The sequence below is a fragment of the Triticum urartu genome, chromosome 2A (genome assembly GCF_056163025.1).
Source record: "Triticum urartu cultivar PI428250 chromosome 2A, HENAU_Tu73, whole genome shotgun sequence".
NCBI lineage: Eukaryota > Viridiplantae > Streptophyta > Magnoliopsida > Poales > Poaceae > Triticum > Triticum urartu.
Window position 1 is genome coordinate 161,650,214 of NC_141874.1, and position 71,613 is coordinate 161,721,826.

The window sequence follows — 71,613 nt, forward strand, 5'->3', positions numbered from 1 at the left end:
ACATCCGGACTGGCTAGCAAACCTTGTGATGGTACCAAAGAAGGACAAATCCTGGCGCTTGTGCGTCGATTTTAAGGACCTTAACAAGGCCTGCCCAAAGGATCCCTTCGCCCTCCCCGCATCGATCAAATCATCGATGCTACCGCAGGACACGATTCACTATGTTTCCTCGACGCATACTCCGGCTACCATCAAATCAAAATGGCAAAGCCAGACCAAGCCGCAACGGCATTCATCACACCATACGGCCCATTCTGCTTCAACACAATGCCCTTCAGGCTAAAAAATGCTGGCGCAACATATCAGCGCATGATTCAGACATGTCTGGCAAACCAGATCGGCAAAACAGTGGAGGCATACGTGGATGACGTGGTCGTTAAAACCAAGCATTTCGAAACTCTAGTAGACGACTTGAGGGTCACATTCGACAACCTCCAAACATATGACATCAAGCTCAATCCGGAAAAATGTGTTTTCGGCGTACCAGCCAGAAAGCTCCTGGGATTCATTGTCTCCAGTAGAGGCATCGAAGCTAATCCAGCCAAAATCCAAGCGTTGTCATAGTTGGCTACCCCAACAGACCTCAAACAAATACAAAAATTGACTGGATGCGTGGCGGCTCTAAGCCGCTTTATCTCCCGCTTGGGAGAAAAGGCATTACCCCTTTATCGCCTCCTCTGGCGCACCGAACACTTCGAGTGGACGGACGCCGCCATGGCCGGACTCAACGAAATAAAAGCCATATTGGCAACAAACCCAGTCCTGGCTGCGCCAAACATTGGCGAACCAATGCTATTATACATTGCGGCAACTCATCAAGTAGTAAGCGCAGTGCTCATCGTCGAGCGAGAAGTGGACGGACACAAATTCCCCCTTTAAAAGCCGGTTTACTATGTGTCCACTGTCCTTACTCCATGCAAATCACGATACCCGCATTATCAAAAGATAGCGTACGCGGTATTTATGGCATCCCGGAAGCTGCGACACTACTTTCAAGAGTGTTCGATAATGGTAGCCTCGGAAGTACCACTTAACGATATTATAAACAACCGCAACGCGACGGGCCGGATTGCCAAATGGGCCATTGAGCTCCTCCCATTCGACATAACTTACAAGCCACGGCGAGCTATTAAGTCGCAAGTTTTGGCTGACTTCGTCGCTGAGTGGACGGAAGCCGAACTCCCTAAAGAGTACGGCACATATTCAAAGTGGATCATGCACTTCGACGGCTCCAAAATGTTGGTTGGTCTGGGGGCTGGCGTCGTTTTGACGTCCCCAACAGGAGATACCATTCAATGCGTACTACAGATAATGTATATGGACTCCAACAACGCAGCCGAATATGAGGCCCTTCTACATGGTCTCCGGATGGCGGTATCTATGTGTCGGCATTCTGGGAACGGGGGTCCCCAGACTTGCCTGCCTGCGGCCTGCGGCGTGGCTCAAAAGGGGGCCCAGCGTGGCCCATATTCACCAACACAAACCCAAGACCCTCGCGAGGGGCCAAGCCTCGCGGGACGGATGACGCGGAGCTTCCTCAGGCATGGCCTCGTCAGGCTGGCTCACGAGGAGGCGGAGAGATCAAGGCGGGGTACCTCACGAGGTGCCCGTGACGCAAGCCATGACGACCAAGGGCGCCAGGCGGGTGCCAGCCCGCGCAGTGTCCTCCCTTCCTCTTTGGTGTAAAGGGGGCAAGCGCAGCCGCGGAGTACCGAGGCGTCAGGCAAAGGTTGCCATTTCAGTGCAACGAGACCAAGACCAGGAGGACTACGAGACGGAGGTCACCGTGGAGCCCAAGACGGCGTCATCACCAGAGCTTTGCGCAGGCGAAGACTAATTTTGTCAGGATAGCTGATACTAGCTGTCCCCCTTCAAATTAGCCCGCCATTGTTGGCTCCCTTCCCGCTCGATATTTGGGAAGAGGACCAGGGCCTCTATAAATAGGACCAGCCACCCACAGAGCAAGGGGGTTCGGGGCAGAGAAAAAGAAAGGATCAGAGAGAGAGAGAAGTGTGACTGAACTCCTCCCTGCAGTTCATCGCCCCAGCCAAGAACAGATCCTCGCGAGGCTGTTCTTCCTTGTATTGTTCGTCATCATCAGCCCAAGAGGCAATCCACCACACCACACACTGGAGTAGGGTATTACACCACAACGGTGGCCCGAACCAGTATAAACCCTGTGTCTCTTGTGTTGTTCTTTCCACAGTTTAGATCTTAGCGAGGCGGAGGGGTGCGGGTAGGTAGGAGGTGAAATCTTCGCGCGCACCCCAGTGTTCGAACCTCAAGGGTCTGCCGGAACCCGAAATCTGACACCATGGGCATTCAACGCCTAGAGGTGCGCGGGGATTCGAACCTCGCGATATCCCAAATAAATGGAGACTTCGACGCCAAGGATCCGAAAATGGTAGCTTATCGCAATGCCGTCCTAAAAATGTCAGCTCGGTTCGAGGGGCTCGAATTTCACCATGTGGCTCGGGAAAACAATCAGGCGGCGGATATGCTCGCCCGCATCGGCACAAAACGCGACGCGGTACCTCCCAACATATTTCTGGAACGGCTCTTCAAGCCATCCGTAGCATGGGAAGGGGACACCGGTAACAACAGTCTGGACCCGGCCAAAATACCCGAAACCGAACTCTCTGACACAATCGGAGGCTCCGCCACCGAAATAACACAATCAGCCCACAAAATAATGGCACGTGTTGCCCCGTGGACAGAACCATTCCTGGCCTACTTAACTAGACAGGAACTTCCGGAGGACCAAAATGAGGCACGCTGCATAGTGCGGCGATCCAAGGCCTACAGGGTCCACGAGGGAGAATTGTACAAAAAAAGCGCTACCGGAGTCCTTCAACGGTGCATCTCCGAAGAGGAAGGGCGGAACCTTTTGGCAGAAATTCATGCCGGACTCGGCGGTCATCACGCCGCAGCCCGGGCTCTTGTAAGCAAGGCCTTCTGTACAGGATTCTATTGGCCAACGGCCCGGGCAGACGCACAGGACTTGGTACAACGTTGCGCCGGTTGCCAGCTCTTTGCAAATCAAAGCCACGTGCCACCCACCACCCTCCAAACAATCCCCATTACATGGCTCTTCACGGTCTGGGGGCTTGACATGGTTGGACCCCTTAAAGGGGGAACCCACAAGAAAAAATACTTATTGGTTATGGTGGATAAATTCACCAAATGGATAGAGGCCAAACCGGTTAAAACAGCCGAATCCGGATCGGTGATAGATTTCATATCCGGGGTTGTACACCGTTACGGCATCCCCCACAGCATCATCACTGATAACGGCACAAACTTCACGGCCGACGAGGTAAAACTCTGGTGTAGCAAAATGGGCATCAAGCTCGATTATGCTTCAGTCTATCACCCACAAACCAACGGTCAAGTCGAACGAGCAAATGATCTTATAATGAGCGGCATTAAACCCAGATTAGTGCGCTCCTTAACGGAGTCTGACACGCACTGGGTAGAGGAGCTCGACTTCGTACTCTGGGGGCTGCGGACCACGCCGAATCGTAGTACCGGATACACACCGTTTTTTATGGTGTATGGCGCAGAGGCAGTCCTGCCCTATGACATAATTCATGACTCACCTCGCGTGCACATGTACGAAGAAAGAGAAGCCGATCTCGACCGACAGGACATTCTGGACACCTTGGAGGAAGAGCGCGATGTGGCCAAAGCCCGTTCCGCATTTTACCAGCAACAAGCTCACAGATACCAAAGCAGAGAAGTACGGGCCAAAACATATAACGTTGGCGAACTAGTTCTACGGCTGCCGGATAAGAAAAAGAACAAGCTAGAGCCCAAATGGGAAGGTCTCTTCATCATCGATCAAGTTCTGACCGGTGGAGCGTACCGACTGCGGGATGCATCGACTAGTCGACTCGAGCCGAACCCATGGAACGCAGCCAGGCTCCGAAGATTCTACGCCTAGCACCGGACTTTATGTTAGTCCCCTCCCCTTGTCCATTTTCTGCATACGCATCATCTGTCTTGTTTCCCTTTCTTTTTTTTCTCTAGGCCTTCAAGGGTCACCTTGTGCCTCGCTTGTACATTACAGATGTGCTAGCCGCACTCTCTACACCTGGGGGCTTCTTTCATAGAAGCTTAAATTATTTACCTGGGCCTCACGCCCAACACATGCGTTATACTTCCGCATGTACCTTTTTTCACCATTATATGCATCGATATGACTTAAGTTTTGGCCAAGCTGGGTTGCCTGGCTCTTGTATTTATGCCCTACATTCCCATTAATTCGGCTAGGGCATAAGGGGAGCACCTCTGCGATTGTTACCGCCGGGTCAGTCGGACGTGTACCTCAGACTGGGTGAAGCCGAAAGCTAGCGTTCTTAAGAGAATATTCGATCGGTGAACAAAAGATGACTTTTATTTATTATCCATATCTGCCCCCAGATGTTTTTTCTGTGCTTCTTGTCGCAGTCCGGACATGCACTTTAGGGCATGCCTACCCAGGGAAAGGAACCCTTAACGGAACTATTCTCTCTGGAAGATGTTTCTTACTACCCATGTAATATAACATAACTAGTTGGGCACTTGTCTGATAAAGCACTAATGAGCCCTACGCCTGGTCTCCACGCATGCCCCGGTTCTTACATAACCGCGAGGGTATTCGGATACACTCCGGACTGTCGGGTCCCGAGGTTGAAGCGAAAAGGTCCGCCACGACAAACGATCTACAATCTGGCTAGAAGGCATCATACATGTCACTTTAAAATTACATAGTCAATTTGACTGGTTGAATTCCTCTTCAATGCCATCCAATAGGCTGTCTAGTCTATAGTCCTGTTGGGAATACTTTGCGGCCAATTCTCCTTGGCCGTACACTAAACTCACAGGGATCTCCTTGCCATCAGGCCCCACAGGTCCGACTTCGGCCATGTGGTTCGGGTCAGCCTTCGTGTACCGTGTCTTCACCATTGCCCAGGCTTCCCTAGCACCCTGACAGTAGGCCGATATCTTCCATAATCGGAAGCGCCGCCGTGCTCCCTTCAGCTTTTCTGCAAGCTCTCCAAGGCCTTCGGGTATGGAGACGGAGGGCCACAAGGCCTGGGCGACGCCTTGCATCACCTGCCGAACTCGTTCGTGCAACTGCGAGAACTCGGGAAGAAGATCACCCGTTGAACCAGGCATCTCCTCGGCAGGACGACCTGTTAGCATACCTGCAAACATAACTCTGTCAGCCAGCTTCCTCGTTGAACTCTTTTTTCAAAGTTCGTTCAAGCACTTACTAAATATGCCGTGTCGAAGCCACGGATTCTCCTTAACAGAGTCCGACAGTTGGGCACGAACATCTTTTAGTTCCACGCCCAGCTTGGTGTTGGCATCTTGGAGATCATTCTTCTCTTGCCTCACCCTCGTCAGCACGCTCTCACCAGCCTTCAGCTGGCGTATGAGCTGTTGCTTATCCGGAGTTACTCCGGCGTCATCTGCAACTTTATCGTCAGATCGGCATATACACCACATTCTAAATATGATACTTATCATTCAAAGAATATGCTACCAGAGGGGGTCTCTTTGGGCTCCCCTGCCGCGGCCAGTGCGGCCTGAAGTTGGGCCTTGCACTCTTCCAGCTCCTAGGATAGTTGAGTATTCTTTTTTGTAAGAACCTGCATATCAAATGATCCTTAAATCAGTTATCCTAACTATTTCAAGTCTCAGGGGCTACTGATATATATAATCATCAAATTTTCTCACCCGTATGTCTTTTACATACTGCTCCGTGGCTCTGGCTAGACCATTTTGAGCGGCACGGAGGTGCGCGTCTCCCGAGTTGAAGGCATCTAATGCCTCTGGGGAAAAACAAGCGTCACGAAGAACAGTCCGGCGACGCATGTGGTTCATGGCACTTTCCACCTCGGAATTGGTGGCAGACAGTTTGTCCGCATCCTCTGTCGGAGGAGCGCCCGGTGCACGCCTCATATTCGTTCCCGCCCCTGAATCCGGCCTTGAAGCCTGGCTGGTGGACGCGCGATGGGTAGCCTCTCCGGGTATAGTCTGGCGAGCGCTCTTTTTCCTGAAAAGAAGGCATGGGCATCAGTATGCCTCTGAGAATAATGGCTTGCAATAAAGACGGTGCGCCGTACCGCTGCGCCGGCGTCTCAATCCGGACTGCGGGTCTTTTCAGCCCGCCTGGCCTCACGGCCCCTTGTTGGCTAGTTGCCACAGGGTCGGCCTTCTGCCTCGAGGACCTCCCCTGCAAAACACGGCTGTTATACGGCAATCAAAAGCGCAAGGACGGATCCCTTTTTAAGTGTTGGGACTTCGGTCTCAGTCACCTGTGAGGCTGGAACTAGCCTAGGGTAATCGGCTGTAATGGCCACCAAGGCGTTGTCATTACTCCATTGGTAAAATACCCCGTCGATCAGCTCCACAGATATGTCCGGATCCTCCTGGGAAGCTGGGTCAAGGGACCGTCCGGGGTCCTCGGGCTGTGGAGGAGGGCTGTCTATCTCCTTTACTGCCTGGCGCAGCTCCTGCGATAAAATCGCTAGACTAAATACTTAACTACGGGAATATGAAATGGATGGGCGATAAAAAGTCTCCGCTTACCCAGCCCGGAGGATTGTACATAGAAAATCCGCCTTGCGGGTTGACACGAAGGAATTCCTCCTCTTCTCCCTTGTACAAAGTGGACAAGATCTTTATTAGATCGGCAGCTGACCCCGGCCCTTTGCGGCCGTGGCGGGTGGCGTCATCCTCCCCGTTGAAATCCCACATGGGGTGGCCTCTATACTGAAGCGGCTGCACCCCCACATGATGCATGTGGCCATGACCTCGATCATGGTCAATCCAGATCGAGCTAGAAAACTTATCCGGCTCATCAGGTAAAGAATGTCCCTGTCATCTTCCTCCAGGGAGCTCCGTGGACGCCAGCTCCGGCGCTTCTTCAAAGGGGCGTTGTCGAACTTAGGAAGGTCGATCCGAATAGGATCCGGGAGGGGGGCGTCTTCTATATAAAACCATTCTGAAGGCCAGTCTTCGGACGTCTTCTTTGGGGTCCCGGACAGGTATCCGGTCCCGGCAATACGCCACACTTCGGCTCCGCCCACTTGATATATTGATCCCTTCTGAGAACAGGGCACAAGGCAGAACAGCTTCTTCCATAGAGCGAAATGAGCTTCATAGCCCAAAAACAATTCGCAAAGGGCTATGAATCCTGCGATATGCAGTACGGAGGCAGGCGTAAGGTTGTGCAACTAGAGGCCGTAGAACTCCAGGAGCCCCCGGAGAAATGGATGAATTGGGAATCCGAGCCCTCTTACCAAGTAAGGGACAAGGCATACCCGTTCCCCCTTGGAGGGATTGGGAAGGCTCTCCGCTTGTTCTCTGCCATTATAGGTGGCAAGCCCGGCTCGAACCGGGACCAGGTATGCTGGGGGAAGAAATCCCTTGGACTGAAGCATCACTAATTTGCTGTGCGGGACGGAACATCTCTCCCAATCTCCAGGCTTGGAGCTAGGGGTGCGAGAGGAGGAGCTACGTCGACCGGCCATGGTGGAATGGATCTCTGTCAGGTGCACTCCGATGAACACTCGCCAGGGGAGGCTGGTGTGATTTGGATCTGAATCCTCGTTTTTTAAATAGGTGGCTCATTCGCACAGCTAGGGGGGTAAATGTGAAAACACCCTGGCTCTTCACATTCGCTCGACACGTGGAAAGTGGCCATTATTGGGCGTAGAAGCCAAGGAGTACAAATATTCACAAGAAATCGGACATTATTTCGACAGGTACACAGAATTTGGAGAGGAACCCGCATTGCAATGCCGAAGACAATACTGCGCGCCGGACTCGTCGTCATTGAAGCCTGGTTCGGGGGATATTGAGGGAGTCCTAGATTAGGGGGTCTCCGGACAGCCGAACTATCTCCATTGGCTGGACTGTTAGACTATGAAGATACAAGATTGAAGACTTTGTCTCATGTCCGGATGGGACTCTACTTGGCGTGGAAGGCAAGCTAGGCAATACGAATATGGATATCTCCTCCTTTGTAACCGACCTTGTGTAACCCTAACCCTCTCCGGTGTCTATATAAACCGAAGGGTTTTAGTCCGTAGGACAATAATCACAACATACAATCATACCATAGGCTAGCTTCTAGGGTTTAGCCTCTCTGATCTCGTGGTAGATCTACTCTTGTAACACCCATATCATCAATATTAATCAAGCAGGACATAGGGTTTTACCTCCATCAAGAGGGCCCGAACCTGGGTAAAACATCATGTCCCCTGCCTCCTGTTACCATCCGGCCTAGACGCACAGTTCGGGACCCCCTACCTAAGATCCGCCGGTTTTAACACCGACAGCCGCCTCCAGCGCCACCTCCAGCTGGCGGCACGATGCGCAACGACGCCTACTCGGATTAGAACGCGGCCTACGTTGTCTTCACCAGCCTCGGCGGCGACAAGCGCAGCGAGCGCCTCCTTCGGCAGGAGGTGAACACCGTCGTCCCGGCCAAGCCAGAGTTCATGCATTGGTCGGATCGCCCGATCACCTGGATCCGGGAGGATCACCCAGCAGTCATGCCGAGTCCGGGTGGTTACGCCCTCGTCCTCAACCCCACCATCGTCGCGCGGCGCACGTGCAAGTTCTCCTGAGTTCTCATCAATGGCGGCAGCAGCATCAACATTCTCTACCGCGACACGATGACCAAGCTCGGCCTCAAGGCCGAGGACCTGGAGCCGACCCAAACGATCTTCCACGGCATCGTGCCCGGCCTCTCCTGCGCCCCCATTGGCCGGGTCCGGCTAGATGTCATGTTCGGCGACAGCAGCCACTTCCGGTGCGAACCGATCTGGTTCGAGGTGTTGGACCTGTCCAGCGCGTATCACGCGTTGCTGGGTCGGCCCGCGCTCGCCAAGTTCATGGCGGTCCCCCACTACGCATACCTGAAGATGAAGACGCCGGGTCCCAAGGGCCTCATCACCATCACCGGCGACTACCACAAGTCCCTGGAGTGCACCCGAGATGGCGCCAAGTTGGCCGAGTCGCTGGTCATTGCCGAGGTGCGGCGCCAGCTCGATCGGATCGTCGCCCTGGCGGGCGAGGCCTCCGCCGCGTCGATCCCGACCTCGGACCCGGCCGACGAGGCCGCCTTCAAGCCCTCTAAGGAGATCAAGAAAGTGAGGCTCAACCCAGAAGACCCCAGTTGCAGCAAGTACGTCGTCGTAGGTACCCGTCTCAGCAGCAAATAGGAAGGCGAGCTCGTCGACTTCCTGCGTGAGAATCGGGATATCTTCGCATGGACCCCCAAGGACATGCCGGGTATCCCGAGGAAGTACGCCGAGCACAAACTTCACGTTCGCAAGGACGCCAAGCCTGTCCGTCAACCCCTACGACGATTTTCTGAAGAAAAGAGAAGAACCATTGGTGAAGAGGTCGCCAAGATTTTGGCAGCCGGCTTCATAATGGAAGTGTTTCACCCCGAGTGGCTGGCCAACCCAGTCCTCGTCCTGAAGAAGAACAAGACCTGGCGCATGTGTATCGACTACACCAGCCTCAACAAGGCCTGTCCCAAGGACCCGTTCACCCTCCCGCGGATCGACCAAGTCATCAACTCGACCGCCGGGTGTGAGCTCATGTCCTTCCTGGACGCTTACTCCGGCTACCACCAGATCAAGCTAGACCCGGCTGACGCCCTGAAGACGTCATTCATCACGCCCTTTGGGGCGTATTGCTACATCACCATGTCGTTCGGCTTAAAGAACGCCGGCGCCACCTTCCAGCGCTGCATGCAGAAATGCCTGTTGCCGCAACTCGGTCGCAATATCCACGTGTACGTGGACGACATCGTGGTGAAGACCAAGCAGCACCTCACGCTCCTCGACGATTTAAAGGAAACATTCGCCAACCTCCGTGAATACAAGGTCAAGCTCAACCTGGAAAAATACGTCTTCGGCGTCCCGGCCGGAAAGCTACTCGGCTTCCTCGTCTCAGAACGCGGCATTGAGGCGAACCCGGAGAAAATCAAGGGCATCGAGCGCATGCGCAAGCTGGCTCGGCTGCGTGATGTCCAGAAGTTCACCGGATGTTTGGCCTCCGTCAGCCGATTTCTAAGCCGGCTGGGCGAGAGGGCGCTACCCCTGTACCAGCTGATGAAGAAGACGAGCCCGTTCGAATGGAACGGCAAGGCAGACGAGGCCTTCCAAGACCTCAAGCGCATGCTCTCGACCGCACCAGTCCTAGCCGCGCCGACCGACAAGGAGCCGCTGCTGCTCTATATAGCCACGACCTCGCGGCAGTCAGCACAGTGCTGGTGGTTGAGCGACCAGAGAAGGGCAAGATCCAAGCCGTCCAGCGCCCGGTCTACTACCTGAGCGAGGTGCTCTCCAACTCCAAGCAGAACTACCCGCACTACCAAAAGATGTGTTATGGTGTGTACCTCACCGCCAAGAAGCTGAAGCAGTATTTCCAAGAGCACGTTGTCACCGTGGTCAGCACGGCACCTATCAGAGAAATTATCGGGTGCCGGGACGCCTCTGGCCGGGTCGCCAAGTGGGTGATCTAGCTAGCCGGCCACACCATTCTCTACGAGCCCCGCACCACGATCAAGTCTCAGGCCCTGTCCGACTTCCTCGTCGATTGGACCGAGACCCAGTACTTGTCGCCGCCTCCTGACTCGATGCATTGGCGCATGCACTTCGACGGGTCCAAGATGCGACTCGGTTTGGGGGCCGGCATCGTACTGTCATCCCCAAAGGGCGACCGGCTCCGCTATGTGCTCCAGATCCACTTCGCCGCCTCCAACAACATCGCCGAGTACGAAGCCCTTGTGCACGGCCTCCGGCTTGCCAAGGAACTCGGCATCCGGTGCATCCTGTGCTACGGCGACTCGGACCTGGTGGTGCAGCAGTGCTCCGGCGAATGGGACGCCCGCGACTCCAACATGGCAAGCTACCGCTTCCTCGTCCAGAAGCTGTCCGGATCCTTTGAGGGCTGCAAATTCCTCCATGTTCCGAGCGTGGAGAACGAGGCAGTCGACGCGCTCGCCAAGATCGCCTCGTCGCAACAAGCCATCCCGTCCGGCATCTCCCTCGAGCACCTGCGCAAGCCGCCAGTCAAGCCATCGCCAGATCCGAGTCCATCCACGTTCCAGACGACCCGGGGACTGCTGAACCCGACCCGGCCGTGCCTCAACCCGGCCCGGGGACTGCTGAGCCCAGCCCGGGGACTGCTGAACCCGGCCCGGGGGCTGCTCAGCCCGACCCGGCCACCATCATCCCGGACCCAGCCGTCGCCATCCCCAACCCGGGGGCTGCTAAACCCGGCTCGGGGGCGGCCGACTCGAAACCCACCCTAGTGGCCGTCGTCGCCGTGGTTACGGCTCCATCTTGGGCCCTCCCAATATCAGAATTTTTGGAGAACGGGGTTCTCCCCATGGACGAGACCGAAGCTCGGCAAGTGCAACGTCGAGCGTCCGCCTACAGCATCATCAACAACGAGCTCGTCAAGCACAGCTCCACCGGCATGTTCCAGTGCTGCGTCGAGCAGGAATGGGGCATCGACATCCTCCGTGATATACACCAGGGCGAGTGTGGGCACCACGCCACATCACGATCCCTGGTGGCCAAGGCGTTCTGCCACGGTTTCTACTGGCCCACGGCCCTCCAAGATGCCGAGTTGCTCGTCCTCAAGTGTGAGGGATGCCAGCGCTTCAGCAAACGCAGCCACCAGCCGGCATCAGCACTCCGCACCATGCCAATCGTCTGGCCCTTCGCAGTCTGGGGACTCATGACGCACTTGCTGGTGGCAGTGGACAAATTCACCAAGTGGATCGAGGCAAGACCAATCAAGAAACTGGATGGGCCAACAGCCGTCCGGTTCATCAAGGACATAGCGGTGCGCTACGGCATGCCAAACAACATCATCACCGACAACGGCACCAACTTCGACAAGGGCGCGCTCGAACAATACCGCTCCGTCTCCGGCATTCGCCTCGACCTGGCCTCCGTTGCGCATCCGCAGTCCAACAGGCAGGTCAAGCGGGCCAATGGACTCATCTTGTCCGGCATCAAGCCGCGACTCGTCGAGCCACTCATCCGCTCACCCGGCAGCTGGCTTGACGAGTTGCCAGCCATTCTCTGGAGTCTACGCACCATGCCGAATTGGTTGACCTGGTTCACCCTATTCTTCCTCGTCTACGAAGCCGAAGATGTCATCCCGACCAACGTCGAGTTTGACTCGCCGCGCGTCGTGATGTACACCGAAGCCGAAGCCAGAGAAGCTCGCGAAGATGGCGTCGACCTGCTTGAAGAAGCACGCCTCCTGGCACTCAGTCGCCCGGCCATCTACCAGCAAGGCCTAAGGCATTACCACAGCAAGAAGATCAAACCCCTTGTGTTCCGCGAGGGCGACCTCATCATCCGACTCGTCCAAGAGCAGGCAGGCCATCACAAGCTGTCCCCTTCATGGGAGGGCCCATTCATCATGAGCAAGGCCTTGCGCGACCGCAACGCCTACTACCTCATCGACGCACGCAAGTCAAGGAAGTGCAAGGAGGACACCGCCGGTAAATAAATGACCCATTCGTGGAACGCGGAACTCCTCTGCCCGTTTTACAGTTAGCCGCACGAGCGTATGTAACGTCGCCTTTTGTAAACGCAAGATACTACGGGGTCCCCGAACAAGACTCGGGGCCGCCTTTTGTCGACCAATTTATTGTGTCCGATTTCCTTGCATCACTAAACCACTGAACCCGGCCACCGGTCCGACTCGCTCGACCCGGGGGCTGGCCGGCTCGGTCGCCACCCTGCCGCCTTGGTGGTTCCTGATAAAGTTAGGATGCCGCGGTCCCCCACTTCGCCATAAAGCCACAGATCCAGCTTTGGCAGTTGGCTGGCAAGCACAACGGGCCAAAGCTCCTTTACGCTTCATACACTAAGTCAAAGGCTGCCGGGTCGATCAACCCGGCCCGCCATTCATCGAATGAACAGCCGCACGACCGGCTGCTCGCCAACCGGCTTTGCCGAATTGCCGTCAGCCGACCCAGTGGGTGTTTCGCTCGCGCTCAATGTTTCAAGGAACCCAAGTCCTGTGCACTCCTCTCAAATAACCGAACTCCTTGTCACGGACTAGAGCCTCGGCCGTCTGACTCGCGGGGGGGAGGGGGTTGAGAAAGGAAAAAACGCATGAAATCGATCCAAAAATGGAAGGCAAAAAGCGAAAGCACCCATGACATTTACACAAATATTTAAGGAAAGGCCCACGGCCCGAATTCATTACACCCTAAAAACCCCCGGTGGGTGGGTGGACCTGCTATTTAACAAGTTTTACAAAGTGTCTCGGGCATCTCCAGCGCCGCGTCGTGATGTCGACGGCTCTCCCCTGGCGGACTCCAGGTCCAGCGAGGCGCCGGTGTCTTCCTCAGCACCCGCGTCGTGGTAGATGCCCATCTCCTCCGAGCTCCCCTCCGGATCATGGAGGAGCAAGCCGTAGTCTTCGCCATCCACGGCCCTGCCGTCTTCCGTCCTCTCTGGATGCAACTCGTCGTGGAAGGTGAACTCGGCGATGTAACTGGCCCGGGAGGCGATCCGGCCGGCTTGCTCCTGCAAGTTCTGCTCTGAACCGGCCCGCTGGCCCATCAACACGTCCAGCTGCAGGTCCGGATGCCAGGACAGCGCGAACCGGAGCACCATCTCAGCACCGGCACGAGCGGCGGAGACGCGCCACTCGCCAAGCCGGTCCAGCCCCATCTCCAACCAACGCGCCAGGCGCGAGAAGCTGCTCGGTTCGACGAAGCCCGGCCATTGGGCCGCCGTCATCGCGGTGCCGGGCTGGGACAACCGCCCCAACTGCACTCCCAGGGCATGTAGGCGGGCCTCAGCGGTGGCGACGATCTCCGAGAAGGTCCAGGTCACCCGTGGATCCGTCCCGGACCCAACAACGCCGGTCGGGTCGCGCTGATGGCGGACGGCTTCCTCCGCCAGCCGCTGCGTCTACGGGAAGGCCCTTGCCGCAAAGAAATAAGCAAGTTAGAAGAAGAACAACAAGGAAGAAAGGGCGGATCCCGACCCGGCGAACGACAAGAAAAAGCACTTACTGGAGAAGGACTCTTCCAGGTGCTGCGGTTCAAGCAACGTACCACTCCGCTCCCGTTTGATGGCGCGATCGCGCTCCTTGAGCGCCTTCTCCAGATCGGCCGCCTTGGCAAGGGCCGCCTTCAGCTCCGCGTCCTTGTCTTCGGCCGCCTCACAGCGACGGGCCTTGTCCTGACGGGCCCCCTCAGTCGTGGTGACCTGCTCCCGCAAGCGATACACCTCGGCCTGGAGCTGGCCCTTGTTGTCGGCCAGCTGGTCACGCTGCTGGTCCGCCTCCACCAGGGCCTACTGCGCCTCTACCATATAACACCCACGATGTGGCTATATCTTCCATGTGTCGGAGCATGACTTAGAGGCATAACGGTGTTGTAGGCATGTCGCAAGAGGGGTAATCTTTACACATCCCATGTACTGAATAAGAAAGGGGTACAGAGTTGGCTTACAATCGCCACTTCACACAATACATGAATATAGCATTACAACAACCAGAATACAATCAAGGTCCGGCTACGGAACCAAAATAAACACAACCCCAAATGCGATAGATCCCCGATCGCCCCGACTGGGCTCCACTATTGATCAACTGAAACGAAACAACACAACGAACACGATCTTCATCGAGCTCCCAACTGAGTTGGGTTGCGACACCTGCACTGGTATCATCGGCACCTACAACTGTTTGGAAGTATATGTGAACCATGAGGACTCAGCAATCTCACACCCGCGAGATCAAGACTATTTAAGCTTATGGGTAGGGAAAAGGTATGAGGTGGAGTTGCAGCAAGCACTAGCATATATGGTGGCTAACATACGCAAATGAGAGCAAGGAGAGAAGGCAAAGCACGGCCGTGAACTAGAAGTGACCAAGAAGTGATCCTGAAACTACTTACGTTCAAGCAAAACTCCAACACCATGTTCACTTCTCGGACTCCGCCGGAAAGAGACCATCACGGCTACACACGCGGTTGATGCATATTAATTAAGTTAAGTGTCAAGTTCTCTACAACCGGACAATAACAAATTCCCATCTGCCCATAACCGCGGGAACGACTTTTGAAAGTTCAAAACTCTGCAGGGGTGTCCCAACTTAGCCCATCACAAGCTCTCATGGTCAACGAAGGATATTCCTTCTCCCAGGAAGACCCGATCAGACTCGGAATCCCGGTTACAAGACATTTCGACAATGGTAAAACAAGACCAGCAAAGCCACCCAGATGTGCTGACAAATCCCGATAGGAGCTGCACATATCTCGTTCTCAGGGCACACTAGATGAGCAAGACGTCGGGTTGGCATAAACCCTGGTTGCCCAGGGGGTGTCGTACATCGCTCAGGCTGGACCAACACTTAGAGAAGCACAGGCCCGGGGGGGTTAAAATAAAGATGACCCTTAATTCTGCAGAACCCAAGGGAAAAAGGCTAGGTGGCAAATGGTAAAACCAAGGTTGGGCCTTGCTGGAGGAGTTTTATTCAAGGCGAACTGTCAAGGGGTTCCCATTATAACCCAACCGCATAAGGAACGCAAAGTCAAGGAACATAACATCGGTATGACGGAAACTATGGCGGCAAGAGTGGAACAAAACACCAGGCATAAGGCCGAGCCTTCCACCCTTTACCAATTATATAGATGCATTAATTAAAATAAGAGATATTGTGATATCCCAACAATAATCATGTTCCAACAAGGAACAAACTCCATCTTCACCTACAACTAGCAACGCTATAAGAGGGGGCTGAGCAAAGCAGTAACACAGCCAAACAACGGTTTGCTAGGACAAGGTGGGTTAGAGGCTTGACATGGCAATATGGGAGGCATGATATAGCAAGTGGTAGGTATCGCAGCATACGCATAGCAATAGAGCGAGCAACTAGCAAGCAAAGATAGAAGTGATTTCGAGGGTATGGTCATCTTGCCTGAGATCCCGCAAGGAAGAAGAACGAGTCCGTGAAGAAGACAAATGGATGAAGTCGAACGAATCCTCACAAACGCAACGTTATCGGAACCAACCCGAAGAAGCAACACCGGAAATAAGCAAACAACATAGTAAACAACCATCACATAACCAAAGCATGATGCACAACCAAGTATGATGCATGCCCAGTTTAATGAAGCATGGCATGGCAAAGTGCAACAAATAACACTACAAATTAAGTGGAGCTCAATATGCAATGGAGCTGCATATTGAAGAAAACACCACATGACTTATTTAGTTCTCTCTCGTTTATGTACCCAACAATATTAAATGTTGATTAATATGGCAAGAGGTGAAGCAAATGAAAACTACCTATCTAGGCAAGTTTAAATGTGGCCGGAACAACAAACAACAAGTCTGGAAACTCCTCATGTGCAAATTAAGAATTTGGTACTGTTCTGCCCTAAACCATATTTTAGAGTTGTTAAACATGCAAAATAAAGCCACCATGTTAAACTAGGCATTTTTCTACCCCATTTACATATAAAGTTTATTAAATTTGGAGCTACGGTTATTTAGTTATGAATTAAAGCATTTTAGCATGGCATTTGAGAAAATTTAATCAAACAACATTTTAAACATAGATGAAAGTGGCATATAATGAAACTAGATGAAAAACTAAGCATTTTTCATATATAATATTTTTACAAAAGATGCACTGTTGGTGAGCTATGATATGCATGGAGCTTAGGGTTTTTCTGCAAAACTGTAATCTCTGGAATAATAGACAAATCACAGACGGTAGAAAAAAACATATGCGGGCTGAATTGGCTGGCCCAACAGGTGGAAAAAAAGAGGAGGGGGCGCTTGGGGGCTGCTCACCCTGGGCCTGGCCCAGTCGGTGGGAGGCAAGGCTAGCAGGCCTCCTGGACTAGCTGGATCGACGAGGAGGTAGAAGGGGGCCCAGTCAACGGCGAAGCGGGACTTGTCCCTGGGTCGTCCTCCTCGCTCAAGGGCAAAGCAGAGGAGCGGCACGGCGAGGGATGCGGGCACAGGGAGGTGCGGCTCCGGCGAGCGGGGCCGGAGACGGGGCCGCGGAGCGGCGCGGATCCGGGCGCTAGACGGCGTCCCAGGTAGGATCCGAGGCGAGGCAGGGGAAGACGGCGGCGACTGCTGCTTGCGAACATGGTGCCCAAGGCTGACGAGAAAAGCTCCTATGAGAGAGAGAGAGAGAGAGCTGGAGAAGGAAGGACGGGGAGGAGGCGTTGTTCTGGTGCTCGGACTGGTCGAAGACGAGTCCTGAGGGCGGTGTCCATGCATCGGGGCGGCGTGCTCCTCGTTCCCTGCAGCGACGGAGCTTGTGGACTTGCGTTCATGGGCGGTCCAGGGGTACCTGAGAGAGAGGAGGAGGAACAGCATGAGAGAAAGGGAGACCGAGGAGGAAAGGGAATAGAAGGAGCAGGGGAGGCAGGCGCGCTCAGGTGCAGCAGATCGAGCAGCTCGATCGGGAGGCGCGCTGGCTTCAGGTGAAGCTCTGGTTGGTGGGATAGGATCGATAGGAGGAGGGGCTCGCTGGTTGGGTGGATCGGGGTGGATCCCGATGGGGATTTGGGAGATGAGTGCGGCGGCGGCGGCAGGGACAAGTCCCTAGATTTTAGGGTTTGCCTAAAATAGGCTATTGGTTGATCTATAAATAGCAAAAGGGCTAAGTTTAGGGGCATTTGGACCCTCCGATCTTAATCGGACGGTCTCGGATAAATAGGCTAGGGAGATCAAATAAGAAAACGGAGATGTTTTGTAGATGTTCGGGGATGATCCGGACACAACGGTAGCGACAGTCCGAGTCAGGTTCGGGTGAGCCTCGGACACGCGCGAGGGGTCGATGCACTGTGCAAAGAGGGGTAGGCTGGCCTGGCGGTCGGTAGTGAAATGTGTAGAGAGGCTTGGGCTGAGAGGAGAGGAAAGAAGGCAGCCCAGCAACCGTTTCCGGAGACCGAAAACGTCCGACGTTTGACCGGCTATACTGCCGCTATAGTTAAACGTTGGGGCGTCATACGGACTCCGAATGCGATGAAACTTGGCAGGTGGCCTACCTACACTATAATAAGACCGCACGCCAACTCTCATCCCATTCTGAGAACATTTTCCGGCCACTTATAAAATAATATTTCGGACGTGTCGCGGGCGCGTGCAAGTGTGTCTGGGCTCAGAACGGACAACGGAAAGAACTGGGGGAACCCGAACGGATGCAAGTTTTGAAAACATGATGATGCAATGCATATGATGCAATGACAAGATGCAACACGCAAGCGAATGACATGGCAACGACGGTGAACAACCGGGAGACACCTCGCGCATCGATCTCGGGCCGTCACAACACTCCACCACTACGAGAGGATCTCGTCCCGAGATCTAGGATGGCAACGGAGGGGAAACAGAAGAGGAAGAGAAGAGGTAAAACTAAGTTGCTTCTTTGACAAACAGTGAAACCAAAGAACCTTGAGAGGTTGAGCAACTTCGAGAAAAGAATACAACGAAGGTGAACAAAGTCAAAAATACTCTGTTAGAAAAGAGGAACAAGGAACATTACTAGAACCTTGTATGTTGAAAGACATAATAGAAGGGGTACAATAGACAAGAAGTACAAGCAAGCACTCTGGTAGAAACGAGATGTACAAGGAATGATAAGGATCAACAACGACAACACTCCGGTTGGAAATGGAAGGCAATAATATGAACTTGGCAAAATGAAAGCACTTGGATGAGACTCCGGTCAGAAGAGGAATGATAGCCACAACACTCCGGTTAAAAAAGATAGAGAATGAATAAGAATGATAAAATTTGGACAGGACTCCGACTGAAAATGGAAGGGATAGAACATGATTTTGACAAGATGAGAGGATACTTGATGAAAATGAACAACACACTGCCTCCGGAACTATTGAAAGAATGGCACAAGGGGTAAGAACGAATTCAGACAGCACTCCGGTTGAGAAGGGAGGTAAAACTTGATAAGATGAGAGAGCTCGAATGAAAACACGACACTCCGGTTAAATAGATAAGCATGAAAAGAACACGATCCTCACAACTTGAGGTGATGAGAGAAGAGAGCAACATCACAATGCCTCCGGAAGAAAAGAAAGAATGGAATGGAATGAATGGAGGGAAGCAAGATCTTGAGAGAGCACGCTTACAACAAAAGCTAGAACGGAGTTGTTGGAATATCAAAAATGAAAGGAAAAGCTTGTTGTGGGCTCATGGAAAACATCTCGAAATTATGAGGTGAAATTCTGCCACTATTGGAAACAATAGATTGGGTTGATATTAAAAAGGAGACGAGAAGCTATTTCACCGAGAGGATAAATGAAGAACTTGGGTCATTTATAAGCACCATAAATAGCAACAATCCTTAGGGAAAGCTTTAGGTGAAATATAACCCAAGATAAACCCAAAGAAGAGATTGATGGATTGAAAAGATGTCTTGAACAAAGAGAAAATGATGGATTTTAGATATGCCACTCTTGAAAAACTTGTGAATCATGATACACGAAGGAAAATTACCCAGAATGACATCACACCACCTCAAAAGATAAGGTAAAAAGAATTGCACTCCGGATTGCAAGATGAAGAATACTTAAGCTCCTCTAAAAAGAATCTTGATGAACGCTTCGAGAAGGAATTAAATCCTTTATGAACCATCATGTAGAGCCTCCATGAAGAACTCCGGTAACAAAAGAATGATCAAACGAAAGGAAACAGAAGTTGAGAACACAAGGTGAAGCCTTGTAATGATATAGATGGATCTCCGTGGTGAAATAATTGCGAGAGCTTGGAACTCTTGGAAAAGAAAAGATAAAGCATCTCAAACCGAGAATGTGATATGACGAACCACTCCAGAAAATAGGAAATTAGATCAATTGGATGAAACAATAATAAGAATTACATTATGCATATCCTTCATCAATTAAATTTATGACAAGCAATGGATTTCATACAACTTATTCTCATAGATAGGATTAATAGAGATATAGCATAAACTTGAGAAGGTCTTCCACGAACCACCGATAGGATTGAAACAACGAATGAATTGATATGAAAACGAAGGAAGAAGAATCTTGAATAGCCACCGTAAGAATTGAAAAGACAAGTAGTAGAGACACAATTCACCGGGAAGAATTGGAAAATGAAAGAATATACTTGAGACAATTTAGATACATGAGTATGAATAGATCATGAGCTGACTAGAGAGTACTTGAGCGATGCACCGGTAAGATTTGGAGGATGAGAGTTGAAAGCTAGAATGAATAATCCTGAAATGATGGCCTCTGAAGAATCACACTGAAAAGACTCCTAAATTGCTCCGGAAGGATGAAAAGAATATCTCATAATCGAAAATAATTATGAGAGGATGGCATCAAGCTAGAATCTCGAATCTTTGAGAGAACGGATAAGATTTGGAGGATAAACTCTTCTTCGGTCTTCAAATGTTGAGAATGATGACGAGAACCACCACTGAGAATTGTTTAGACACTCTGGTTGAATCGAAAATGGAGAGGTTGAGCCAACGATGAAAGAATTTGACAGATCTTGGAGAAAGGCATCTGACTGATGATGAATCATTCTTATGTCAAACTTCGAAAAGAATTTGAGAATACCTCCGGAAAAATTAGAAGCGTTAGGTAAGATCCTGGGAAAAGACATGTGGGTTAGGGCCCACTCAAAAGAAACACCGTTGAACGATTTAGAAGAGAGATTGCGCCGGTTGAATTAAATGACTTGAATGGGATAACGTCCTCAAAAGAACTTGAACGAATTGAGAATGGAAACTAGAATCTTCTAAGATATCTTCAGCACTCCGGAACAAATGAATAGCGAGAGGTGAACAATTAAGAGGTGCACCGGCATGAGAAAGCATTTGAAACGAGGAAAATATATGATCAACAAAGCTTGACTTAAATCCACCGGAGAAGAAAGAGAACGAAGAATGATGAACTAGAAGCTCCATTAGAATCTTCATGAGAAACACCGGGTAAGAACATTGACGGAAAAGAATGGAGAGACTTCCCATCAATAAAAGGATACTTGATTAAGAACTCTGAGTCCTTTAAGAAAAAGGGTTGGGTGGGCGGGAAAACAAGGACAAATTGGGATGGATGAAATGAACAACATTGGGAAGACTTTGAGTTGATCTTGCTGATGTTGACAAAGATCGGATCCACTTGAATAGGAACACGCCGGTTGAAAAGGATTGACATGACAATCTCAATTATCATGAAGGATTGGTATTCACATAGGAGTATGAGAACACCACTTAGGAAAGGTATGGAATCAACATTTAACATTGAAGCAACTCGAATACAACAACTGAAAACAAAACAAAGTATTGGCTTGCAAAATAAGCCGGAACAGACATATGATAGAGATTTCGTCCGAAGTTTTCATGGTGGGGCCCACACAGGCTCGATCGTACAGCACCATCATGTACAAGGTAGTGCACATGACATACGAAGCGTCCCCGAGTCAGCATAGCCAAGGACTCTTTAAGACACAACGAGACCAATGTAAAACCAACCGTGGATAGGAGGACCACTAGACGTCGAACCCCAATTTCATATCATACATCTGTCAGAAAGATATCCTAGGAGCTACTTGAATTCCCACTTATAAACTCCCGAAACTTTCCGGTTATGCAATCAGGTGTTGGGGACACAGGGGAAGCATAATATCTCACCCAAAACTAGCAAATCCTACATCCAGCTGTATCCATCCTTCAACACATAACCAAGAAACCTTCGGAAATCGTTTACCTCAACCTTCGAAAAGCATCCGTTATACGAGTTATGGCAATACTCCCGAACTCCCACCCCAGTACTGGGTGGCGTCGAGGTTATCTCACCAACAACTGCATAAAAGAGATTTTTTTCGATGTCGGCGAAACTCAGGTATTCCAGAACTGCAACGATAAAATTGTGACGACAACACCTCGGAGCTCAACTCCCCGGGACACTGCCACAACCCCTAAATGTCAGGAGGCACCAAGAACAATGTTCTCGTCACAAAACCATCGGAACGATTCCAAGATACCCGCGTGATCCTAAAAAAAATTTGTGAAATTTGAGGAGAGAAGAGTCAAAACTCTACGTCAAAAGGCCTCACCAGAGCGACGAAGAGACTGAGGAGTAAAAAGAATCCTACTCTCTGATATAATCCTATAAGACTCAAAACATTTTTCTAGACTCAACAACGCCAGCGATTCGATCAAGCAGGGGGCTCCTAAGTCGAGGAAGGCTCTAATTACCAACTTGTAATACCCACGATGCAGCTATATCTTCCACGTGTCGGAGCACGACTTAGAGGCATAACCGCATTGTAGGCATGTCGCAAGAGGGGTAATCTTTACACATCCCATGTACTGAATAAGAAAGGGGTACAGAGTTGGCTTACAATCGCCACTTCACACAATACATGAATATAGCATTACAACAACCAGAATACAATCAAGGTCCGGCTACAGAACCAAAATAAAGACAACCCCAAATGTGATAGATCCCCGATTGCCCCGACTAGGCTCCACTACTGATCAACTGAAACGAAACAACACAACGAACACGATCTTCATCGACCTCCCAACTGAGCTGGGTTGTGACATCTGCACTGGTATCATCGGCACCTGCAACTGTTTGGAAGTATCTATGAGCCACGAGGACTCAGCAATCTCACACTCGCGAGATCAAGACTATTTAAGCTTATGGGTAGGGAAAAGGTATGAGGTGGAGCTGCAGCAAGCACTAGCATATATGGTGGCTAACCTGTTCGCAAAAGAGAGCGAGAAGAGAAGGCAAGGTGGAGCTGCAGCAAGCACTAGCATATATGGTGGCTAACATACGAGCATATATGGTGGCTAACATACGCAAATGAGAGCGAGGAGAGAAGACAAAGCACGGTCGTGAACTAGAAGTGATCCTGAAACTACTTACATTCAAGCATAACTCCAACACCGTGTTCACTTCCCGGACTCCGCCGGAAAGAGACCATCATGGCTACACACGCGGTTGATGCATTTTAATTAAGTTAAGTGTCAAGTTCTCTACAACCGGACATTAACAAATTCCCATCTGCCAATAACCGCGGGCACGGCTTTCGAAAGTTCAAAACCCTGTAGGGGTGTCCCAACTTAGCCCATCACAAGCTCGCATGGTCAATGAAGGATATTCCTTCTCCCAGGAAGACCCGATCAGACTCGGAATCCCGGTTACAAGACATTTCGACAATGGTAAAACAAGACCAGCAAAGCCACCCAGATGTGCTGACAAATCCCGATCGGAGCTGCACATATCTCGTTCTCAGGGCACACTGGATGAGCAAGACGTCGGGTTGGCATAAACTCTGGTTGCCCAGGGGGTGCCGGACATCGCTCAGGTTGGACCAACACTTAGAGAAGCACTGGCCCGGGGGGTTAAAATAAAGATGACCCTTGAGTCTGCAGAACCCAAGGGAAAAAAGGCTAGGTGGCAAATGGAAAAACCAAGGTTGGGCCTTGCTGGAGGAGTTTTATTCAAGGTGAATTGTCAAGGGGTTCCCATTATAACCCAACCGCGTAAGGAACGCAAAGTCAAGGAACATAACATCGGTATGACGGAAACTATGGCGGCAAGAGTGGAACAAAACACCAGGCATAAGGCCGAGCCTTCCACCCTTTACCAATTATATAGATGCATTAATTAAAATAAGAGATATTGTGATATCCCAACAATAATCATGTTCCAACAAGGAACAAACTCCATCTTCACCTGCAACTAGCAACGCTATAATAGGGGGCTGAGCAAAGCGGTAACATAGCCAAACAACGGTTTGCTAGGACAAGGTGGGTTAGAGGCTTGACATGGCAATATGGGAGGCATGATATAGCAAGTGGTAGGTATCGCAGCATAGGCATAGCAATAGAGCGAGCAACTAGCAAGCAAAGATAGAAGTGATTTCGAGGGTATGGTCATCTTGCCTGAGATCCCGCAAGGAAGAAGAACGAGTCCATGAAGAAGACAAACGGACGAAGTCGAATGAATCCTCACAAACGCAACGCTATCAGAACCAACCCGAAGAAGCAACACCGGAAAGAAGCAAACAACATAGTAAACAACCATCACATAACCAAGGCATGATGCACAACCAAGTATGATGCATGTACGGTTTAATGAAGCATGGCATGGCAAAGTGCAACAAACAACACTACAAATTAAGTGGAGCTCAATATGCAACGGAGTTGCATATTGAAGAAAACACCACATGACTTATTTATTCTCTCTCGTTTATGTACCCAACAATATTAAATGTTGATTAATATGGCAAGAGGTGAAGCAAATGAAAACTACCTATCTAGGCCAGTTCAAATGAGGCCGGAACAACAAACAACAAGTCCGGAAACTCCTCATGTGCAAATTAAGAATTTGGTACTGTTCTGCCCTAAACCATATTTTAGAGTTGTTAAACATGCAAAATAAAGCCACCATGTTAAACTAGGCATTTTTCTACCCCATTTACATATAAAGTTTATTAAATTTGGAGCTACGGTTATTTAGTTATCAATTAAAGCATTTTAGCGTGGCATGTGAGCATATTTAATCAAACAACATTTTAAACATAGATGAAAGTGGCATATAATGAAACTAGATGAAAAACTAAGCATTTTTCATATATAATGTTCTTACAAAAGATGCACGGTTGGTGAGCTATGATATTCATGGAGCTTAGGGGTTTTTCTGCAAAATTGTAATCTCTGGAATAATAGACAAATCACAGACGCTAGAAAAAAACATACGCGGGCCGAATTGGCTGGCCCAACAGGTGAAAAAAACAAGAGGAGGGGGCACTTGGGGGCTGCTCACCCTGGGCCTGGCCCAGTCGGTGGGAGGCAAGGCTAGCAGGCCTCCTGGACTGGCTGGATCGACGAGGAGGTGGAAGGGGGCGCAGTCAACGGTGAAGCGGGACTTGTCGCTGGGTCGTCCTCCTCGGGCAAGGGCGAAGCAGAGGAGCGGCACGGTGAGGGATGCAGGCACAGGGAGGTGTGGCTCCGGCGAGCGGGGCCGGAGACGGGGCCGCGGAGCGGCGCGGATCCGGGCGCTAGACGGCGTCCCAGGTAGGATCCGAGGCTAGGCAGGGGAAGACGGCGGCGACTGCTGCTTGCGAACATGGTGCCCATGGCTGACGAGAAAAGCTCCTGTGAGAGAGAGAGAGAGCGATGTGAGAGAAAGAGAGCTGGAGAAGGAAGGATGGGGAGGAGGCGTTGTTCTGGTGCTCGGACTGGTCGAAGACGAGTCCTGAAGGGCGGCGTCCATGCATCGGGGCGGCGTGCTCCTCGTTCCCTGCAGCGATGGAGCTTGTGGACTTGCATTCATGGGCGGTCCAGGGGTACTCGAGAGAGAGGAGGAGGAATGGCATGAGAGAGAGGGAGACCGAGGAGGAAAGGGAATAGAAGGAGCAGGGGAGGCATGCGCGCTCGGGTGCAGCAGATCGAGCAGCTCGATCGGGAGGCGCGCTGGCTTCAGGTGAAGCTCTGGTTGGTGGGATAGGATCGAGAGGAGGAGGGGCTCGCTAGTTGGGTGGATCGGGGTGGATCCCGATGGGGATTTGGGAGATGAGTGCGGCGACGGCGGCAGGGACAAGTCCCTAGATTTTAGGGTTTGCCTAAAATAGGCTATTGGTTGATCTATAAATAGCAAAAGGGCTAAGTTTAGGGGCATTTGGACCCTTCGATCTTAATCGGACGGTGTCAGATAAATAGGCTAGGGAGATCAAATAAGAAAACGGAGATGTTTCGTAGATGTTCGGGGATGATCCGGACACAACGGTAGCGACAGTCGGAGTCGGGTTCGGGTGAGCCTCGGACACGCGTGAGGGGTCGATGCACTGTGCAAAGAGGGGTAGGCTGGCCTGGCGGTCGGTAGTGAAATGTGCAAAGAGGCTTGGTCTGAGAGGAGAGGAAATAAGGCAGCCCGGCAACCGTTTCCGGAGACCGAAAACGTCCGACGTTTGACCGGCTATACTGCCGCTATAGTTAAACGTTGGGGCGTCAGATGGACTCCGAATGCGATGAAACTTGGCAGGCGGCCTACCTACACTATAATAAGACCGCACGCCAACTCTCATCCCATTCTGAGAACATTTTCCGGCCACTTATAAAATAATATTTTGGACGTGCCGCGGGTGCGTGCAAGTGTGTCTGGGCTTAGAACGGACAACGGAAAGAACTGGGGGAACCCGGACGGATGCAAGTTTTGAAAACATGATGATGTAATGCATATGATGCAATGACAAGATGCAACACGCAATCGAATGACATGGAAACGACGGCGAACAACTGGGAGACACCTGGCGCGTTGGTCTCGGGGCGTCACAACCACCTTGGCGGCTTCTGCCTTAAGGTGCTCCAGCTTGGCCTCGAGGCGGCTCTTGTGACCCGCCAGCTGCTCATGCAGCTGGTTGGCCTCGTCAAGGGACCGCCGAGCCGCGGCCGCCTCCGCCTCCGCCCTCGCCTGCGCCACCTCAACGCCAAGACAACCGGTGTCGGCAATGAGCCGGTCATAGTGATGACCAGCCCGTAGCAGACGAGTCCGCCAGGACAGCACCTCGGCTGCAAAAAAGAAGGACTCGGCAGAAGAAAAATGCAAGACTTAAGATTTGGCCCAACTACTATGTAGTTGGCCCGAATCTCGGGGGCTACACCCAGTGGGTGCGCTAGCGCGCCCCCACTAGAGAAGAGCACAATAATACCTGCGGCGACGCGGACCTCCTCCTCCTTGGCGGCAAGCTGCTCTTTGAGCTCCCGGTGCTTGCCCAGGAGACGATTGAAGGCGGCGACCCGAAAAGTGACGAGATGCTGAAAAAAGCAGAAGTCAGAACAAAGCCAACACTCCAAAGATTCGACCCAACTACTACGTAGTTGGCCCGAACCTGGGGGGCTACACCCATTGGGTGCGCGGGCGCGCCCCCACAAAGAGCAAATTGCAAGAAAACTTACCAGAACATTGTGCTCCAGGTCGCGCGTCCGCTCCACCTCGGCCTCGAGCCGTTCTGTCCGGCCTCGCAGGCGGCGGCTGACGGCGTCCATCGCCGCCTCCTCCTGGGGTCTGGGGCCCGAAGACAACGGCGCTCCCGCTCTGCGCCGGCTACGGCACGGCAGCTCGGCGCCCTCCCTGCCGGGGCACCAAGGCGTACTCCCCGCTAGCCGCTCGCGATGCAGCCAGCACCTCCTCCGACGCCCCTCCCGGCGCCGATGATGACCCGGATGCTGGGACGCCCTGCGTCGCCGTCTCCGGCCCACCTGCCGGGGCGGCCTCCTGCACCGCCGCCCGCGGTGCCTCCTCCAAAACCGGCGGCGCCTCCGACACCGCCGCCCGCAGCGTCTCTGTAACGCCCTCGATGCGGCTATATCTCCTACGTGTCGAAGCACAACTTAGAGGCATAACCGCATTGAAAGCAATGTCGCAAGTAAGGCAATCTTCACAACATCCCATGTAATATAGATAATAAAAGGGGAAGGTACATAGTTGGCTTACACTCGCCACGTCAAACAAAGTACATAAATAGCATTACATCATCCAATCACTCATGGCCCGACTACGGTGCCAAAATAAAAGATCAACCCAACATGCGACACGGTCCCGATCGCCCCAACTAGGCACCACTACTGATCATCAGGGAAAGACACATAGTAACGGTGTGAGTCCTCGTCGAACTCCCACTTAAGCTCAAGCGCGTCATCTGGAACGGAGTCATCAGGCCCTGCATCTGGTTTGGAAGTAATCTGTGAGCCACAGGGACTCAGTAATCTCGCACCCTCGTGATCAAGACTATTTAAGCTTATAGGTAAGGCAAGGTAATATGTGGAGCTGCAGTAAGCATATATGGTGGCTAACCTGTTCGCAAAAGAGAGCGAGAAGAGAAGGCAAAGTGCGAACGAAGAACTAGAGAAACATCCTGCGACAAGCATTACTCCAACACCGTGTTCACTTCCCGGACCCCGCCGAGAAGAGACCATCACGGTAACTCACACAGTTGATTCATTTTAATTAAATTAGGGTTCAAGTTATCTACAACCGTACATTAACAAATTCCCATCTGCCCATAACCGCGGGCACGGCTTTCGAAAGTTCAAATCCCTGCAGGGGAGTCCCAACTTAGCCCATGACAAGCTCTCACGGTCAACGAAGGATAAACCTTCTCCCGAGACATTCCGATCAGACTCGGTATCCCGGTTCTACAAGACACTTTGTCAAGTTAAAACAAATCCAGCAACACCGCCCGAATGTGCCGACAAATCCCGATAGGAGCTGCACATATCTCGTTCTCAGGGCACACTCAGATTGTCTAAACTTCTGATAGGCCAGCCCAGAGTTGCCCCTGGTGGCCACCGGCGGCTGACGAGGTGGACCAACACTCTGAGGAGCACTGGCCCAGGGGGGTTTAAATAAGATGACCCTCGGGCTCCGGAAACCCAAGGGAAAAAGAGGCTAGGTGGAAAATGGTAAAACCAAGGTTGGGCATTGCTGGAGGAGTTTTATTCAAGGCGAACTGTCAAGGGGTTCCCATTATCACTCAACCGCGTAAGGAACGCAAAATCCGGGAACATAACACCGATATGACGGAAAACTAGGGCGGCAAGAGTGGAACAAAACACTAGGCTAAAAGGCCAAGCCTTCCACCCTTTACCAAGTATATAGATGCATTAAGATAACAAGATAATATAATGATATCCCAACAAGAAAATAATGTTCCAACAAGGAACGGTCTCCAATCTTCACCTGCAACTAGCAACGTTATAAGAGGGGCTGAGCAAAGCGGTAACATAGCCAATCAACAGTTTGCTAGGACATGGTGGGTTAGAGGTTTGACATGGCAATTTGGGAGGCATGATAAGCAAGTGGTAGGCATCATAGCATAGGCATAGCAAAAGAGCGAGCATCTAGCAAAGCAAAGATAGAAGTGATTTCGAGGGTATGATCATCTTGCCTGCAAAGTTGTCAGAGTTGACTGGATCCTCGAAAGCAAACTCAATGGGCTCCTCGTTAGCGAACTCGTCTCCCGGCTCTACCCAAACAAGACAAACAAGCAAAAGGGACACAAGCAACCACATGCGAAGCTCAAACAACATGATGCAAACATGGTATGCTAAGCGGGATGCGATATGTTATGCATATGCAAGATTTGGCAAGGATTGAATGAACCTGGCCTCAACTTGGAAAACCAAGTGTGCCGCTGGAAAGGTGAGGTGATTTCGGTTGAAATCGATATAAAGACCACCGAAATCGGAGACACGGTTTGGAAATGGCAAGCGATTCAAATATGGCACCGGTCTGCGATATAAAGCAAGTAGCCATCTAAATGCTACAAGACAAACATGCTACAGCACCCAAACATGGCAACAAAATACATGGCAGGGATCCATTCATGATGCTTAACAAAATATGAACACTGAGCTAGGGCCAATTTAACCATTAACAGGTTCAAACAAGCATGGCAAAAGTGCAATTGGTAAACAGATTTCAGACTTGGTGAAATTAACACTTGTCTGGAATTCCAGATCAGGTAGCACACTTTAGAGCAAGAAAACTATATGCTACAGGAACTGAACATGGCAAAGCAAGGCATGACATGGAGCTACTCAAAGAGCTTAACAAAAGTCCCTTAGTGACCTTGAGCCAAAAGGGATCAGAAAATACAATTGCAAGCATGTGAACATGGCAAAAACATAAACAGATTACAGACTTAGAGAAATTCCAGGACATGACAAAAACAGATTCAACATGGCATCTTTACAAGCTTGATTAGCTCACTACAAGGCATTTCATGGCATGGAACAAGTTCTAGCATGAAGTATACATGAAAATGAAGCTAACCAGGTGCTTAACCACCTCATAGCAAGATTGCATGAATAAACACCTAGAAGACAAAACAGCAACATGATGGAAAAAGACAGGTCCATGAACTTGCTCAAATGCAGAAACTAAGGCCACCACTGGATTCATTAGATTTTTCTACCCCAAAAACATATATAATATGTTGGGGTTGCTATAGAAAAATCAACACAAACGCAATAAGATGAATATTGCCTAAAAAGGAAATAGACAGAAAAGGAAAATGCCCAAAAATGGAAACGTCCCGATCTGGACTTACCAGATAAGGAAAAGGCCAGAACTGGAAGGTCCCAAAATGGAAAGCTGGCCAAATGGGTGTAAAACAGGGGGGTGTAGATGACAGGTGGGTCCGTGGGTCCCACTTGTCATGTGAGAGAAGGCTGTGCGAGTGTGCGGCTGGCCGGTGGGCCTGGCGAAAAGTGAGGCTGGCATGTGGGTCCGGCTTGAGGCCCACAAGGAGTGACGTAAGCGAGCGGGAGCAGGGGAAAAAACAGAGGAGGGGTCGGCGGCGACCGAGCATGGCGGGGGCTCGCCGGAGTTGCTCCGGTGGCCCTATGGGTCGGCGGAAGGGCGCAACAAGATCGTGGAAGGATTCCGCGCCCGCGCTTGGAACGCACGACGCCCAACAGCGGCGGAAACGCTGCCGGTGACGAGGTCCAGACCGGGCGGCGATGAACTCGAACACGACGATCCACGGGGTTAAACTAGTGACAACGCACACGGATCTACCCTACATGACACGGGGACGCCGACGGACACGCGCAAAGATGCTAAGGAGGTCGGAGCACTCGTCGGAGACGAGTTCTGACGGCGGCGAGATCGGGTGCCCGCGGCGGATGCGGTTAGAGCATGCAAACGAGGGGGGAAACGGGGGCAGGGAGCAGCGCGTGCTCACCACAAGCACGGTGGTGCGCTTGGCTTGGCGGAAGGTGGGCGAAGACGGCGATGGCGACGGTCGAACACGTTCGGCGGCCAGAAACGAAGACGATGAAGAAGAGGTCGCTGCAGGGGCTCCCGCTCCACGTAGTCGATGACGGGGACGTAGTCGACGAAGGGGAAGAAGAAGGACACGCTAGTCGGGGTAGAGATCGACGGAGAGCACGCCGGCGACGAGGACGCGCTCCCTGATGCGTTCGGGACGGCGATGGCGCGATCGATCTGGTGTCTAAACCAACCAGGAAACGGCGGCGGAGGACGAGGAAAACCCTAGGCGAAGCAGGGGACGAGGAATTGGGGCTTAAAAGGGGCTAGGGTGAGCGGCATGAGCTCACGCGCTCTCATGCCTGCGGTCCCCATGGCGACGGTGAGAGGAGAGGGAAAAGGTGGGTGCGGGGAGCAGGGTAGGCGCTGACAGGCGGGGCCAAACTAGCCACGTGGAGAGAGACCAGTGGGGGTGCGGGCACGCGCCAGTGAGAAAAGGCAGAGAGAGGGGGTCCGAGCGGGCTGGCTGGCGCGCTGGGCTTACTGGCGCGGGGCTAACTGGGCCTGACTGGGAGGCTAAGGCCCAGTTGGTGCTGCTGCTCTGCTGCGCTTCTTCTTTACTAATTCCTTCAGGCAGAAAAAAACAAAAGAAAAGCACAGGGGAGAAGGAGAGGAGTTTGAGTAAATAAAAATATCCTGCTGATCCTGAATTTCTGAAGTATTTAATAAAATTCCTTTGGTAATTTTTAAAGGTAGAAAAATATTCCAAGTTTGAATTATAATTCAAACTTGAAGCATTTTTTGAACCCAACCAAAACCATTCTAAAAGAGGTGAAACTTGGCAAGGGGGTTCAAGGCATGGAGCTAGATTTATAGGGAGAAGATGAACATTTATGGAGCAGGGTAAGATGACACTTGCAAGCCCAGAAAAGAAAGAGAAGGAGAGGAGGTGATGAGGGGGGGATAAGATGAAACTAGGATCCCAAAGAACAAGCCTCAAATGCAGAAGCTCACAACATAAAGATGCACATGATGATGCCATGATGCAACAAGAGACATGAAAAGAAAAGAGAAAAAAATGCATGACAAGAAAAAAAAACAAAGACAAAACCCAACCATGAATCTCATAACTTAAGGCCGGGAAAAGGCAGGAGTTGGAATACAATTGAGTTAGGTTACATCCGGGGTGTTACAACACTCCACCACTATGAAAGGATCTCGTCCCGAGATCTAGGACTGGAAGAACGCCGGGTACTTAGAACGAAGGTGATCCTCGCGTTCCCAGGTGGCTTCACGGTCGGAATGGTGTGACCACTTGACTTTGAGGAATTTGATTGACTTATTGCGAGTCTTGCGTTCAGTCTCTTCAAGAATAGCAACGGGGTGCTCACGATAAGAGAGATCTTCTTGGAGATCAATGTCTTCGAAGTTGACGGTGCGGTCAGGAGTCTTGAAGCACTTGCGGAGCTGAGAGACATGAAACACGTCATGCACATTTGCAAAGTTTGAAGGAAGCTCCAGTTGATAGGCGAGATCGCCTCTCTTGCTGACGATCTTGAAAGGTCCCACGTATCTAGGGGAAAGCTTCCCTTTGATACCAAAGCGACGAGTACCTTTCATTGGAGAGACGCGGAGGTAAACATGATCTCCGATCTCGAAAGCCAGATCGCGGTGCTTACTATCATAGTAGCTCTTCTGGCGCGATTGCGCTGCTTTGAGGTTATCACAAATGACTTTGCACATTTCCTCTGCCTCTGTGATCAAGTCATTTCCCAGAAGTTGACGTTCACCGGTTTCAGACCAGTTGAGAGGGGTACGGCACTTCCTGCCATACAGAATTTCGAATGGGGCCTTGCCCGAACTTGCTTGAAAACTGTTGTTGTAGGAGAATTCAGCATATGAAATACAATCTTCCCACTTCATGTCGAAGGATATCACACAAGCCCTGAGCATATCTTCAAGAATCTGATTGACACGCTCGACTTGACCGCTAGTTTGAGGATGGAAAGTTGTGCTGAAGCGGATGTTGGTGCCCATGGCCTTCTGAAAAGAATCCCAAAACTTGGAGGTGAAGATGCTGCCACGGTCTGACGAGATCACCTGTGGAATACCGTGCAGAGAGACAATCCGAGAGGTGTACAGCTCCGCCAATTGAGCTGCAGTGATTGACTCTTGGATAGGCAGAAAGTGAGCCACTTTAGTGAGTTTGTCGATGACAACGAATATAGCATCATTGCCACGCTTGGACTTTGGAAACCCAGTCACGAAGTCCATCTCAATGTGGTCAAACTTCCATTCTGGAATGGCAAGAGGTTGGAGGAGACCCGTTGGCCTTTGGTGTTCTGCCTTCACTCTTCTGCAGACATCACACTCATTCACGAACTGAGCAATCTCGCACTTCATTCGAGTCCACCAATAAGCCTGCTTGAGGTCCTGATACATCTTCGTACTCCCAGGGTGGATGGAGAGGAGTGAATTTTGAGCCTCGTTCATGATCACTTTATGAAGTTCACCTTTGGGCACAACAATACGATCCTCGAAGAAGAGAGTATCCTTGTCATCAAGGCGGTAGCACTTGTACTTGGGTTGACTCTTAGCAATCCCAATCTTCACCTTTTTCACCATAGCATCAAGAAGCTGGGCTTGGCGAATCTGGTCTTCCAAGGTAGGAGAGACTTGAAGGTTGGTGAGGAAACCTTGAGGAACAACTTGCATATTGAGTTTGAGGAAAGTTTCACAAAGCTCGGGTTGATGAGGCTTGAGAATCAGACTGTTGCAATAAGCCTTCCTGCTCAATGCGTCAGCAATCACATTGGCCTTGCCTGGAGTATACTCGATACTCGGATTATACTCTTGAATCATTTCGACCCATCGAGTCTGCCTGAGGTTGAGATTAGGCTGAGTGAAGATGTACTTGAGACTCTTGTGGTCAGTGAAGATGTCCACTTTTCTTCCCAATAAGAGATGTCTCCAAGTCAAAAGAGCATGCACAACTGCCGCCAACTCGAGGTCATGAGTGGGGTAGTTCTTCTCGTTGGGCTTCAACTGGCGAGAGGTATAAGCCACAACTTTCTTCTCTTGCATCAACACTGCACCAAGACCTTGGAGAGAGGCATCGCAGAAGACCTCGAACGGTTTGGATTCATGAGGAGGAGTCAGAACTGGAGCAGTGACCAATTTCTCTTTCAAAGTGTTGAAAGCGATGTCACATTCCGGAGACAAAATGTACTTGACGTGCTTCTGGAGAAGATTTGAGAGAGGCTTCACGATCTTTGATAAGTTCTCAACGAACCTTCGACAGTAGCTTGCGAGACCGAGGAAGCTACGGAGTTGCTTCACGTTCTGAGGTGGTTCCCAATTCACAATTGCAGACACCTTCTCAGGATTCACCGCAATGCCCTTGGCAGAGATGATATGCCCAAGATAAAGAACCTCATCGAGCCAAAATTCGCACTTTGAGAACTTGGCGTAGAACTGATGTTCCCTGAGCTTATTGAGCACCAAACGCAAGTGCTTGGCATGATCTTCCTTGTTCTTCAAAAAGACCAGAATGTCGTCGAGATAGACCAAAATGAAGTCATTGGTGTAGGCGTTGAAGATGAAGTTCATCATGCGAGAGAAAGTCAGAGGAGCGTTGACGAGGCCAAAAGACATGACAGTGTATTCATATGAACCATAGCTTGTCCTGAAAGCCGTCTTGGGAATATCTTGCTCACGGATTCGAATCTGATGATAACCCATACGGAGATCAAGCTTGGAGAATACTTGGGCACCTTTGAGTTGTTCGAACAGCTCGTTGATGTTGGGAAGTGGGTACTTGTTCTTGATAGTCTTCTTGTTCAATGGACGATAGTCAACACAAAGTCGGTCCGTTCCATCCTTCTTCTTCACAAAGAGTACTCCACAACCCCACGGAGAGGAACTAGGTCAGATGAGACCCATACGCTCTTGAATATCGAGTTGCTTCTTCAGCTCCTTCAACTCTTCAGGTCCGAGCTTGTAAGGACGCCTGCAAACGGGTTCCGTGCTAGGCTGAAGATCGATGACGAATTCAACTGGCCGGTGCGGAGGCATTCCTGGAAGCTCTTCTGGAAAGACTTCTTGATATTCGCAAACGACTGGAATTTGAGAGATGGCATCCAGTTCACCCTTCTCATTGAGAGAAAACAGACGGATGGTATTATCCCGAGTGGCAAAGATAATAACATCCTCAGACGAATGAGTCAATTGAATCTGCCTGGCTGCACAATCAAGCTGAGCCTTGTGCTTAGAAAGCCAGTCCATTCCAAGAATAAGATCGATATCCGAGTTACCAAGGACCATTGGAGAAGCCAGAAACTTGAAATCACCCATCGAGATAGAAATATCCGGAATCTCGTAGTTAGCGAGCAAACATCTACCCGGAGAGACAACTGCTAACGGTTTATGCATGACTTGAGCATACCACCCATGCTTAGATGCAAAAGGTCTCGAGATGAAACAATGCGATGCAACAGTGTCAAAAAGAACTTTTGCAGGAACATCGTTAATAGGAAGGTTACCCATGATGACATCTGACGAGTCCTCTATCTGAGCTGCATTCACCATGTTGACCTTGGCGTACTTGGGGTTATGCTTGACCACAGCTGTACTTGCCGATCTCACAGGAGGAGGAGGAGGGAGACGCCTCTGGTTGAAACATTTGTTGGCATAGTGACCCTTCTGTTGGCACTTGTTGCACGTGACCTCTGAAAGCGGACGGTGATACGAGGCACTCGATCTTGGAGCTTGAGACAAAGTCTTGTTCTGAAAGCCAGGGTTGGGTGGGTGGGAAGATCCACTGCCACCTTTGCTCTTCTGATACGGCTGACGGAACGGAGGAGGAGGAAGCCAATACTTCTGCTGCTTGGCCACTTGAGTAGAGGAAGAAGGAGTAGCATCTTTGACTCGCTTCTTGGAAGCATCACACCTCAGTTGAGCAGCCTCTTGCTTCAATGCCATGTTGTAGAACTCATCGTACCTCAAGGTCTCAAAGAGGACAAGAGCTAGCTGGATTTCTTCTCTGAGACCACCCCTGAACTGGTATATCATGCTCTTCTCGTCAGGGACGTCCTGCTTAGCAAAGCGGGCAAGCTTCTGAAACAACTTGTTGTAGTCATAGACAGACATAGAACCTTGCTTCAGGTTGCGGAATTCCTCACGCTTGCTTTCAACCACGCTCTAAGGAATATGATGAGCTTTGAAGTCTTGACGGAATTCATCCCAGGTAATCACACGGCCTCCTCTGGAATCCTTGTACTGCTGGAACCATTCTGCAGCTTGGTCTTTGAGTTGGAAGGAAGCGAACTTGACAAAGTCCTCAGGCCTGACGTTACTGAACTCGAAATGCTTGCATAAGTCCACGAGCCAATCGTCAGCATCAGTTGCCTCAACACAATTGCTGAAGGTCTTTGGCTGGTTAGCAAGGAACTAGTTGAGTGTAGCAAAGTGATTCTGATTGTTACCTTGGTTGCCTTGGTTCGCTTGGTTGCGCTCTTGGAGAATTTGCATGATCAACTGCGTGTTTGCATTGGTAGCGGCCATCACAGCTTGCCATGCCTCCGGAGGAGGGGGAGGTGGTGGCGGATCCTGATTCTGATTCTGACTATTGCCCTTAGCGGGAGCCATCCTGAAGAGGGTGACATCCGTTAGCACATTGACAGATAAAATTGAAGCTGAATCAAGCGGGTTGAAATTGCAACATATAGTCTTCCCATCCGAACATAAGAACAAATGCATTCCACTTGAAATGGTCACATATCCATAAATTGAGAAGCCACTTAGAATTTAGGTACAGGAATAAATCAACAAGGTACGGAACAAGAATGAATACTCGGTAAGAAATCCCAATCTCAAACCAAATATCCGTGGAAGAAGAGCTAGAGCTACAAGAATTCCCACCTATGAAATTCTCGAACCTTTCCGGTTATGCAATCAGGTGTTGGGGATACAGGGGAAACATAATATCTCACCCAAATCTAACAAATCCTACATCCAGCTGTATCCATCCTTCAACACATAATCGAGAAAAACTTTGGAAACCGTCTACCTCAACCTTCGAAAAGCATCCGTTATACAAGTTATGGCAATACTCCCGAACTCCCGCCCCAGTACTGGGTGGCGTCGAGGTTATCTCACCAACAACTGCATAAAGAGATTTTCGATGTCGGCGTACTAAACTCAGGTATTCCAGAACTGCAACGATAAAATTGTGACGACAACACCTCGGAGCTCAACTCCCCGGGACACTGCCACAACCCCTAAATGACAGGAGGCACCAAGAACAATGTTCTCGTCACGAATCCATCGGAACGATTCCAAGATACCCGCGTGATCCTAAATTTGTTTTTAGTGAAATCTGAGAAGAGAAGAGTCAAAACTCTATGTCAGGATGCCTTATCAGAGCGATGAAGGGACTGGGGAGTAAACAGAATTCCTAAACTCTCCGATATATAATTCCTAAAAGACTTAAAACATTTTTCTAGACTCAACAACGGCTGCTAAAAACGATCAATCAGTGGGGGCTCCTAAGGTCGGGGAAGGCTCTGATTACCAACTTGTAACGCCCTCGATCCGGCTATATCTCCTACGTGTCGAAGCACGACTTAGAGGCATAACCGCATTGAAAGCAATGTCGCAAGTAAGGAAATCTTCACAACATCCCATGTAATATAGATAATAAAAGGGGAAGGTACATAGTTGGCTTACACTCGCCACGTCAAACAAAGTACATAAATAGCATTACATCATCCAATCACTCATGGCCCGACTACGGTGCCAAAATAAAAGATCAACCCAACATGCGACACGGTCCCGATCGCCCCAACTGGGCACCACTACCGATCATCAGGGAAATACACATAGTAACGGCGTGAGTCCTCGTCGAACTCCCACTTGAGCTCAAGTGCGTCATCTGGAACGGAGTCATCAGGCCCTGCATCTGGTTTGGAAGTAATCTGTGAGCCACAGGGACTCAGCAATCTCGCACCCTCACGATCAAGACTATTTAAGCTTATAGGTAAGGCAAGGTAATATGTGGAGCTGCAGTAAGCGACTAGCATATATGGTGGATAACCTGTTCACAAAAGAGAGCGAGAAGAGAAGGCAAAGCGCGAACGAAGAACTAGAGAAACATCATGCGACAAGCATTACTCCAACACCGTGTTCATTTCCCGGACCCCGCCGAGAAGAGACCATCACAGTAACTCACATAGTTGATTCATTTTAATTAAATTAGGGTTCAAGTTATCTACAACCGGACATTAACAAATTCTCATCTGCCCATAACCACGGGCACGGCTTTCGAAAGTTCAAATCCCTGCAGGGGAGTCCCAACTTAGCCCATGACAAGCTCTCACGGTCAACGAAGGATAAACCTTCTCCCGAGACATTCCGATCAGACTCGGTATCCCGGTTCTACAAGACACTTTGTCAAGTTAAAAACAAATCCAGCAACACTGACCAATTGTGCTGACAAATCCCGATAGGAGCTGCACATATCTTGTTCTCAGGGCACACTCAAATTTTCTAAACTTCCAGTAGGCCAGCCCAGAGTTGCCCCTGGTGGCCACCGGCGGCTGACGAGGTGGACCAACACTCAGAGGAGCACTGGCCCGGGGGGTTTAAATAAGATGACCCTCGGGCTCCGGAAACCCAAGGGAAAAAGAGGCTAGGTGGCAAATGGTAAAACCAAGGTTGGGCATTACTGGAGGAGTTTTATTCAAGGCGAACTGTCAAGGGGTTCCCATTATCACCCACCCGCGTAAGGAACGCCAAATCCGGGAACATAACACCGATATGACGAAAAACTAGGGAGGCAAGAGTGGAACAAAACACTAGGCTAAAAGGCCAAGCCTTCCACCCTTTACCAAGTATATAGATGCATTAAGATAACAAGATAATATAATGATATCCCAACAAGAAAATAATGTTCCAACAAGGAACGGTCTCCAATCTTCACCTGCAACTAGCAACGCTATAAGAGGGGCTGAGCAAAGCGGTAACATAGCCAATCAACGGTTTGCTAGGACATGGTGGGTTAGAGGTTTGACATGGCAATTTGGGAGGCATGATAAGCAAGTGGTAGGCATCGTAGCATAGGCATAGCAAAAGAGCGAGCATCTAGCAAAGCAAAGATAGAAGTGATTTCGAGGGTATGATCATCTTGCCTGCAAAGTTGTCAGAGTTGACTGGATCCTCGAAAGCAAACTCAACGGGCTCCTCGTTAGCGAAATCGTCTCCCGGCTCTACCCAAACAATACAAACAAGCAAAAGGGACACAATCAACCACATGCGAAGCTCAAACAACAAGATGCAAACATGGTATGCTATGCGGGATGCGATATGTTATGCATATGCAAGATTTGGCAAGGATTGAATGAACCTGGCCTCAACATGGAAAACCAAGTGTGCCACTGGAAAGGTGAGGTGATTTTGGTTGAAATCGATATAAAGACCACCGAAATCAGAGACACGGTTTGGAAATGGCAAGCGATTCAAATATGGCACCGGTCTGCGATATACAGCAAGTAGCCATCTAAATGCTACAAGACAAACATGCTACAGCACCCAAACATGGCAAAAAAATACATGGCAGGGATCCATTCATGATGCTTAACAAAAGATGAACACTGAGCTATGGCCAGTTTAACCATTAACAGGTTCAAACAAGCATGGCAAAAGTGCAATTGGTAAACAGATTTCAGACTTGGTGAAATTAACACTTGTCTGGAATTCCAGATCAGGTAGCACACTTTGGAGCAAGAAAACTATATGCTACAGGAACTGAACATGGCAAAGCAAGGCATGACATGGAGCTTCTCAAAGAGCTTAACAAAAGTCCCTTAGTGACCTTGAGCCAAAAGGGATCACAAAATACAATTGCAAGCATGTGAACATGGCAAAAACATAAACAGATTACAGACTTAGAGAAATTCCAGGACATGACAAAAACAGATTCAACATGGCATCTTTACAAGCTTGATTAGCTCACTACAAGGCATGTCATGGCATGGAACAAGTTCTAGCATGAAGTATACATGAAAAAGAAGCTAACCAGGTGCTTAACCACCTCATAGCAAGATTGCATGAATAAACACCTAGAAGACAAAACAGCAACATGATGGAAAAAGACAGGTTCATGAACTTGCTCAAATGCAGAAACTAAGGTACCACTGGATTCATTAGAATTTTCTACCCCAAAAACATATATAATATGTTGGGGTTGTTGTAGAAAAATCAACACAAACGCAATAAGCTGAATACTGCCTAAAAAGGAAATAGACAGAAAAGGAAAATGCCCAAAAATGGAAACGTCCCGATCTGGACTTACCAGATAAGGAAAAGGCCCGAACTGGAAGGTCCCAAAATGGCAAGCTGGCCAAATGGGTGTAAAACAGGGGGGTGTAGATGACAGGTGGGTCCGTGGGTCCCACTTGTCATGTGAGAGAAGGCTGTGCGAGTGTGCGGCTGGCCGGTGGGCCTGGCGAAAAGTGAGGCTGGCATGTGGGTCCGGCTTGAGGCCCACAAGGAGTGACGTAAGCGAGCGGGAGCAGGGGGAAAAAACAGAGGAGGGGTCGGCGGCGACCGAGCATGGCGGGGGCTCGCCAGAGTTGCTCCGGTGGCCCTACGGGTCGGCGGAAGGGCGCAACAGGATCGCGGAAGGATCCCGCGCCCGCGCTTGGAACGCACGACGCCCAACAGCGACGGAAACGCTGCCGGCGACGAGGTCCAGAGCGGGGGGCGATGAACTCGAACACGACGATTCGCGGGGTTAAACTAGCGACAACGCACACAGATCTACCCTACATGACACGGGGACGCCGACGGACACGCGCAAAGATGCTAAGGAGGTCGGAGCACTCGTCGGAGACGAGTTCCGACGGCGGCGAGATCGGGCGCCCGCGGCGGACGCGGTTAGAGCATGCAAACGAGGGGGGAAAACGGGGGCAGGGAGCAGCGCGTGCTCACCACAAGCACGGTGATGCGCTTGGCTTGGCGGAAGGTGGACAAAGACGGCGATGGCGACGGTCGAACACATTCGGCGGCCGGAAACGAAGACAAGGAAGAAGAGGTCGCTGCAGGGGCTCCGGCTTCACGTAGTCGACGACGGGGACTTAGTCGACGACGGGGAAGAAGAAGGACACGCTAGTCGGGGTAGAGATCGACGGAGAGCATGCCGGCGATGAGGACGCGCTCCCTGATGCGTTCGGGACGGCAATGGCGTGATCGATTTGGTGTCTAAACCAACCAGGAAACGGCGGCGGAGGACGAGGGAAACCCTAGGCGAAGCAGGGGATGAGGAATTGGGGCTTAAAAGGGGCTAGGGTGAGCGGCGCGAGCTCACGCGCTCTCGTGCCCGCGGTCCCCATGGCCACGGCGAGAGGAGAGGGAAAAGGTGGGTGCGGGGAGCAGGGTAGGCGCTGACGGGCGGGGGCCAAACTAGCCACGTGGAGAGAGACCAGCGGGGGTGCGGGCGCGCGCTGGTGAGAACAGGCAGAGAGAGGGGGTCCGAGCGGGCTGGCTGGCGCGCTGGGCTCACTGGCGCGGGGCTAACTGGGCCTGACTGGGAGGCTAAGGCCCAGTTGGTGCTGCTGCTCTGCTGCGCTTCTTCTTTACTAATTCCTTCAGGCAGAAAAAAAAACAAAAGAAAAGCACAGGGGAGAAGGAGAGGAGTTTGAGTAGAATAAAAATATCCTGCTGATCCTGAATTTCTGAAGTATTTAATAAAATTGCTTTGGTAATTTTTAAAGGTAGAAAAATATTCCAAGTTTGAATTATAATTCAAACTTGAAGCATTTTTTGAACCTAACCAAAACCATTCTAAAAGAGGTGAAACTTGGCAAGGGGGTTCAAGGCATGGAGCTAGATTTATAGGGAGAAGATGAACATTTATGGAGCAGGGTAAGATGACACTTGCAAGCCCAGAAAAGAAAGAGAAGGAGAGGAGGTGATGAGGGGGGGATAAGATGAAACTAGGATCCCAAAGAACAAGCCTCAAATGCAGAAGCTCACAACATAAAGATGCACATGATGATGCCATGATGCAACAAGAGACATGAAAAGAAAAGAGAAAAAAATGCATGACAAGAAAAAAAACAAAGACAAAACCCAAGCATGAATCTCATAACTTAAGGCCGGGAAAACGCACGAGTTGGAATACAATTGAGTTAGGTTACATCCGGGGTGTTACAGTCTCTTCCAAGACGGCGTCACCTCCACCACCATCGGCCCCCACTCGCCCGACCACGTCGGCCCGCGGCGGGGAGTCATCCGCCACCTCCACGACCGCCCGGTCGGGGATCACCACCGCAGCCCGGCCTCCACGGCCGCGCTCCATCGCCAGCGACGGCTCAAAGACCGTCGTCGCCACCATCGTGCCCTCCGGCATCTCGCGCCAAGCCGGCTCCGCATCGCCTCGCGCCCATTCCGCCGCCGCGTCGGTCCATGCTCGGACCGACGCCGCCTTCAGCTCCACCTCGGCCCGGTTCCTGTCCCGCCAGGCCACAGCTTCGGCGTCGTTCGGGTCCAGGCCGAGGTCCGAGTCGGCATGTTCCTCCACCTCGACCTGGTCGGCGAGGTCGGACCGGCTCCTGCGGAACTAGGCCCCTTCGACGGCCGCGGCTTCCGCTGCCGCCCTCGCCAGCACAATTGGCGACCTAAAGAAGAAGAAAGAATGAGCGGAAAAGAAACAAGACTAGCTCAAGAAAAGAAAAGGCTAAGCGCGAACAAGAAATGAAGCTTACCCCACGAAGACCGGGACCGGGTTGGCCCCCCATGCCCGCCACCGCGCTTCTTCTTGGTCGGCCTCCCGGCCCCGGCCGGGTCCGCCGTGCGCTTCAGGGCCTGGGGTCACGGCGCGACGCTGTCTTTCCCATGCGGGCGACTCGGCGCCGCCCCATGCGAGGACCCGGCTCCGCCCGCGTCGCCGCCTCCCCCGCCCAACACCGCTACACCAACAACTGGCGTCAGCATCGACCGTTCCGTGCCGCGGTCAGCAATTCAAGACACAAAGAAGAAAAAACATGAGACTTACCCGCACGAGGCCCAATGCCGGCGTCGGACTCGGCATCCTCCTCCTCGTCATGAGCCGCGGGCTCCTCTGGCGCCACCGGCGCCACCTGTGACGAGGCCCAGGCGTAAGGATGTCGAATCGCGTTCAGAAGTACCACCCGCGTCACGTCAGGACGGACGAGAAGGTGCACGGCGGCAAAGTAAGAAGACCAGACACTCACCTGCGGCGCCGGGTTCGACCTGTTGTACGGCGCCTTGCCGAACTCCCAGTCCTCCCAAAGGTTGGCCTTGGAGATGTCGTTCACACCGCGCGCGACCTGCGCCACGGACAGCCGCGTTGACCCCATGCGGTTGGGATCTTGAAGGCCGACCATCTCGCCGATGAGGCAGGAGCGCCCCTGAAGTGGCAGGACCCGGCACTTGATGAACGCGGCAAGGAGGTCGGTGCCGGTGAGCCCCTCCTGCGTCCTCATCACTGACACCCGCTCGCAGAGATTGACGATCTCCTATGACGGGCGCCTGGGCGAATAGCCCCAGTTCGTCTTCGCCCGCGACGGTGCGATGGCGAAGGCTGGAAGGTTGATCCGATCCGCGCCAAGGTTGCGGACGTAGAAGAAGGAGTTCTGCCACTTCTTGGCAGAATCCTCCAGCAGGATCTTGGGGAAATCCGCCCCCAACCGCTTCGAGATGACGGCGGCGCCGCAGTCGGCGAACTCCCCGGCCGACGGGCCCTGCTGCTTCAAGGAGAAGAAGCGTGCCCAGCGGTCGATTGAAGGCTCGACCCCCAGGTACCCCTCGTAGAGGGTGACGAAGCCGGAGAGTTGGACGATGGGGCCGGCGCCAAGATGATGCAGCTGGAGCCCGAACAACTCCAAGAACGCGTGGAATAAGGTGCTCGCCGGCAGCCCGAACCCGCGCTCGAAGTGCGTGAGGAAGACCACGCGCTCCTGCCCCTTGGGCCGAGGCCTTTGCTCGCCCCGGGGTAGGCGGACGCTGACGTCCGTCTCCCTCGGCAGGCGCCGCGCCGCTCGGAGTTGGGTGATGTCCTCGGAGGTGACGCTCGAGCCCATCCAGGAGCCCGACGGTAGCGACATGATCAAAGGAAGAGGAGGAAGGAGGATGGACGACGAAGAGATTCTGCTCGGAGCAGCGGGCGCCGCGGTGCGTCGGTTGCGAAGAGTGGAGCGAGAGCAAAGGGACAGGAGGGCGTGAGCGAGAATAATGTCCGCCGCTCCCTGCCCCCCAATTTATAACCCTCGATTTGAACGTGGGGAAATGGGGAAGTGGGATCGTCTGCACACACCCGTTCCACTAACCCGCAATAAGTGCGCACGTACATGCGCAGTAACTGCCCGGGGAAGAGCAACCGGCCCCCGGACGCCGCAATAAATCCGCACGATTTTAATCAGGAACAGTTTTTTTAAACGGGAACATTTTTTTCAAATTCCAAAACAAAACTAGGAAAATGCGAATAATTTAAACTCCCAACTAAAATTTGCAAGCATGAACTTTTTTTTGAAATTTCTGAACAATTTTTGATAAGGGAACATTTTTTGAAACTTCAAAAAAGAAAACACAAACATTTTTTGAAACGGGAACATTTTTTTTGAAAAGTTGTGAAATTTTGGAGCAGAAATCATTCTGAAGTTTTTTTGAAAGAACACAAACAATTTTTTGAATAAGCGAACATTTTTTATATTTTTGAAAAATGATCGGCTCTGAATTTTTATCATTTTGTAGAAGCAAGAACATTTTTTAACACCCGAAGTTTTTTTGAAAATCATGAACTTTTTTTCAAATTTATGAACAATTTTTATAAAACGACCATTTTTTAAATTTTGAACTTTTTAAAAGGCAAGAACATTTTTCTAAATTTAAGAACAATTTTCGAACATGAACTTAGTTTTAAAAAGATAAAATAACCTTAAAAAGGAAAAAAGAAAAAACTAACAGAAAATAAAAAGAGGAAAAAACAGAAACAAAAAACAATAGAAAACAGAAAAACCAGTAAAAAAGGGTTCAGGGAACCTTCAGAAGGTTCCGAAAACCGGCTGGCTGTTGCGATTGTACGCTCAAAAACTGGGCCGGCCCATCGCGTCGCTGCTCGGTCGCTCGTGTATGGGAAGCGCCGGCAGTTTGACGCAAAGTGCGTCAAATAGGATTTCGCTGAGTCCAAAGTCAGCAGCCAGCGATTCAGCGAGCGTACCCGACCAGAAACGTAAGGTTTAAGTGCGCGTGCGGCAGTAAGCATCAAAGTGATCCAGACAATCAAGGAAACAGCGAAACCATTTTTAGCAGTCCAAGTTTCAACGCGTGGTGACAGGTTGAGTGGACATCCGGGCTGCTTGGCCATACCAGAGCGGACAAGAGAGCAGCGAGACGTATCCAAGCATCTTGCGGCGAGGTCGGAGATGACTGTACGTCTCCACGCGACCACGGGTGATCATGCACCGCAGGGATGTAGCCAGCCAGCGTTTGCCGGTCCACGGCACGTCATCAGTGACCAAGGTCCTGAATAGGACCCACATGATCAATTGACGATTCTTTGGGCCACGTTCTTCCTATTAGTCTAAGATAAGATCGGCAGTCGGAAATCACTGGCAATTTGACAACGAAATCATGCACATACATTATGCAGCACGTCTATGCTACCTGCTAAATCACTAATCTGTATTAAAATAAGTGGGCAAGCGACCTGCTTGACCCATCACCCATGGCGGGTGCACCCATATCATAAGAGCATAATAATCGGTGTCTATATAAGAGTGCTATACTAGTATAATATACTGCGCAACACAGGACGGCAGTTCACTCATCACAAGCTGCCAGTCTGTCTGTTAGTCGAACGATCAGTTCGTCCTAAGCAGATGAAAATGTCTCCGGAAAGACGAGGAGCGGAGGGCAAGGAAGAAGGATCGGGGATGGCTTCTGCTGCGCTCTCGGAGGCGGGGGCAGTCCAGCCAAGGAACAAGGGCAATTTCAAGTACGCCTTCACCTGCGCCCTCTGCGCTTCCATGGCCACCATCGTCCTTGGCTACGGTACACACATGCTTTGTTTCCTTCCCGTATGTCAGATAGAGTACGCATCTTCTTCCTTGGGCCATGCATAACTCTGTTCCGACTGCCCAGACGTTGGGGTGATGAGCGGTGCGTCGCTGTACATCAAGAGGGACCTGCAGATCACGGACGTGCAGCTGGAGATCATGATGGGCATCCTCAGCGTGTACGCGCTCATCGGGTCCTTCCTCGGCGCGAGGACGTCCGACTGGGTCGGCCGCCGCGTCACCGTCGTCTTCGCGGCCGCCATCTTCACCACCGGCTCCTTGCTCATGGGCTTCGCGGTCAACTACGCCATGCTCATGGTCGGCCGCTTCGTCACCGGCATCGGCGTGGGCTACGCCATCATGGTCGCGCCCGTGTACACGGCCGAGGTGTCGCCCGCGTCGGCCCGCGGCTTCCTCACGTCTTTCACCGAGGTGTTCATCAATGTGGGCATCCTCCTTGGCTACGTCTCCAACTACGCCTTCGCGCGCCTCCCGCTCCACCTTAGCTGGCGCGTCATGCTCGGCATCGGCGCCGTCCCGTCCGCCCTGCTCGCGCTCATGGTGTTCGGCATGCCGGAGTCGCCCCGCTGGCTCGTCATGAAAGGCCGCCTCGCGGACGCCAGGGCCGTGCTGGCCAAGACCTCCGACACGCCTGAGGAGGCCGTGGAGCGCCTTGACCAGATCAAGGCTGCCGCCGGCATCCCTAGGGACCTTGACGGCGACGTGGTCGTCATGCATAAGACAAAAGGCGGCCAGGAGAAGCAGGTGTGGAAGGAGCTCATCTTTTCGCCGAACCCAGCCATGCGGCGAATACTGCTCGCGGCGCTCGGCATCCATTTCTTCCAGCAGGCGACGGGCTCCGACTCCGTCGTGCTGTACAGCCCACGCGTGTTCCAGAGCGCGGGCATCACCGGCGACAACCACCTGCTCGGGGCCACATGCGCCATGGGGGTCATGAAGACGCTCTTCATCCTGGTGGCCACGTTCCAGCTCGACCGCGTCGGCCGGCGGCCGCTGCTGCTGACCAGCACGGCCGGCATGCTCGCCTGTCTCATCGGCCTTGGGACGGGCCTCACCGTCGTGGGTCGGCACCCGGACGCCAAGGTCCCGTGGGCCATCGGCCTGTGCATCGTGTCCATCTTGGCATACGTGTCCTTCTTCTCCATCGGCCTCGGGCCCCTCACCAGCGTGTACACCTCGGAGGTCTTCCCGCTGCGGGTGCGCGCGCTGGGCTTCGCGCTCGGCGCGTCATGCAACCGCGTGACCAGCGCCGCGGTCTCCATGTCCTTCCTGTCCCTGTCCAAGGCCATCACCATCGGCGGCAGCTTCTTCCTGTACGCCGGCATCGCAGCGATAGGATGGATTTTCTTCTTCACCTTCATTCCGGAGACGCGTGGCCTGCCGCTCGAGGAGATAGGGAAGCTTTTCGGCATGACGGACACGGCCGTCGAAGCCCAAGACACGGCCACAAAAGACAAGGCGAAAGTGGTGGAGATGAACTAGTGAGCCAAAAGTCACCCAACTGTTGCTAATGTACCATAGAAGATGTATCTGATCAACGTGGTAATATACGTGTCACGGAATCGTGGTGCTCATTGATGGATTGTTTGGACAAAATTTCAAGAGAATTGTTTCAAGATTGGATCAATCGGGTAAACGTTGACATGACATCTCTTGGCCCGTTGATGCTGCTCAGCGTGTCATTGATATCCATTAGCACTTGCATTGCATGATGGATAGCTTTATCTGGTGGCATTTGGCATTTGTTTGGTTAAATCGTCCTTTTAATCTATATCTATATCTATATCTATCTATATCTATGTCTATATATCTTATCTCTACTAATAAAGCATGGAATGCTTCCGTCGGTTCACCGTCACACCATTTTATAAAGATCCCCTATGTTCTCTGTAAATTAACCCACAATACACGTTTAAGTCACAACTGAACTGTTTTTAACATTTTCTTAAAAAATCCCCTGACATTTCAGGTAATAACCCGTCATTCATATTTAAGTCAGACGAATCTTTTTTAGTTTAACATTTCAGTTAATCAATCCGCACCTTATTTAACACAAAATTATCCATATCCTTTAAACTGTAACTTCAAATTTAACATGTTATATATGAAATTTGATTAAAAAATGTGTAGAATCTAAATATGATACTCCCTCCGTCCGGAAATACTTGTCACTGAAATGGATGAAACGAATGTAGTTAGAACTAAAATATGTCTAGATACATCCATTTCTCTGACAAGTATTTTCGGATGGAGGGAGTACTATTTAGCTATTAAATATTTCTAAAATATTGTTTTGGTGCAAACTTAATCTATAGTGCACGTTCCGTTTTTCTTTCATACCGGCGATGATCCAAATTGTAAATAAACACCTGTTAAAACCATATTGGGAAGAAAAGGAAACATCGATAACCAAGCATGCACACCTCTGAGAAACCTCGCGAGGGAAAAACGCACGAGCGCGCGCGCGCGAGAGAGAGAGAGAGAGAGAGAGAGAGAGAGAGAGAGAGAGAGATGCCTTAGGACTGAGCACATTCAAATGTGTTTTCGTGCGTGAGCACTGAGGCCACCATCGGCAACACAAATGTGATGCCATGTGAAAAATAAAAGACATGGACCTATTAGGGACTTGAGTCATGATTATTGGTTTAAAAGCGTGTGTTATTTTCTCTCCTGTTGCAACGCACATGGTCTTTTGCTAGTCGGAATTAACATCGCAAAAAATTAACCGAAGACCAGACATTCGGTCGCTGAACCGAACAACCACGACCCTTGGGCGTTGTTTCTTTTCTGGAGGTGTTGCTTTTGAAGAATCTTAATCGTAGGGCTGGTGGTACTTAAATCCTCAACGTTGGACTTGAGTTCCGGCGATGTTAGGTTGTGGTGGCTGCTGCTTGGCACTCTCTCGGACAACATCAACTGCTTGTGTAGAGTATGTGGGTGTCTTGGAGTGCGGTGTGCGGGTGGCGGCTTGCGACAGTGTTATTCTTTCCATGACAACTTGAATGAAGATGACATGTCACGAACTTGGGGATGACCTTCGTCCGACGTGCCACAAAGACTTGGTTCCCTCGGCTTTGGCCGACCAACCTTCTTTGGTTTGAAGGAATTTCATAAGAATTCTAGAGGATAAGATTTTTATAGGATTTTTTCCTTTAGAGCCATTTGGTTCATAGGAATAGATTCCTATTCCTACATATGATTGGTTCCTATCCTTCACATTTTATAGGAAAATAAAAATTAGCTTAGACTCAATGAAAAAATTTCTTTGGTGTCAACCAAATGACATCTCGTTTTCTATTCCTACTCATAGGATTTGACATACATGCCATCTCATTTTCTATAAAATTTCTATTCCTGCGATAACTCTATCCTATGAATCAAAAGAGGTCTTATTCGGCTAACAAAGCAGCGTGGTCTAAACTGGAGCTCTTCTAGATTTGGACGTGGAGGCTGCTCGCGTCTTTCTCTGCCGATGCCACAGTGACGGGCGACAATGAGTGATGATTAGGTTGGGCACTAGGGCACATGCATTTCCCAGGGCTTGAGTTGTAAAATAAATATTATTATAAGGGCATTCTGTGCAAATCTCCAACAAACAGAGTCCTCTACTTGTCTCTTGGAGTGATCATATGTGATATACGTAGTCATCGTAATTCTTTTATTTAATGGATGTGTGGTAATTCCTCTAAAAGAAGCGGTGAAGATTTCAATATATTAATGTGAGCAAATTTTAAAATTTTGATGTGAGTTTTTCTTCTCTCTCCCGCATGTTGAATATTAACATTGTAATTGTCACCCTATTTAAAACCGAATGTGTTGCTGAAAAGAAAAAAGGATTATTGCTACAGAAGACACATCTCGGTAAACAGCATGTCCGGTTCTTTGTTTTTGATACATCATTTATGTTGAATGATAATACCTTGCGTACTTCGAAAAACACATTGTTGAGCTCAAATATATTAATCAAATTTACTTTTTATGGACCGCAAGATATGCCGACATAAAAATGTTGCATGTTTTTGGACATATTTTCCACGATGCTTTATAGTTTATTATCACCATCCATCATCCATCACTGCTCAGGATGGAACGGGCCAACCCGACCCTTGCCTTGGACCTGGCCCTCATGGCCTCAAGGCCAATTTATGAGGCCACGGGTCGACCCATTTTCTAAAATGCCCATGGCCTTGCTGGCCCGATGGATATCTCGGGGCGGCTCAAATACTAGTTGTTATCTAGTATTGCAGGTAATCAAATATGTTGCAGCTACGGGAAAGAAGTCATTTCAATTGTGTATCTGAGCGAGGAACAATAAAATTAACAAGCTGTATAAAAAAACATCTGCACAAGATCACCAACAGAAAATTCTTCCATAGTAGCAACATTCCGAAGCAAACTTTACAAACACCTAATAGCAAGGATCAAGACTGCCAAATGATCCAACAAATTAGGACGTTCATTGCCTTTCTTCGTCATGTGCTCAAGGTTAATGACTATTGCTCCCACATGTTGCAGTGTAATCGCCATCTGTATTACCGTCTTACTCCATTTGATTTGTACGACCCATTGGAGTTTGAAAATTACATTGAACATGCAATAAGAATAACTAACACTTGTGAAAGCCCACACTATACCAAGATTTGAAGACTTTAATAGCCACTCTGCTAGAAACGAGATCTAGCAATAGTTGGACAAACATCGGTTGAGGCATGACCGCATGTGGTACAGGCGTGCAATCCTTCACCATCATTCTAGAGGGGTGGACAAACCTGACCATGTTGCAGAATAAAACGAAAGAAGATGTCAAAGTCGTTGCGCCAAATGCCAGTCAACTGCTTTCTTTGATTGACAAACGTACTACCAAGATCCAAAGAGAGCCAATAGATCTAGCAACACCTACCCTCATAGGCCCTATCTCTATGTCGGTTTAGACGTTGTCGAGGTAGGGGGGGGGGCTGAAAATAACTTATTCCAACGCGCCATCGCGTTTTACTACCTCACTGATGCCGCGGAGAACTAAATAAAGACCTACCAGAACTAAGAAAAATGAACGGTGCAGGTCCCACTCCTCTCACAGTGGACAATGCAAAACCATCAGGAGATTGAGCCGGCGGCATGGAAAAGCCTTGGGGGTCGGCTAGGCTTGGGAAGATAAATTTGCTTGAATGGGCTAGCCTTTTCATTGCTATAGTGAACTTGTTCGGGCCTTCCACATGATCAACAAAAAGTGAACATTTCGTAACCACATGATATATTATTTGTGGCATTATGTGGCAAATTGCCGCTTTTTTGCACAGGGTTAGCGACTGACTGAACAACATTAGACCGGCCCATTGGTAGATACACAATGTACCACAAGAACCGGTTTTGGGAAGGTTCGTGGCCATCTTGGGAATCTTCTAAAAGGTTCCTCAACTGATTTCCTTTTTTTTCTGTGTTTTCTTTTATTGGCTTTCCGAGTTTCTTTCTTTTTTTGTTTTTCATGATTTAGGTTTCTTTTCAAATTCACAATTTTAAAAAAATGTTTGGGACTCCACAAAAAATATCCATAATTTAAAAACGTTCCCAATTTCAAATTGTTAGCTAATTTGAAAAAATATTTGTATTTTCAAAAGGTGTTCACAAAATTTTAAAATGATTGTGTTTTGAAAAATGGTCATGTTTTCAAACAATCTTCGTGGAATTTCAAAATATGTTACCTTTCAAAAAAAATCACGGATTCAAAGAATTTCGATTTTTCAAAAAAAAACAGACATTTGAAAATTGTTCCAAATTCAAAAAATGAGTTTTCGAAAAACCATGTTTCCAAAAAAATACAAATACAAAATATGTTTGAATTTCAGAAATTGTTTGGAATTTCAAAAAAAAAATCCCGCTTCCGTAATTTGTTCACAAATTCAAAAAATGTTCCTAGTTTTTTAAATGGTAAATTTCAAAAAATGTTCGTGTTTCTGAAATTCTTCAGTATTTCAAAAAATGTTCACGTTATCAAAAAGTTCTGAAAATTAAACATTTTTGCGTTTTCGTAAAATGTTCCATTTTCAAAAAACTGTTAGAAATCAAAAGAAGACAAAACACAGGTTCGCTACATGGTCACTACAGTGCCGTCTCGCTACGATGCGTCTGCATGCGCTGCTGGCTGCAGACCTGAAGTGGGTCGGCCCGCGAAGCTTGTCTTTTGGGCGCGACGAGCGTCCAATAGGTAGGTGCTCCCCGTAACTAACCCTCAAAGAAAAAAAGGTGCTCCCCGTAACTACTTCCCTTAACACAATAAATCCATCACCAATTAGAAAAAAAACATAAATCCATCACAGCTATCGAAAACGAAGCCCGTGCATCATCACATGGCAGTGTCAAATATGACAAAACAAACTGCGTAAATTATCGTTGCACATGCATCGCCGCGAACATGCAAAAACTTAAAAAATATCAGATAATCTACTGTGCTGCACACTAGGCCTGTTTTGACTAGCTGGATACGCACGCTCAACCGGTCGAGCGCTATACCAGTAAAAAACTTGGCACAAGACCAGCTGGTTGCTTACGTTTGTTTCAAGATTTCAAGATTCCGATTCCCGTGATCAAGCCGATCAACTTCAATATTCGCTGCGGTGGCCAACCGCTACCGTTTTGTAACGAGGACACATGAATATATGCATAATGTAACCATGGCGTGCTGCCTGAAAGTACGTACGTACACCCACGTCTTTACAATACACATACTGATAGTTTTTTCTTACACATTTTCCGTGGCTCGCCTGACTCACTCGATCGGCAGGTAGATTCCTCGAACCACCGCCAGTTTTTCTCTCCTAACCAAAGCTCGCGTGCACTTGACCCATGCAGCGCGAGTACGAGACAAACGCCACGGAAGTAGCTAGGGCACACCTCTACAGTCTACTACAGTAATCTAGTCCGGCGGCGATTAGCCTTGGCATTGGCACTGTCGGATTGCTCACAGCCTGCTACCCGGACAAAACGAGCCAAATCGCGAAAAATTAAACTTATAGCACATTTAAGAAGCCATTAACGTCTCGATCGAGCTGGAGCTTGCCGTCGCTCTCCGGCAGCACCGGCCGGATCAGCGAATCTTCCCACGCTACTTCGTCATCTATGTGGCAGTGTGGCAGCTAGCTAGCCGAGACGGACGGATACAGCGCAAGTCTTCGCATCGCGATCTGCCAACTTGCGTTCAGTTGGTGGCGGCCATTTCCACCTTCTTCTCCTTCCCGGCGTCGTCGTCGGCATCCGCGGCGCCCTGCTTGTGCGTGGCCGTGTGGCCGAACAGCGAGCTCATGTCCTCCAGCGTGCGGCCGCGGGTCTCCGGCAGGTAGGCGAAGAAGAACACCCAGGCGAACGAGGCGATGCCGGCGAAGAGGAAGAAGGCGCCGCCGATGGTCATGGCCTTGGACAGCGAAATGAAGGTCATGGAGATCACGCCGCTGGTCAGGCGGTTGACGGCCACGCCGAGGGAGCAGCCCAGCGCGCGCACGTGCAGCGGGAAGATCTCCGAGCTGTACACCCAAGTGACGGGGCCGAGGCCGATGGAGAAGAAGGCCACGTAGGCCATGATGCAGAAGATGCACAGGACGATGGCCCAGGTGATCTTCTCGTCCGGGTGGCGGCTGATGACGGTGAGCCCCGTCGCGAGGCCCACTAGGGAGACGATCATGCCGCCCGTGCTGCTCAGCAGAAGCGGCCGCCGGCCGATGCGGTCGAGGAGGAAGGTGGCCACCAGGATGAAGACTGTCTTGGTGGCCCCGACGGCCACGGTGGTGCCGAGGAGGCGGTTGTCGCCCGTGATGCCGGCGCTCTTGAAAACTCGCGGGCTGTAGAGCACGACGGCGTCGATGCCCGAAGACTGCTGGAAGAAGTGGATGCCGATTCCCGCGATGAGGATGTGGCGCATGGCTTTGGTCGGGGAAAGGATGAGGTCCTTCCACACGCGCTTCTCCTCGCTGCTTCCTTTGTTTTTGGGCACGGCGACCACGTCGCCGTCGAGGTCCAGAGGGATGCCGGCGGCAGTCTTGATGTCGGCGAGGCGCTCAGCGGCCTCCTCGGGCGTGTCGGAAGTCTTGGCAAGAACAACCTTGGCGTCCGCGAGACGGCCCTTCATGACGAGCCACCGGGGAGACTCGGGCATGCCGAGCACCATGAACGCGAGCAGGACGGACGGCACCGCGCCTATGCCGAGCATGATGCGCCAGCCGAGGCGGAGGGAGAGGCGGGCGAAGGCGAAGTTAGAGACATATCCGAGCAGGATGCCGAAGTTGATGAACACCTCCGGGAAGGAGGTGAGGAAGCCACGGGCAGACGCGGGGGACACCTCGGCCGTGTACACGGGCGCGATCATAAGAGCGTACCCCACGCCGATGCCGGCCACGAAGCGGCCGAACATGAGCATGGCGTAGTTGACGGAGAAGCCCATGATGAGGGCTCCCGCGAAGAAGATGACGGCGGCGAAGACGATGGTGAAGCGCCGGCCGATCCAGTCGGACGTCCGCCCCGCCGCGAAGGAGCCAATGAGCGAGTACACGTTGAGGATGCCCATGAGGACCTCCAGCTGGGTGTCGTTGATCTTCAGGTCCTTCTGGATGTACAGCGACGCTCCGCTCATCACGCCGATGTCTGCAGACCCAAACAAACCGTGATCAGCCCATGCAAAGCACGTACGTACGTACCTACCATATGCAACAGATCCAGCCAAATGGTCTGTGCGCAAGAACTTTAGGGCGAGCTAGACGTACCGTAGCCGAGGAGGATGGAGGTCATGGAGGCGAGGATGGCGCAGGCGAAGGCGAACCTCACGTTGCCCTTCTTCTTGGGCTCGACGGCCGCCGGGAGCGCGGCGCGGTCCATCGTCGACGACGCCCCTCTGCTCGCTGCCTGAGGATTATGCCGACGAGGTCCTCCTTGTGTATAGTTTAGTGGTGCTCGAGAGCTGGTTTCTATGTGCCAGTGGAGTGTTGCGTTGCCGGGGAGGGACGTATTTATAGACACAACAGACAAGTTGGGGGCTTCAGCTCAGCTCAGAGCCAAAGACACAAGGGCAGAAGGTGGAATAGTATACGTAGGCGTGGGCCCGCATCGCGGTAACTGGCATGTGGGCCCACAGCATGACCAAGCGTGCCGTTGAATAATCATTCAGCGGTCACCGGGTGGTGTAGCTATCTCCTCTCTTGCAAAATACGCACGTCTCGCCTTGCTGCCACAGTCCCATAGGCGATGCCAGATTAATCTGCCGCACGACCACTTGGGTCTTCGCCTCGTTGGACCGGCGCTCCTGGAGTTGTTGGACGTGGTTATCACCGGATCACCTCCCGGCGCCGATATGGCTGAAATGCTGCATCGTCTCTTTTCTGACGGTCTGAATTTGGTACAAGTAATAATAAAAAATGGGATTAAGATGCATGTGGGGTGGATCAGTCGTCAATTTGCGTGATTTTATCCACCCAAAAGGAAAAGGAGAAGAAATATCTGCGTTCTTTCTCACTAGGGCAGCAGCATCCCCTTTGGATTAGGGCAAATAGAAGGGGAGAAGGCCTCCCTCGAAAGCGAACCGTACAAAGACTTGTAGCGCCACTTTCACCACTCATGCATGCTTGCATTTCATACGCAGTATTGCTGTCCTTTGAGTTTCGAGCATTAGACATGTGCTCCCTTCGATTCCAAAATGATTTAAGTCTTAGGTTTGTCCTAAGTCAAATGTACTTATGTTTGCTCAATACTTCGATAGGATTGCAAACGCTTTTACATAAGCTTCCTAGAAACCCGGCTCAATTTTCAGGGGGGCGGGGCCCCTTCCTCCTTCTTCTTCAATCACAATAATCCATCTGGCAGTGTACGTAAAGCAGGTAGCTTTGTTTACATAGATGTAGCATTGCCCCTATCACACAATATAAGATCGTTCTTCAAGCTAACAATAGTTTCAAAAACAATCTTAAATTGTGAGATGAGGGAGTATACGCCAAGATCTACAACATTAAATGCGTATAGTATGAAAATATATTTCATAAATAATCTCACGTGACTAATTTGATGTTTACTAGTAAATGCGCACGTGCAATGCACGTTGATATTTAGGCAATATATTAATTGCACGCGGATATTAGGTATGCTATTATTTGTGTGTTAATTCTATGATTAGTGCAATATTTGGTATGATATTAATTGCACGTTAAACACGTTGAACGCTCGTCATTGGAGTAGTCTAGGTCGTTGGATTGACTTAGTTGATGGTCGAGATTAGTTGGATCTGCCCCTTTGGGTCTTTTTATATTGACTATTAATAATGTATGTGCAATGCACATTTATATTAGGTAGAATATTAGTTGCACGCTATATTAGGTAAGATATATATGTTGCACGTTGGCATTTGGTAAGATATCAATTACTTTTTTCGCGGGAAGGTAGTATGTTAATTACATGGCAGATTTCATGGGATAACGTTGAGTCAAAACGTGTTTATAACCAATGGCAGTGGTGGGTAATTAGAGCGTTAAACGTGTTTGGTGCTCAACATTGAAGCGATTTGAATCGCTAAATAACATAATTTGACGGTCGAGATGGTTTGGATCTACCCCTTTGGGTCTTTTTATATCGGTATAGATAGATGATATAGATATAGATATATTCTTCTATATACTTGACAAACTTAATTATTTTTTACTATGGATAAACCCAGAGGCTAGAACTCAATTATTTTGGAATGGATGTAGTATTCTCTTGGACGCTCAATATAAACCTTGCTTGTTCTTTTGAATTAACCTGGTAGCGATTCTCTATTATACTCATATAAAAAGGTTTCTTAGTACACCTGGCATTGACATATACATTCTCTTATTTCGCAAAGAAAAAGACAGATACGATCCCTCTATGCTAATGCTAGCAAACAAAACTCCCTCTATTTCATTTTGCTTTGCACACTACTACAAGTTAAAGAAGGCACATTTTTTTGATGTATTGGCTTGCTGTGTCTTGGTTTCGTAATATGCAGTGTAATCCAAAATAACTAAGAAACTGATAAAGGCCGCCATCTAGCGCTATCATGTATATATCTGCCAATAAACTATAATTCAAATGTACAAGTTAATCCACACAGCGCGCCGGAACACACCAACGCCGGATCGCATGCTCGATCACAACCAAAAAGAAACAAATATGTTTAGTTTTTACATGCTTGAATCCAAAAGAAAAACAGTCCGACTGTCCATGCATTTCTGCCCTGCCGGGCCAACAATCCTAATCGTTTCCTTCCCGATCAAGGTGGTGATGTCACCGTCGCATAGGCAGCCTCCACGTTCGCGTTTGTGTATCCCTCGGTCGCGTCCTCGTCGTCCGCTGTTGCAATATCTGGTAGCTGATGGATTGCACGATGATTCTTGCATCGGCATCCAAAGAGTCCACATTCAAGGTCAACATCTTGGCCTCCTCCGCATTGGCGGTGATGTGCAACTTTTTTTCTCGAGCGCGGCCTTCCTCTCTTCAATCATCATCCTCCTCTGTTCGAGCTTGAGCTTCTTGTCAGTCGCCTCCATCAACAGTTTGAACCTCTCCGCCTTCTTCTCCCCCTTCACGTCCAAGCGCTTCACACATGCCTCCTCCTTCTTCGCCAAGATGTCCTCAAACCTCTCCATCAGCTTGGCTGTTGCACCTTCTTGATTCTCCCTCTCCTCCTCCCACTTCTCCCACCGTAAATTTATTCTAACCTTCTTCGGCGGTTCTTCGGTTTGGTCAGTAGGGTCACCGGTTTCTTCCACATTGGCTTGGGCGGCGGTCTTGGCTACGAAAATGTTTCACTTCGGTTGTCCATTCAACTTCAACCAACAATGCATGATGGTGAATGACTTCTTCTTGTACACCACACAAGCATGAGTAGGCTACGAAAGAATGCATATACGGCTAGTGAGCAACAAAACAAATGCATGTCCGGCTAGTGATCAACAAAACTATGCATCTTGGGCTAGTATGAACAAAAATATGCATGTCCGGCTAGTGATGAACAAAACTATGCATCTCCGGCTAATGATCAACAAAACTATGCATCTCCGGCTAGTGATCAACTTACTTGCTCGGTGATTTGAGCACCGCTAGACCACCGTGCGATGAGATGCTTCAAGTGCCCGCAACACTTGGACACGGCCTCTTGGATGGTGTACCATCGATGGAGGGACTTCCATTCACGGTTGCAGATGAGCGCGTCGGAGTAGGGCGCAAAATCCTTTTGTTCATGGAACCATATGTGAATGTTCCCCCAAAATGTTGTGCCCTTTTGCTCCGTGCCATGGATCGGATCAATGCTAGTGGACAATCATGCATCGCACAACAGCTCATCCTCCCGCATGAAGTTTTCTCCTCTACCCTTCTTCTTTGGATCGTCGGTCGTATCATCCAGATCATCATCCTCACTGTCCTCCTCCTCCACCCCCTCCCCCGACTGCTGTTCTCCGGTGGCCCAATGATGTTGTTGTTGTGTGCCATCGACGGTCTGAGTGTAGGACTGTTGCGTGGTCGTCTGGGTGTAGGTCTCCTGCTGCTGGTAGATGCCAAACTGGGTGGGATCTGAGTCTTTCACCTGCCCGTCCCCATAGCTCCCTCCTCCTCCCTCGCCTCCATCGTGGATGATGACCAACATCTCCCTGTCCTCGGCGTCTTACGCCGGCTCCCCCGCTCTAGGCATTGAAGCGAACAGCGTGTAGGCACCCATCTGCTCTTCATTCGACGTCCGTGCCCGGAGGAGAAACAGCGAAGAATACTCGGAGAAGAGCGCGTCGCGTTAACGTCGACAATGTAAGGAACCATACCGGCAGGGGTTCTCAACTGCTTGGCGGCGTAGTAATATGGAGGCTTGTAATTTCCCGGCCACTGCGCGCGTCTGTACTATTGGCACACCAATCTGGTGGCGTCCGCCATGGCCGCCACACCCAACGCCACCACCAGGTCCACCGACGGCCAACCGTTTCTTGATCTTCTCCTCCTTTGCAGCCCTCGCTTTGACGCAGTGATTTTGCCGCGTAGCCGAGCTGATCTTCCGGCGAGCGTGATGGTCGGATCCTCCGGCACCTCCGCTGGCTCCATCTCCGACAGATTCTTCGATGGTTCCATGTGTCGGCGGCGAAAGGAAGGAGAGGTGGGAGAAAAAAGCGGGAATTGGACGGAGAGCGGCGGGAGTGGAAGAAGAGAGTCGGGGATTTAACACGGAAACAATGCGGGAACGTAGGCTCCGCCTTCCTTTTGGGTGGACCAGGGGGCAGAGAGCGACGATTTGCGTGTCCGGACTCCCGCAAAGCCCCCCACATTTGTCTTCGGTTTGCGGGAGAAAACATCGTCTGTGCTAGATGGCTTTTGTGGTCTGTAACAGCGTGGTCCAGACGTTTGTGGGTCGTCGTTGGAGATGCCTAATACCCACTCTGTTCTATAGTACATGAGTATAAGTAATTCATTATGTATTGATCATCATGTGTGTTATGTAGTAATGTGTGTCAGGTGTCAACTTGATTGCATGGGATTTTGGATCGTTCCAAAGTTTATATAATAATTAAATGACATCAACATGTCCATTTAGATATTTCTTCGTGTCAGTCAGATGCCTTTTGCAAAAGCTGTCCTTATTACTCAGGGCTAAAAACTGCAATGCGCATACTAATTAAAAGGCCCCGTTGGAACGGATGAAGTACAGACAACTGCAAACATGCAGCCTGCAACGAACGGGACAAAGGACAACTAGGCATTCTCCAGCAAAGACAAAAGACAACATGCATTACTTGAATCCTAGTAGCAGCCTCTAAGCATGTCACCTGCATGTCATATATCCGCTTGATAAGATTTTAATTAAGGCGCACAAAAAGGAAGTGACCAGCCCGGTCATCTTATAGAGCATAAATGCACGTCTCAAACGGGCCTTAAATGCCCGAACTAATTGGCACCCCCCTCATATCCAGCTTAAATATGGGACGGATATACGGGGCATCCGAGCACGCATGGGTGCCTTCGCCACGTCGGATCCAGCCCAGGCTGGCCTATCTGACCACACATATTTCCTGTCCATCAGCTCGCCTGACCAAAACCTAGCGACTTCATTCCACTCTCCTCCGCCACCCAAGCTCCCGTTCGGAGATCTCGGGTCTTCTCTGGCATGGCGGGCAGCCCATTCGAGTCCTTCACCTCCAGACCCGTCGACCTCGAGCTCATCTCATGCGGCCTCGAGGAATAGATGGCCGTCTGGCTTCCTATCCGCCGCTCTCGGGAGGAGGACCGTGCGAGGCAGCGCTCAGACTCCTTTCGTTGGGAATCCATTGCGTCCGCCCAAATGGCGCATGGATCCGGCGTTGGTCGTTGCCTCACCGGAGGCAGTGCGGCTAGTCTGGCGTCCGAACGCGGTGGCTGACACGCAACCCCTCCATTGGTGCATCGAGGCCACAGACGCACCATGGGCCTTGTTTGACGAAAACATGGCGCGGCGTGCTCGCCGTGCGAGGCACTGGGCGCAGGAGGCGACGGCAGCCCTCGCGGCGGCGGATGTCGGCGAGGCGGAGTCGCATTCTCCGGTGCCCCATATGGTGCACCAGTCCGGGCGCCGCAACCGCGTCATGGTGGATGTCGCCGGCTCGTTCAAGGATAAATCCATCATTAATCTGACGTCCACCGGCACCTTCAGGTTCCAGGCTCTGAAGATGAAGAGTAGGGCATGGGAGATGGCAACGCCTTGGGTCCTGTGAGACGGCTTGTGTCCCATCCCTACTCTACCATGCCGACGACCAGATCAACACTCTGGGGAACGCAGCCGGTCGCCAGACATGGGCACGACGGAACCGGGCGAGCTCTTCTTAAATTAGGTTTCACGTTGCATGTAATAATATGGATTTAAGGTTTCTAATTTGAGGTGTCCGGTTGTAAAATCAAATATTTGAGACGTGATCGTTCACTGTCCACACGTCATTTTCAGAACACGCCCGGGCGCGTCCTCGGGCGTTTGAGGGGACGAATTTGTCAAGTCCGACTATAGATGCTCTTAAGGCATACTGTACAACTCGCAACATGTTGTGGTTTTTCCACGACCCATTCCTCTTTTATGTTTCTCTCTCCTCCTTCGTTCATCTTGAGAGCCAGCCACCGGAAGGCTCGTTGAAGCCATCTTGTGTTGGGTAACATAGCATGCAATTTCAAAAAAAAATTCCTATGCTCATGCGAGATCTATCTAGGAGATGCATAGCAACGAGAGGGGCAGAGTGTGTCCACGTACCCTCGTAGACCGAAAGCGGAAGCGTTTGACAACGTGGTTGATGTAGTCAAACTTCTTCTAGCTCCAACCGATCAAGCACCGAACGCACGACACCTCCGAGTTCTGCACACGTTCAACTCAATGACGTCCCTCGCCTTCTTAATCCAGCAAGGTGTCGGGGAAGTAGATGAGTTCCGTCAGCACGATGGCGTGGTGACGGTGATGGTGAAGCGATTCTAGCAAGGCTTCGCCTAAGCACGGCAAAACTATGACCGGGGTGTAAAGTGTGGAGGGGGCGCCGCACACGGCTAACAATTGACGTTGTGTGTTCTAGGCGCGCCCTTCCCCACATATATATAGGTGGAAGGGGAGGAGAGGCAGCCAAGGGGCGCCCCAAGTAGGATCCAAATCCTACTTGGAGTTTCCCAAGTGGTGCCCCCTTCCATATATCATCGGAGAGAAAAGGGAAGGGAAAGAGAGAAAGGAAGGGGGGGTCGAACCCCCTTTTTCCTTTTCCAATTCGGCCTCCTGCCTAAGGGGGGTGCGCCACCCCTTGTGGGCTGGTGTGCTCCCCTCTTATGGCCCATATCTTTCCCCCAGGGGTTCCGGTAATCCCCCCGGTACCCCGATACACTCCGGAACACTTTCGGTGCTCGAATACTACCGTCCTATATATATATATCAATCTTTACCTCTCGACCATTTCGATACTCCTCATGATGTCCGTGATCTCATCCGGGACTCCGAACAACATTCGGTCACCAAATCACATAACTCATATAATACTAAATCGTCATCGAACGTTAAGCGTGCGGATGAAAGTGCAACTATCCCTAGGTGGTTTTGGTAATTCCTAACAACATATAGCTCATTGAGCTAATGCTATTTCAAGATTAATATTTCAGGAAAGCTCAATGATTGGCATGGCATGGATGAGAAAAGTGGACCCCTCAAAATTCTAAGGACAAAAGGATTGGCTCAAGCTCAAAGCTCAAGACTCTACATTTTCTATTTTAGTGATCCAAGATCACATTGAGTCTATAGGAAAAGCCAATACTATCAAGGAGGGATGAGGTGTTTCTTAATGAGGCTCTTGCTCAAAATGCTTAGTGATATGATCCAAAGCCCTCAACTACCTTCTCACATCCACATATGACCTAAACCAAAAGTCAAACTCGGCCCCACCGATTCTTTCTATCCGGCACCACTGAGTTCAGATGTCATAGCCACTGCCACAAACCCTAGGCAAATCGGTCTCACCGATAGGGATCTCGGTCTCACCGAGATGGGATTGTAATCTCTCTATTTCCCTTCGTAACATTTCGGTCTCACCGAGATGAGTGATCAGTCCCACCGAGATTGCAATGTAAACTCTGTGTTTCCCCTTCGTAACGTTTCGATCTCACCGAGATGAGCGATCGGTCCCACCGAGTTTACCTGACCAACTCTCTGGTTAGCTTATTACCAAAATCGGTCTCACCGAGTTTGTGTAATCGGTCTCACCGAGATTACGTTATGCCCTAACCCTAACCATATCGGTCCTACCGAGTTGCATGTCGGTCCCACGGAAAATCCAAGAGGTCACTAGCTTTGCTGAATCGGTCCGACCGAGTTTATTAATTCGGTCCCACCGAGATTGGCAAGTTGTGTGTAACGGTTAGATTTTGTGTGGAGGCTATATATACCCCTCCACCTCCTCTTCATTCGTGGAGAGAGCCATCAGAACGAACCTATACTTCCAACTTACTTTTTCTGAGAGAGAACCACCTACACTTGTGTTGAGGCCAAGATATTCCATTCCTACCATATGAATCTTGATCTCTAGCCTTCCCCAAGTTGCTTTCCACTCAAATCTTCTTTCCACAAAATCCATATCCTGTGAGAGAGAGTTGAGTGTTGGGGAGACTATCATTTGAAGTACAAGAGCAAGGAGTTCATCATCAACACACCATTTGTTACTTCTTGGAGAGTGGTGTCTCCTAGATTGGCTAGGTGTCACTTGGGAGCCTCCGACAAGATTGTGGAGTTGAACCAAGGAGTTTGTAAGGGCAAGGAGATCGCCTACTTCGTGAAGATCTACCGCTAGTGAGGCAAGTCCTTCGTGGGCGACGACCATGGTGGGATAGACAAGGTTGCTTCTTTGTGGACCCTTCGTGGGTGGAGCCCTCCGTGGACTCGCGCAACCGTTACCCTTTGTGGGTTGAAGTCTCCATCAACGTGGATGTACGATAGCACCACCTATCGGAACCACGACAAAAACATCCGTGTCTCCTATTGCGTTTGAATCCTCCAAACCCCTCCCTTTACATTCTTGCAAGTTGCACGCTTTACTTTCCGCTGCTCATATACTCTTTGCATGCTTGCTTGAATTATGTTAAGATTGCTTGACTTGTCCAAAGTTGTTAAAATCTGCCAAGAACTAAAATTGGTAAAAGGATAAGTTTTATTTGGTCAAGTAGTCTAATCACCCCCCTCTAGACATACTTTCGATCCTACAAGTGGTATCAGAGCTTTGGTCTCCATTTGCTTTGATTTCCATAGCTTTTGGTAGTCATAGCCTTGGTTTCACAACCTAGGAGGGTATGGCGTCTAGCGAGGGAAATTACCACCGTAGAGGTCCTTACTTTGATGGTACTAATTTTGCTAGTTGGAAACATAAGATGAAAATGCATATTCTTGGACATAACCCCGCCGTATGGGCTATTGTGTGTATTGGCTTGCAAGGTGAATTCTTTGATGGGAGAGAACCAAACCATGAAGCTACCGCGGAAGAGTTGAATATGCTGCAATACAATGCTCAAGCTTGTGATATCCTCTTCAACGGATTATGCCCCGAAGAATTCAACAAAATCAGCCGTCCTAAGAATGCAAAGGAAATTTGGGATACTTTGATTGATATGCACGAAGGTACCGAGTCCGTCAAGGAATCCAAGTTGGATGTGCTTCAAAGTCAGCTTGACAAGTTCAAAATGAAGGATGGTGAAGGTGTCGCTGAAATGTACTCTAGGCTTGCTCTTATCACAAATGACATCGCTGGCTTAGGAAGTGAAGAGATGACCGACAAATTCATCATCAAGAAGATCCTAAGAGCTTTGGATGGAAAATATGATACCGTATGCACATTGATCCAAATGATGCCCAATTACAAAGATCTCAAGCCAACGGAAGTCATCGGAAGAATTATTGCTCATGAGATGTCACTCAAGGATAAGGAGGAGCTCCATAACAAGTCAAGTGGTGCTTACAAAGCCTCATGTGAAGCTCCCACATCATCAAGTGAGAAACAAACCTTCAATGAAGAATTGAGCCTAATGGTGAAGAACTTCAACAAGTTCTACAAGAGTAGAAGAAAAGAGAGAAGTTCCAAGTCAAGGTCCTACAATGACAAAAGATCTTCTAGTCGAGAGCGAAATTGCTACAATTGTGGAAGACCCGGACACTATTCCAATGAGTGTACGACACCCTACAAGAGAAGAGAAGATAAAACGAATGACAATGGTAAGGAGAAGATTGAGTTTCTAACTAAAGAACTAAACACTCTTAAGTTAGCTCATGAAACTATCTTAGGAGATCATCGAGAACTTTTAAGGACTCATGAGAAATTACGTTTTGAAAAGCTCAACCTTGAGCAAGAGCATGAGTTCTTAAAGGCAATCAATGATGATCTTCGCAAGAAAAGTTCTTCTTACATTGCCAAGCATTTACTCTTATCCACTTACATGCCTCAAGTCAAGTCTAGTAACAAGAACAAGAAAGATTCTTCCTCTAGTAGTAACAATAATCATGCTAAATCCAATGTTGTTGCTTCTAGTAGTTCTCTTGATTCCACTAATGATTCTCTTAGCCAAGTTACACTTGAGCAAGAAAATAGCTTATTGAAGGGAATTATAGAGAAAGGTGTTTACAAGAGCCTTGCCGGGAGTAAGCAATTCGAGGAAATTGTACGCAAGAAAGGAAGACACCAGAAGAACCAAGGTGTTGGTTTTGAACGAAAGTTCAATGCCAATGGAGTTGAGTGGTGTAGCGACCTGACCCAAATGGATCAAGTCTCTGTGCTTAAGTGTCATCCCTGGATCGGTATGCTGACACACACAGTACTCGAAGGATTTATAACAGAGGTAAATCACATGTATAAAGTAACGTAAATGCTATTACCTCAATCCATATAGCGGAAGCAACAAGGTTGTGGATTCCCATCAACACCAACGGCAAAGTTGAGTGTAGAAATCGTAACCCTAACGTATCACTTACTCGTCGTAAGAAACCTGCAACATGAGACGTTGCAGCCCGAAACGGGTCAGTACATTGAATGTACTGGCAAATTCACACCATAGAGAAAATGATGAACAATGGCTATCACTATATGCATATATGGCTGGTGGAAAAGCTCTATGGTTATAATGTTTTTGCGAAAAGCCAATTTTTCCCTACTGCAAAGGAATAAGATTAATTACTATCATGGTGGTTGTTGAACATTGAGAATGGTTGACAGCATTCTCAATCCCAATTAAGTAACATCATTAAACCCAACAATATTCCTTTAAAGTAACGTGATGAGATCAACAGGATAATCCAATAACTAGATACTCAAGATGTCCATAACCGGGGACACGGCTAATCATGATTAGTTTATACACTCTATAGAGGTTTGCACACTTTTCCCCACAAGACTCGATCGCCTCCGTTTGTTTTCTCGCACTACATGGTGTTTGAGAAGACGGATGACCGAGACATAGTCTTTCAGAAGCGCTAGCACCTTACGATCGGGTAGACCGTACCACCTACAACCCCTACATCTGCTAGTCTACCACTGTAAGAGTTCGCACAACTTAGTCAACTATGCCAGAGCCCATAATGGCTTGTGGCTGCACACGGAAGTTTCTAGTATGAATAATCTCATGATCCCTTTGAGCCTGGGTGGCGGTCCAAAAAAAACAGGCAAGTACTGGTAACCCCAGGTGCCTCAATCCACCCAGATGTGTGTTTAAGTTGCCACCTTAGATAAACCATTAATTATCAATCTCACATCTGTCATGGATATCACTCACCCAATCCACGTCTACTGGCATAGTATGGCATATTAAGCAAATGTAGAAGTAACTCCCAAAGGTTTGATAATAAACAGGTAATAGGCACTACCTCATCTACTTCCCATCCCACAGTTTAATTAAATCCTAATCATGCAATGTGTGAGGATTGATCTAATGCAATAAAACTGGGTTGTAAAAAAGGTATGATCAAAGTGTGAACTTGCCTGCAATGTTGATGAAGATGATTCGCACTCAAAACTCTTGATAGCTCTACTCGTCACACTCTGGTCAATCTATCGTAAGCAAGCAATAGTAACCACACATAAGCAATCACTCAAAAGGTAAGAAAGATCGAAGAAGACGATTCGGAAACATCAAAACCAAGCAAATAACTCTTGCAACATAAAACAATTTCTAACAGTACCAGAATTATGTGAATTTGGCCTTATTAGAATGTTTAGGTCAAGAGCTTCGATTTGCAAAAAGAATCAACTCAAACGGAGCTACGGAACTCAAGTTATGATCAAACGAAGTTTGAATTCAAATCTGATCTAATTCAAATTTTAAACTTTTCAAAAACATGTTTGAGTTGGATTAATGGATAGAGGAGATCGTAACGAAGACGTGGGCGTTGGTTTCATCTAATTTCGACTAACGAGCAAAAAGTTATAGTCATTTGAAAATTAGGGACTAATCTGTAAATAAAATCTTCACGGATAGGTCCCTGGCCGAAAAATAACCAGAAAACGAAAATACTAAATAACGAACGCTCGTTTATAAGATCAAAACAGTGGACGTTCGCTGTTTAATAAAACCTAAAAAAATAGATCTAGTCTAGTTTTTTTTTTAAAAACCGAACTTAAAGAAAAGAACCGGGGTCGGTTTATACCGGTTCGCAGAGGTTTGGCGGTTTTCGAGAGAAAACCGGCGGCGGCGAGGTTGAACTCCGGCGAGGGCCGTGCGGCTCCGGCGAGCGGGGCGAGGCAAGCCGGCGGAGAGCGGCGCGGTGGCGGTGCAGCAGCGGCTCCGGCGGGCGAGCGGCGCGGTGGTGCGGCACGGGGCGAGGCGGCGGCGGCGATGTGCATCGGCGGCGCAGGCAGCAAGCAGCGGCGGGAGGCGGCAGTTGCGGGGAGAGGAGAGACGGGGCCCGGGGCGGCGCCCTTTATAGGTGGGGAGGGGAGGCGCGGCTTGGGGAAGGGGTAGGAGGAGGCCGGGACGGGCACGACCTCCCATGGCGGCGTGGCGGCATGCTGGCTCGGGACTTCGTCCCGAGCTCGAGGACGAGCGGCGTGGGCCGGCTGGGCCGTGGCCTGGCTGGCTAGCTGGGCCGGCCCAGTTGGTGAGGGGATTTTTTTTAATAAACACAGACAAAGAAAGAAAGAAAAACAAAATAAAATAAAATATTATATAGGCATATAATATATCAAAAATTTCAGAAAAAGATTTTCTTCAACATGGATATATTCCTAGCATTAAATAAAATTCACACAAATTCAGATAAATCGAAGAGTGCTACTGGTCTACTAAAATCCAACAAAAAACATTTTTAAAATATCAAAATGATTTCAAATTTATTCCTCTCCAATTTTCTGTTGTGGGGAATCATGTTACCCTAATTTCCATATATTTTATCTTTGGATAAAAATAATTTAAATAAAACTCAAATAACTCCAAATTGAAAATAAATTGAAAATAAATTTGAATTTAATTCTTTGAAACTCCCAACTCATATTTCATATAATTTGAAGAAGTCATTTTATCTTCTCTCATGAAAATCATTGAGTTGCATAAAGTTCCAGAATCGGAAATATTTTCAAATGAAATTCAAATATTTTCAACACCCCTTGTCATTTAAATAAATGGAAGAAGTCATGTCATCTTCTCTCCGGGGTTTTGTGTTTGAAAAGAATTTGAATTCATGGAGATCAGAAAGCAAAATATGAAAGTTTGGGAAAGTCCTTTATTCCCTCTCATTTAACTTTCAAAGAGTTTCGATTTCACTCACTTTCAGTCAATCAATCAAACAATCAATCAAATCTATCTATTTATTATAACATTCCAAAATTTAGAATTTTGGGATGTTACAAGTGGGAAGAAGATCAATACCCCAAGACGAAGTTTGTTCCTCAACAAAAGAAGTATGATCCTACTTCCTTCAAAGGGACACAAGCTCAAGATGATCTTCCACCACAAGACCACAAGCAAAAAGGCAAGGATAAGCTTCAAGAGGAGATTAATGCATTTGAAGAAGCTCCTAAGGCCTTGGTCAAGTGGGTTCCCAAGACTACATCAAGTTCTACTTCATCAAGTACGACTACAACTCCAAGGATTCCCATCAAGATGATGTGGATCCCGAAGAAGAATAACTAGAGAATTCCTGAGGGTGACTCCGCCAACATACTTCACTCTTATCATTTTGGCAAGAACAAGTGCAATCAACTTCCACATCTTGCACTAGTTCAAGGATTCACAAACTCTCTTGTTGGTAAGACAAGGGACAAGGTAACCTAATGCTTTCATAGACATCATCTTGTGTGTGCATCACTCTATGTCTATGGATATCCTTGTTTGTTCCTTGTGGGACTAACCCGTGTAGGTATTGAAAGTGCAACTCACTCTAAAGGATTGCTCCAAATGATCTACATCAACATTGAGCATCCACATTGATACGTCTCCAACGTATCTACTTTTCCAAACACTTTTGCCCTTGTTTTGGACTCTAACTTGCATGTTTGAATGGAACTAACCCGGACTGACGCTGTTTTCAGCAGAACTACCATGGTGTTATTTATGTGCAGGAGCAAACATTCTTGGAATGACCTGAAACTTCACGGAGACACTTTTCAGAAAATAAGAAAAATACCTGCCAAAGATGAAGGCCAGGGGGCCCACCACCTTGCCACGAGGGTGGGGGGCGCGCCTGCCCCCCTAGGGCGTGCCCCCTACCTCGTGGGCCCCCTGTTGCCTCTCTGACTCCAACTCCACCTCCATCTATTCAGTTTCGGGGAGAAAAAATTTAGAGAGAAGAAATCATCGCGTTTTACGATACGGAGCCTACGCCAAGCCCTAAAACCTCCCGGGAGGGGAGTCCGTTCGGTGCTCCGGAGAGGGGAATCCGTCGCCATCGTCATCATCAACCATCCTCCATCACCAATTTCATGATGCTCACCGCCGTGCATGAGTAATTCCATTGTAGGCTTGCTGGACGATGATGGGTTGGATGGGATCTATCATGTAATCGAGTTAGTTTTGTTAGGGTTTGATCCCTAGTGTCCACTATGGTGTCCACTATGTTTTGAGATTGATGTTGCTATGACTTTGCTATGCTTAATGCTTGTCACTAGGGCCCGAGTGCCATGATTTCAGATCTGATCCTATTATGTTTTCATCAATATATGAGTGTTCTTGATCCTATCTTGCAAGTCTATAGTCACCTATTATGTGTTATGATCCGTTAACCCTGAAGTGACAATAATCGAGATACTTACCGGTGATGACCGTACTTTGAGGAGTTCATGTATTCACTATGTGTTAATGCTTTGTTTCGGTTCTCTATTAAAAGGAGGCCTTAATATCCCTTAGTTTCCGTAAGGACCCCGCTGCCACGGGAGGGTAGGACAAAAGATGTCATGCAAGTTCTTTTCCATAAGCACGTATGACTATATACAGAATACATGCCTACAATATATCAATGAACTGGAGCTAGTTCTGTGTCACCTGAGGTTATGACTGTTACATGATGAACCGCATCCGGCATAATTCTCCATCACCGATCCATTGCTTACGAGCTTTCCATATATTGGTCTTCGCTTATTTACTTTTCCGTTGCTATTGCTATCATCACTACAAAATACCAAAAACATTACTTTTACTACTGTTACCTTTTGCTACCGTTATCACCACTATCATATTACTTTGCTACTAAACACTTTGCTGCAAATATTAAGTTTCCAGGTGTGGTTGAATTGACAACTCAGCTGCTAATACTTGAGAATATTCTTTGGCTCCCCTTGTGTCGAATCAATAAATTTGGGTTGAATACTCTACCCTCGAAAACTATTGCGATCCCCTATACTTGTGGGTTATCAAGACTATTTTCTGGCGCCGTTGCCGAGGAGTATAGCTCTATCCTTTGAGTCACTTGGGATATATGTCTACTTATCATTATGAAGAACTTGAGAGATCCAAAAACCAAGATCTATCCCTCAACTACGAGGGGAGGTAAGGAACTGCCATCTAGCTCCGCACTTGATTCACCTTCTGTTTTGAGTAAGCTTGTGACACCTACACCTGCTTCTGCTATTCGTTCTGATATGTCGCATGTTTTTGATGATGCCACTTCTGCTATGCATGATACTTATGATGAAACTACCTCTATGCCTGATACTACTATGCCACTTAGTGCTTTTCTTGATGAACAACTTGCTAGGGCTAGAGAGATTGAAAATATTGAATCTGATGATACTGATGAAAGTGATGATGAAGAACCACTTGCCATCCCTAAGGGTTATGGTTTTGATCAAGATGCTTCTTTAGCCATTTTAGCTTGCAGAAATAGAACTGAACTTAAAAAATTATTAGCTAAATGGAGTAAGCAATCTCTAAATGCTAGAATGAAATCTAACCCTGCTTTTGCTACTTAACCTATCTTTGTTACTGATAAGGATTATGAATTCTCTATTGATCCTGATATAATTACTTTGGTTGAATCTCATCCTTTTCATGGTTATGAATCTGAAACTGTTGTGGCACATCTTACTAAATTGAATGATATAGCCACCTTATTAACTAAAGATGAGAGAACTCGCTACTTTTATATCCTTAAAATATTTCCGTTCTCATTAAAGGGTGATGCTAAGATATGGTTTAATTCTCTCGATCCTGGTTGTGTGTGTAGTCTCCAGGATATGATTTATTACTTCTCTGCTAAATATTTCCCTGCTCATAAGAAAGAAGCTGCTTTAAGGGATATATATAATTTTGTGCAAATTGAAGAAGGGAGTCTCCCACAAGCTTGGGCGAGGCTTCTCCAATTACTTAATGCTTTGCCTGATCATCCTCTTAAGAAAAATGAAATACTTGATATCTTTTATAATGGACTAACCGATGCCTCCAGAGATTACCTGGATAGTTGTGCTGGTTCTGTTTTCAGGGAAAGAACACCGGACGAAGTTGAAATTCTATTGAATAATATGTTGACAAATGAAAATAATTGGACACCTCCGGAGCAAATTCCTGAGCCTATTCCTAAACCAACTCCGAAGAAGAGGGGTATTCTATTTCTCAGTCCTGAAGATATGCAAGAGGCAAAGAAATCTATGAAAGAAAAGGGTATTAAAGATGAAGATGTTAAGAATTTACCTCCTATTGAAGAAGTACATGGTCTTAATTTACCGCCTGTTGAAGAAACATATAGTCTTAATCCTTTACCTATTGAAGAAACTCATGGTCTTGATAACCCGA

General features: G+C 49.4%; 4 protein-coding genes and 1 pseudogene across 4 annotated transcripts; 3 read left to right on the plus strand and 2 right to left on the minus strand.

The window, feature by feature from the left end:
- Nucleotides 1-8,672: 8,672 nt before the first annotated feature.
- Nucleotides 8,673-9,221, plus strand: LOC147984390 (uncharacterized). The gene has a single exon (XM_087541080.1). It carries the CDS (start codon nucleotides 8,673-8,675, stop codon nucleotides 9,219-9,221), a length of 549 nt encoding a protein of 182 aa, XP_087397206.1.
- A 1,169-nt stretch (nucleotides 9,222-10,390) lies between these two features.
- On the plus strand, nucleotides 10,391-12,543 carry LOC147984391 (uncharacterized). The gene is made up of 3 exons (XM_087541081.1): nucleotides 10,391-10,525; nucleotides 10,823-11,072; nucleotides 11,123-12,543. Exons 1-3 carry the CDS (start codon nucleotides 10,391-10,393, stop codon nucleotides 12,541-12,543), a joined length of 1,806 nt encoding a protein of 601 aa, XP_087397207.1.
- A 14,593-nt stretch (nucleotides 12,544-27,136) lies between these two features.
- Nucleotides 27,137-43,929, minus strand: LOC147984392 (uncharacterized; annotated as a pseudogene).
- Nucleotides 43,930-45,541: 1,612 nt separating this feature from the next.
- On the plus strand, nucleotides 45,542-47,527 carry LOC125536465 (putative polyol transporter 1). The gene is made up of 2 exons (XM_048699691.2): nucleotides 45,542-45,874; nucleotides 45,965-47,527. The coding sequence occupies exons 1-2, from the start codon at nucleotides 45,703-45,705 to the stop codon at nucleotides 47,380-47,382; spliced, it is 1,590 nt and encodes a 529-aa protein (XP_048555648.1). The 5' UTR covers nucleotides 45,542-45,702; the 3' UTR covers nucleotides 47,383-47,527.
- A 5,060-nt stretch (nucleotides 47,528-52,587) lies between these two features.
- Nucleotides 52,588-54,872, minus strand: LOC125536466 (polyol transporter 5). The gene is made up of 2 exons (XM_048699692.2): nucleotides 54,648-54,872; nucleotides 52,588-54,528 (listed from the first exon to the last, which is right to left on the minus strand). Exons 1-2 carry the CDS (start codon nucleotides 54,757-54,759, stop codon nucleotides 53,093-53,095), a joined length of 1,548 nt encoding a protein of 515 aa, XP_048555649.1. The 5' UTR covers nucleotides 54,760-54,872; the 3' UTR covers nucleotides 52,588-53,092.
- Between the last annotated feature and the right edge of the window lie 16,741 nt (nucleotides 54,873-71,613).

Coding starts and splice junctions, on each gene's coding strand:
- LOC147984390 (XM_087541080.1), top strand. CDS start 8,673: ATGACCAAGCTCGGCCTCAAGGCCGAGGACCTGGAGCCGACCCAAACG.
- LOC147984391 (XM_087541081.1), top strand. CDS start 10,391: ATGTGTTATGGTGTGTACCTCACCGCCAAGAAGCTGAAGCAGTATTTC. Junction 10,526..10,822: donor CTGGCCGGGTCGCCAAGTGG/GTGATCTAGCTA, acceptor CGGCTTGCCAAG/GAACTCGGCATCCGGTGCAT. Junction 11,073..11,122: donor CATCTCCCTCGAGCACCTGC/GCAAGCCGCCAG, acceptor TCCACGTTCCAG/ACGACCCGGGGACTGCTGAA.
- LOC125536465 (XM_048699691.2), top strand. CDS start 45,703: ATGAAAATGTCTCCGGAAAGACGAGGAGCGGAGGGCAAGGAAGAAGGA. Junction 45,875..45,964: donor CACCATCGTCCTTGGCTACG/GTACACACATGC, acceptor CCGACTGCCCAG/ACGTTGGGGTGATGAGCGGT.
- LOC125536466 (XM_048699692.2), bottom strand. CDS start 54,759: ATGGACCGCGCCGCGCTCCCGGCGGCCGTCGAGCCCAAGAAGAAGGGC. Junction 54,529..54,647: donor CTCCATCCTCCTCGGCTACG/GTACGTCTAGCT, acceptor TTGGGTCTGCAG/ACATCGGCGTGATGAGCGGA.